The following is a 70,995-nucleotide window of genomic DNA, read 5'->3' as shown; positions in this document are numbered from 1 at the left end:
GGGAAAACCATGAGACCATTCAGGTATGACCTAAATCAAATCCCTTATGATTATACAGTGGAAGTGAGAAATAGATTTAAGGGCCTAGATCTGATAGATAGAGTGCCTGATGAACTATGGAATGAGGTTCATGACATTGTACAGGAGACAGCAATCAAGACCATCCGCATGAAAAAGAAATGCAAAAAAGCAAAATGGCTGTCTGGGGAAGACTTACAAATAGCTGTGAAAAGAAGAGAAGAGAAAAGCCAAGGAGAAAAGGAAAGATATAAGCATCTGAATGCAGAGTTCCAAAGAATAGCAAGAAGAGATAAGAAAGCCTTCTTCAGGGATCAATGCAAAGAAATGGAGGAAAACAATAGAATGGGAAAGACTAGAGATCTCTTCAAGAAAGTTAGAGATACCAAGGGAACATTTCATGCAAAGATGGACTCAAAAAAGGACAGAAATGGTATGGACCTAATGGAAGCAGAAGATATTAAGAAGAGATAGCAAGAATACACAGAAGAACTGTACAAAAAGGATCTTCACGACCCGGATAATCACGATGGTGTGATCACTCACCTAGAGCCAGACATCCTGGAATGTGAAGTCAAGTGGGCCTTGGAAAGCATCACTACGAACAAAGCTAGTGGAGGTGATGGAATTCCAGTTGAGCTATTTCAAATCCTGCAAGATGATGCTGTGAAAGTGCTGCACTCAATATGCCAGCAAATTTGGAAAACTCAGCAGTGGCCATGGGACTGGAAAAGGTCAGTTTTCATTCCAATCCCAAAGAAAGGCAATGCCAAAGAATGCTCAAACTACCGCACAATTGCACTCATCTCACACGCTAGTAAAGTATTGCTCAAAATTCTCCAAGCCAGGTTTCAGCAATACTTGAACCATGAACTTCCAGATGTTAAAGCTGGTTTTAGAAGAGGCAGAGGAACCAGAGGTCAAATTGCCAACATCCGCTGGATCATGGAAAAAGCAAGAGAGCTCCAGAAAAACATCCATTTCTGCTTTATTGACTATGCCAAAGCCTTTGACTGCGTGGATCACAATAAACTGTGGAAAATTCTGAAAGAGATGGGAATACCAGACCACCTAACCCGCTTCTTGAGAAATCTGTATGCAGGTCATGAAGCAACAGTTAGAACTGGACATGGAACAACAGACTGGTTCCAAATAGGAAAAGGAGTCTGTCAAGGCTGTATATTGTCACCCTGCTTATTTAACTTATATGCAGAGTACATAATGAGAAACCCTGGACTGGAAGAAACACAAGCTGGAATCAAGATTGCCAGGAGAAATATCAATAACTTCAGATATGCAGATGACACCATCCTTATGGCAGAAAGTGAAGAGGAACTAAAAAGCCTTTTGATGAAAGTGAAAGAGGAGAGTGAAAATGTTGGCTTAAAGCTCAACATTCAGAAAATGAAGATCATGGCATCTGGTCCCATCACTCCATGGGAGATAGATGGAGAAACAGTGGCAACAATGTCAAACTTTATTTTTTTGGGCTCCAAAATCACTGCAGATGGTGACTGCAGCCATGAAATTAAAAGACGCTTACTCCTTGGAAGAAAGTGAAGTGAAAAGTCACTCAGTCGTGTCCGACTCTTTGTGACCGGTGGACTGTAGCCCACCAAGCTCCTCCGTCCATGGGATTCTCCAGGCAAGAATACTGGAGTGGGTTGCCACTTAGTTATGACCAACCTAGATAGCATATTGAAAAGCAGAGACATTACTTTGCCAACAAAGGTCCGTCTAGTCAAGGCTATGGTTTTTCCAGTAGTCATGTATGGATGTGAGAGGTGGACCGTGAAGAAGGCTGAGCACCGAAGAATTGATTCTTTTGAACTGTGGTATTGGAGAAGACTCTTGAGAGTCCCTTGGACTGCAAGGAGATCCAACCAGTCCATTCTGAAGGAGATCAGCCCTGGGATTTCTTTGGAACGAATGATGCTAAAGCTGAAGCTCCAGTACTTTGGCCACCTCATGAGAAGAGTTGACTCATTGGAAAAGACTTTGATACTGGGAGGGATTCGGGGCAGGAGGAGAAGGGGACGACCAAGGATGAGATGGCTGGATGGCATCACTGACACGGTGGACGGGAGTCTGGATGAACTCCGGGAGTTGGTGATGGACAGGGAGGCCTGGCGGCTGCGATTCACAGGGTCGCAAAGAGTCGGACACGACTGAGTGACTGAACTGAACTTAACTGAACTTCTAGCCTAGAACTAACATTGGGATGGCTGCATAGTAGGGTGAATAAATGACCTAGTGTTGGGATATGGTGAAATATACATTTGAAAATCCAGAGAATTTAAGCATTACTCCACAACTGGACTCCATGTTTGTTTAGGAATTCTGTTTCCACAAGAAATAAAGCATTATCATTGGTTTTATTTAACCCCATAACGAGGGGGAAGGCTCAAATACTATGACGTTTCTCCTGGATTAGAAAACAGGCACGAAGTACTTAACTCTTTTTGCAATATTAATTTAAGGATCAGTAAAAGGGAGGAGCCTGGTAGGCTGCAGTCCATGGGGTCGCTAGGAGTCAGACACAACTGAGTGACTTCACTTTCACTTTTCACTTTCATGCGTTGGAGAAGGAAGGGCAACCCACTCCAGTGGTTTTTTTTTTTTTTTTTTTTTTACTTTATTTTACTTTACAATACTGTAATGGTTTTGCCATACATTGACATGAATCCACCACGGGTGTACATGAGTTCCCCATCCTGAACCCCCCTCCCATCTCCCTCCCCATATCATCTCTCTGGGTCATCCCAGTGCACCAGCCCCAAGCATCCTGTATTCTGTATTGAACCTAGACTGGCGATTCGTTTCTTACATGATAGTACACGTTTCAATGCCATTCTCCCAAATCATCACACCCTCTCCCTCTTCCATAGAGTCCAAAAAGTCTGTTCTATACATCTGTGTCTCTTTGCTGTCTTGCATACAGGGTTATCATTAACATCTTTCTAAATTCCGTATAGATGCATTAGTATACTGTATTGGTGTTTTTCTTTCTGGCTTACTTCACTCTCTATAATAGGCTCTAGTTTCATCCACCTCATTAGAACTGATTCAAATGTATTCTTTTTAATGGCTGAGTAATACTCCATTGTGTATATGTACCACAGCTTTCTTATCCATTCGTCTGCTGATGGACATCTAGGTTGCTTCCATGTCCTGGCTATTATAAACAGTGCTGCGATGAACATTGGGGTACATGTGTCTCTTTCAATTCTGGTTTCCTCAGTATGTATGCCCAGCAGTGGGGTTGCTGGGTCATAAGGCAGTTCTATTTCCAGTTTTTTAAGGAATCTCCACACTGTTCTCCATAGTGGCTGTACTAGTTTGCATTCCCACCAACAGTGTAAGAGGGTTCCCTTTTCTCCACACCCTCTCCAGCATTTATTGCTTGTAGACTTTTGGATTGCAGCCATTTGGCCTGGTGTGAAATGGTACCTCATTGTGGTCTTGATTTGCATTTCTCTGATAATGAGTGATGTTGAGCATCTTTTCATGTGTTTGTTAGCCATCTGTATGTCTTCTTTGGAGAAATGTCTATTTAGTTCTTTGGCCCATTTTTTGATTGGGTCATTTATTTTTCTGGAATTGAGCTACATAAGTTGCTTGTATATTTTTGAGATTAGTTTTTTGTCAGTTGGTTCATTTGCTATTATTTTCTCCCATTCCGAAGGCTGTCTTTTCACCTTGCTTATAGTTTCCTTTGTTGTGCAGAAGCTTTTAATTTTAATTAGATCCCATTTGTTTATTTTTTCTTTTATTTCCAGTATTCTGGGAGGTGGATCACAGTATCTGCTGTGATTTATGTCGGAGAGTGTTTTGCCTATGTTCTCCTCTAGGAGTTTTATAGTTTCTGGTCTTACATTTAGATCTTTAATCCATTTTGAGTTTATTGTTATGTATGGTGTTAGAAAGTGTTCTAGTTCCAGTACTGAAAGTTTCAGTTCAGGGATTCCATCACTCAGCACCAAGAGAAATTAGGTTTGAAAAAATTAAAGATGTTGAGGAAGATGCTCATCAGATGGGACAAGAGACTCGAGATGGTGCAGCCACCGTGTCATTATAACTGGTAGACAGACTTGGGATTCCTAAGGTCTGCTCTCCTGGAACTAAAGTGAACACAGGAGAAGAAAAGCAGCCAAACAAAGACTGAATCCTGAGGCCGACAGAGCACCTGTCAGGGGCTTCCTGGGAGCACCACCTCCTACAAAAAAAAAACAGGTGTTGGTCCAGGAGGCTGAGGAACTCCTGCCACTTTCCTGGGACTGCCCCTCCCTAACTGCCTCAGCCCCGCCCTCACTGAGGGGCTCCTATGTCCTCCACCCCCACCCCCACCCCAGGCCCAGCAGCTTCTTGTCACCTCCTCCTTCCTTCCTGCATCACAGAGTCACCCCAGGCCCTGACACCCCTTGCTCAGGTTCAGGACTGGAGCCAGTGAGGAATCTGCTCCCTTTACTCAGGTCCAGATCCTCCCCAAATGGGGCCTAAAGGACCAGGGAGCAGGTCCCCGGAGGAGGGGCCTTGCTTCCTGACAGCCTTGGGGGGCTGCAGGCAAACCTCCTTCCTTTGTGCCCATCCAGCCTCTGAGCCAGCAGCACACACAGATCTCAGGACCAGAGTCCCTGCCCCCATCTCTTCCTGGTCCCCCCAGCTGGGCACCTCCATCCCAGCTCAGGCCCACAATCCCCGGGCACCTCTGTTCAAGGCAGGGCTGCTCAGTGATGGGGCTCTGGGTCCCCAGAAGGCTGGTGACATGCACCACAGGCTGAACAACAACTGTTGCTGCTCCAGGAGCACAGGCCTGGCCTCACCCCTTCCCACAGTCTCTGCTGTGGGGCTCCTACCTTGCCTGCTTGACCCATGCCACTTCCTGTGAGGAAGAGGCCTTTGGAGTTGGGTCTGCAAAGGCCTTCCCACCCCTTCCTCCTGGGATGAGAGCCTGGCCCCTCTCATCTTGGCCCCTGAGTGGGTCCCCTTCCCTCTGACACATCGTGTGGAGCCCCCATGCTGTTCTCAGCCCCCATGAGTCCTGCCCTCGCCCTGAGTGCCTGCTATTCTCACACCACCTACCCTAGGCCCTGCCAGCCAGCAGTCTGTGCAACTTCAACAGGCCCCCAGCCTTCCTGCACCCAGCCACCCCCCACTTCCCATTGTCATCTGACAGTGAGGAACTATCAGAACTGAGGCCTGAGCTTGTCTGAGTTCTTGCTGTCAGGTTATATGAGGTCTTACTCACCTGGCTCATTTCTAGGATGAGGAGGTTCAGTGAAGGGCAGGGGTTTCATGGGATTCCCAAATCCAGGAGGAACGTGTCAGAGGGCGTTTGCAGACCCTACTCCAAAGGCCTCTTCTCATATGAAGTGGCGGGGCAAGCAGGCAAGCAGGAGCCCCACAGTAGAGACTGTGGGAAGGGGATAGGCTAGGCCTGTGCTCTTGGAGCAGCAACAGTTGTGACTCAGCCTGTGGGATTCCACTCCCTGACCCCACACTAGGCCCTATGCCCTTGCCTTCCCTCTGAATTCTGCCCTCAGTACCTCTTCTTGTAAAGGATCCAGGCTACGATGCCCATTATGACAAAAATGGCAAGAACCCCAGGGGCGATCCTGGTGATGAGACTGATGGCTGGGGCCGTGGGCTGCACTGTAGGCGGGACCGTGGTCGGTGATGCTGCAAGGAGAGTAAGAGTGAAGCCCTTGTCCAGACCCCAAGCTCGGCAGATGCCTCCTCGCTCTCCTGACTCAGGTACCCCTATTATGCAGACAGTTTACACCCATCACATGGAGGCCCCTGAGATAGATCCTCAGGCGAGACAGGGGGAAGGGAGGAGCCCACTCCTCACAGGGCTCTGACAGCTAATGGGGGAGCAAGGTTTCCAACCCAGGCACTCAATCCCGCTATGACATCAGAGATGGTGACATGTGGATGCAGTCCTCAGGAGCTACAGCAGAGGTGGTATTGACAGACTTCCAGAAGAAGGACTGGTGACATTTGAAAGAAGATTCTGGAAAGAGGGTACAGTGAGAAATAAACCCCAGAAATCAAAAAGATGTCTACAGGTTTGGAATTAGCAAAAATCCATGTTCAGTCTTCCAAACGCCTGTGCTGTGAGGAGAGACATCAGGAGGTGGAAGAGGAGGGAGGATGACAGAGCGTCCCCGGGCCATTGCTCTCCCAGGAACAACTCACCTCTGACGGATCACATTCTAACACACACACACACACACACACACACACACACACACGGGAGTGGGTCCATGTCACCATGAGAGGACGATCACTTTCTCCTCCCTTCTCACTTACCCGTGGTCTTCAACATTTCCTCCCAGTGCACCATAAAAGCCTGAAGCCAAGCCCGAAAGTCTCCCATGGAGACCTTCTTCAGGAAGTCGGTCACTGCCCTGTCACTCTCCCACTTCTCCTTCATCCATCTGCCTCCAGGGTGATCCACTCTCCAGTGGCCATTCTCTGAATCAAAGTGGAGGCTCATTTGTCCATTCAAACCAAACTGCCAGGATCCACTGATGTGTCTGTCATCCTCACAGCAACATGTCATCCTGGCCTGCAGTGTGAGAGGGTCTGCTCCCACCGTGGGAAAGAAAGAGCTCAGCCTCTGGGCTTGACAGGTTCTTTGCCCCACCTGGGTCCACTTCTCTTGGCCCAGCTAATGTGGCCCTGTGCTATCCCCAAAGGCCACTCCTTCCACTGGTGCTGGGAGCCAGCGTGGGGAATTCCACACATGGCAAAGGTCATGAGGAAAGGGGCCTGACAAAACGCAAAGGCGAGATCAGGCCTCGAGGAAAACCCCCTGGGCTTCCTCGAACATCTACCCCCAAAACCACAGTCTGCCTGCCTTACTGCATTATGCTCTCACCAACTCTTCTGACATTAACAGGGGGCTGTCCCCCCACCATCTTTCTCTGGAAAGAGTTAACTTAGAGCTCCAGCTAACAGTCTCCTGCATATGAAAGGACTGTTTTGGCTCAAACCCCTCTGATGGCTCTCTAACTTGCCTTACCCAGACTTTTATAACTACACATGTGATTGTTTACACCCTCCCAACTGTGAGAGGCATGGAAAGCCTAAAACATAGAGCCTTTCAAAGAGTTAAAAAGTTATTAGAGTAGCGCTGGTATAAGATTTCACTGTTGAGCCAATACTTGTTGCTAAGTTCCCATAACTCTTACCCACTGTACATCTGGGAGTATATTTGTTAACATACTTACAATGTTAAAAAAAAAAAAACACGTAGCCTTGAAACTAACCACATCAGACTTTTGAGCTAATTGGTTTTTTCTTTGTTGTAACTTACTGCACTTTTGCTCCATGAAAAATGTAACTTTGTGTGATACTTTCTGAGGCTGACATAGATTAGACATATAAAGAAAAAACACTTCAAGGGAAAATAAGTTTTCTGGTTGAACAGCCTTTATCAAGAGGGTCTTAAAATGTTTCACAGGTCTCCAAGGCCAAAAGATAAATGTACACAACATCATTTCTGAAAAAGATATAAAAGTCCTTTTTAAAAATAAAGTTATGAGGTCTTGCTCACCAAAACAGCTTGGTCTCCCCGTGTCAATCATTCTCTCTCTCTCCCTCTCACTCTTTTTCAGGCTGATCCCTTAGAACATAGAGGCTCCCTGCGTTCACTTATCTGCCTGGGTTTCTAAGACCTAAACGGAAAGACGTTCTGCTTCTTCACTCCCTCAGGAGACCGGGAGGACACCTGTGGCCTCCGTGAACAGGGCAAACTTCTTGTCTTGAAGTTTTATTGGCTTTCTATGTAAACCAAGAAATATCAGCCTCTTTCTCTCCTCTTATTTTCTTATCTACAACATTCTTTTCTTATCTGTCTCTAAATCAATCGCCAACTCCGTCCCTGCTTCAAATTACCCTAAATCCGCTGGGACTAGACCCCAATTAGTGGTGCCGGAACAGGCTATAGGGAAGGACCAATATCCAATTATAGTTTTTACTTATAAACAGTGAATGTAGCTGAGCCCCTAATCCGGCCCTCCTGTACTTGGACTTTCTAACTCACCTCTGGCTATGCGTTTCCTCAGTGCAAAGTCATGTAGTTGGTCCTTGATCCAGTCCCTGATGTCTCTGAGTGTTTCGACCTGTCTTTCCCAGGCTTTTATGGTTTTCACTTCTTCTCCTAGTAGACTTGTGAATATGATCTTAGCATGACCACAATCATAGGAGAGAGAAACCTCTCCGTCCACCTGGCCTTGAACCTAACACCACAGCTTTCCACGCCTGGGCCGAAGGTCGACGGTGAAGTTATAGGAAAGAGAGTGAGCGTCTGTGAAGGCAAAGCGCAGTGAGGGTGAGGCTGGGAGAAGAAGACCCATAGGCCTCCTCCCCCAGTTCTGTGAGAGCAGAGTAGGGCTGCAGGGCTGGCTGACAGAGCAGGATGGCTCTGCCTGCCACCCCCAGCCCCCTCACCAGGTACAGCTGAGGAAGACGACAAAGCCTCAGTCAGGCGAGAAACACCACAACCCTGGATGTGCCCCATTTCCACTCTTCTCACAAGCTCCCCACGTGGCACTAACAGACACATATGTTTCCCAGGGATGGGCCAGGCTGGTTCAGAAGGAAAGGCCTAAACCCAGAGGACTGTCAGCTTCTCTCTGAGTGTTCTGTGGGAGATGCAGAGGGTGAGGGGGCTGTTCCTGAGGAAGCAGATCACAGCCAGTGGGGTTGGGGGTGGGGAGGATGAGCACAGAACCCAAAATGGGGAAGGGAGAGTTTATAATTATGGGTCACTGGTTTTAGCAAGGCCGGGGAGACATGGTGAACTTCAACTAGAATGGGTCTTGGAAGACTAGAGAAAGGCCTGGCCTACACAGCATGAAAGAGAAAGTTCAGAACTTCCGAGGCAGGTGGTAGAGGAGGGAATCCAAGGCTCAGAGAAGTGAATCTGCCAGGGCAGACACTGTATGAAAGGGCAGGAGAGTGTGCAGCCCACCAGCTCTATGGGAAAGCCTGATAGACTCCATGGAGCCTGAGAGGAAAGCATGGATAAGAAGCATCTCCAATAGCTCAAGGATGACTTTTGCAGAAGGTCAGGGATGGTGGGAGGAGACTATGTTCCTGTGGGCTTCTATCAGGAACAGGGATGGAAGCTGTGGAAAAATCAGATTCCAGGTGGGGGTGCTCTAGGGCAGCAGAAAAGTAGGTGCAGGGGTCAAAGTGATTAGAGAGTCTCAATGCCAGTCAGGGCCTGACTGCAGAGAACATGATGCTGGCTCAAAGCACAGGGCGATCCTAAAGGCAAACCTATGGGCCGGAACCTAGATACCAACTCACTGGACCACTGAAAGAAATAAAGAGAGACAGAACACAAGGCTGGATGATCAGGAAGTCAAAGGCAGCCATCCCTACCAAACACCTGATCCAGGCCCATTTTCCAGATCTGAGTCACTTCTCAGATCTCAGCCACCAAAGTTAGAAGCCACGTTCTAAAGAGGAGGGCCCTTTCATCACCACATCTAGTGCAAAAGTCCTTCCATTCTTTCCCAAAGAGCCACATGGTTATTTACTGGGGTAAGTGAACCTGCAGAAGCAGAAACTACTCTCACATTCACATTGCACTAGTGTGTTTCTAATATCTGGCACAGGAACCGTAGCATCATCATGGTCCCCAAGTGTTGAAGGGATGCTCAGAGTACCAGGCCATCAATGGACAGCAGTCCCAGGTTCTGCTTGCAGTGGTTATCACTGGGTCCACAGACCACACAACAGTCATTTCACATGCCCTGGACTTCTGACAGGCATGGAGACCTGAGTAGCTAGTAAATTATTGTGGGGTGAAAGCTACCGTATTAGTGAATTCCAGATTCAAACTTCAGACCCTAACTCCCCATGCTCCAATCGTCCGTGTACACAGTCCTCTCGAGGGCTGCAGGGGTGTGGTCCCTATCCTATCTCTGTTTAATGCCACTGTGGCCTTAGGTTTCCTGTAAGGGTACCGAAGAAATATTTGAGGCCTCGCAGACCCTAGGTCTCTGGTGCAACCTGTTGTCCCAGCACAAAAGCAGTCACAATTGGTGAACGATGAGCATGGCTGGAGCTGCTTCTTAGGCAGGTGACCCAGCAGAACCAGGGCCATCAGAGCTATCTGTCATCAGAAAGGTGCTATGTGCCATTTTCTACTTGAAGGCTCACAACACAGACCCCAAGTGTCCTGAAGCTAGGCCACGCCACTCGCAGTGGGGAAAATCACACCATCTAAACGTGGCTCCTGGTGTGGGCCTGGGGCCTGGCAGAGATGAGCCCTCTGGTCATGGACTGGGGTTGCCCATCGTGATGTGTGCTCATCAACCCCTAGTCATTAGTTCAGCTATGCCAGCCGTCATAGGATAGAAGTGGTTATGTGTTTTGGCATAAGCAGGGCCACAGGGAACAAACAAGACCCACCAGCAGCTCGCCTAGATGTGATGCTAGAGTTGTTATAAGGCCACTATCCTCTGCTCACACCTGTGGATTCCTGTATGGCACTTTGGACCAAGATAGCTCCTCTGTAATAAAGGAGCGGGGGCATTAACCCATAGCTGCCTGACCGTTTTTATTTTCCTAAGAACAAGTACTGCATGCTGAAGACAAATCATTCCCAAGACTAGTGAAAGAAAGCAAAACTTTAAAGGTGAGTCCACTACACCTTGTAGAAGTTAAGAAAATAAAAAGCAGTTGGTAGTAAGATTGTTAGTTCAAATATGTGTGTTTAAACAACTTTAAAAACTATTTTGTAAGAATATACCTATACCTCAGAGGCAACTATGTGTAAAAAAATTACACATTTTCAGTTCAAGCTAATAAAAGTGATATTGAGAAAGTATTCCACATCATTAAGTCTGTCTTCAAAAGTTGAGATGCTGAAGCATTCCCAAGGCATGGTGTTCTGGAAGACAAATCTGCTTCCGTGGTGCTGGGTGATGTATGTGACTGGCTGGCTCCAAATGGGCCTCTACAGGCACCTTCCTCCTGATGCTGGGGGACTGTGAGAGGAGAGTCAGACACAGGCCCCCAGGGCTTCATGGAGCTCTGTGAGACACTGGGCCAGCTTCTGGAACTCCACCTCTCCTCTGGATCGAAGGCCCAGCACAAGCCATCACAGCAAATAGTTCATCAGGACAGTTGATAGTCTGAGCTATTTGGTAACCCTCTTTCAGTTATGCAGCCACATCAAACGGGTAGACGTCCACTTAGGGCGTTTGGCCAGAGTCATAAACACGTGGGCTCTTTTAGTAGCAGCATGCTGACTTCTTAGTTGTGGCGTGCAGGATCCAGTTCCCCCACCAGAGATCAAACCCAGGCCCCTGCATTGGAAGTGTGGAGTCTGAGCCACTGGATCACCAAGGAAGGCTGGAGAACTCATTTTTAAACAGACTTTCAAAAGCCATCCATCGATCCCATGTTTCTGTTGTTCCCCAGACAGTGGGAGACCATGGGGATCAAGACTTGGAGAGGGATTGGCTTTGCTCTTTACTTGAAGTTGTCATCAATGATAGAGCTCCTAGCTGCCAGGTCTTTGTGGATGACTTCTTTCTGACCAGGTAGTTCATTCCACAGGCAATCTGAGCAGGCATGTGAACTAGGTTTTGTTGAGAAGTTTCCTGTATGCCTCCTTGCTGCCTTCTTGGAAGAATTCTCTCAAGGCTACTTGAGATGCTACCTCTGGGATTTATGTCTGAAAAATATCCACCAAATAAAACACAGCTCTCAACTTTTAGGTTGTGACTATTTTTTAAGTCGACAATGGTCAATTGATTTTCAAGTCATGTGCAAAGAAGAGTGTTTTCAGCAAAAGGTGCTGGGGCAGCTGGAGAGTTACATGCAAAAGAGTGAGGTTGACCTGCCCCCTTACACCATATACAAAATTAACTCAAATTGGATCATAGACATACATTGAAGAGATAAAACTATGAAAGTCTTAGAAGAAAAGATGAGTGAATCTTGCCTTTGCATTTGACAAAACTCTTCTTAAATACAATACTAGCCACAAAAGACAACAGAAAAAAAAAAAACTTTTTCAAAATTTAAAAAAAAATTCCTTTTTAAAGGATACCATGAAGAAAGTGAAAAAATGAGAGAAGATATTTGCAAGTCATGTGTCTGGTAGGGCTTCCAGGTGGCTCATTGGTAAAGAATCCACCTGCCAACACAGGAGACACAAGTTTGATCCTGGATCAGGAAGATTCCCTGGAGGAGGACACAGCAACTCACTCCAGTATTCTTGCCTGGCAAATCCCATGGATAGGGGAGCCTGACAGTCTACAGTCCATAGGGTGGCAAAGAGGCAAACACAACCGAGCGGCTGAACACAAGAACGAGCACACATATATCTGGTAAGTGACAGACATCTGGAATAGATAAAGAACTCACTCCATAATGGGTGTGTCTCCAGACAAGCTCCCAGGGAGGACCCATGGCAGATGATCTAAAAAGTGCTTAGGAACCACAAAAGATGAAAGGACACTCTGTCACATCTTACATCATTCTAGTCTCAAAATAACTTTACCATGAAAAACTAACTTTTTTGTTTTTGTTATAAACAAGTGGACTAGAACATTTCATTTAAGTCATAAACAAGTAGAACAACTTCATTTAAGTCAAAAGCAAGTGGATTTGAAATCAGATCAAACCAATACACAACAGACATTCCGTGTGGGAGGCAGTGTGAAGTGAGGGGTGCTGGGGAAGACCGTGTCCCTCGGACCCTGGAGGTTCAAGGTGAACGTGGAACCACTGTGGGGGAGGAGCAGAGAGGGACTGTCCCTAGAAGTGGGGTGGTGCCCTGCACCCTCTAACTTGTCCCAGACTTGATCATAGACCACCTAGAAAGGCGGTGGGAGTGACAGAACAGTCGGAAGAATAAACAGCCTGCTGCCATGTATTTTATTTAGCTCATCTATTTATTTCAGTGCAGTTTAGTCACTTAGTTGTGTCCAACTCTTTGCGACCCCATGAACCGCAGCACGCCAGGCCTCCCTGTCCATCACCAACTCCCAGAGTCCACCCAAACTATGTCTATTGAGTCGGTGATGCCATCCAACCATCTCATCCTCTGTCGTCCCCTTCTCCTCCTGCCCTCAATCTTTCCCAGCTTCAGGGTCTTTTCAAAGGAGTCAGCTCTTCACATCAGGTGGCCAAAATATTGGAGTTTCAGCTTCAACATCAGTCCTACCAATGAATACCCAGGACTGAACTCTTTTAGGATGGACTGGTTGGATTCCCTTGCTGTTCAAGGGACTTTCAAGACTCTTCTCCAACACCACAGTTCAAAAGCATCAATTCTTCTGCACTCAGCTTTCTTTCTAGTCCAACTCTGACATCCATACAGGACCACAGGAAAAACCATAGCCTTGACTTGACTGACCTCTGTTCGCAAAGTAATGTCTCTGCTTTTTAATATGCTGTCTAGGTTGGTCATAACTTTCCTTCCAAGGAGTAAGCGTCTTTTAATTTCATGGCTGCAATCACCATCTGCAGTGATTTTGGAGCCCAGAAAAATAAAGTCTGACATTGTTTCCACTGTTTCCCCATCTATTTACCATGAAGTTACGGGACCGGATGCCAAGATCTTAGTTTTCTGAATGTCAAGCCAACTTTTTCACTCTCCTCTTTCACTTTCATCAAGAGGCTCTTTAGTTCTTCTTCAGTTTCTGCCATAAGGGTGGTGTCATCTGCAAATCTGAGGTTATTGATATTTCTCCCGGCAATCTTGATTCCAACTTGGGCTTCCTTCCAGCCCAGCGTTTCTCATGATGTACTCTGCATATGAGTTAAATAAGCAGGGTGACAATATACAGCCTTGACGCACTCCTTTTCCTATTTGGAACCAGTCTGCTGGTTGTTCCATGTCCAGTTCTAACTGAGCTGCCCTTATAAGGAATGCCGTCCATGAAGGACTGACTTGGGGCAGCTGGTCAGGTGGCCAGGAAACACAGGATAGGCTGAGAGAAGAGAGGGGCGGAGCCTGAGCGCCTTTAAACTCGCCTGGGCAGGACTGCGAAGTCGCCCGTGGCTCCTTGACCTGCCCCCGTCCCAGGCCCTGGGTCCCCGAAGTCACCGCGGCGGCGCCCAGACTGACAACCGGAAAGAGCCTGGTCATCACCCCCCAACCCTGGGCACTTCCTTACAGAGACTCACTCACCGGCCGGGCGGGCCTCCCGGGGCGACGTCCCCCGAGCGCAGCACCTCGGCCCGGGGTCCCCGCTCCAGCGACGCCTCTCCGAAGGCGCCGGCCGAGCTTCCCCCGAGCCGGGGCCACGGGGGGTCGGGCTGAGATTCGAAAGAGCGATTCAAACCGAAAACCCCAGGGAGAAATTTCGGAACTTCTCTTGTCGTTGTGAACTGTCTCAACCTGCGCGAAAGCGACCTTGGCTGGACCGTGAAGGCGAGGGCCGCGCCCCGCCGATCGCAGGAGCCGGGTGCGGAGAAGGAGTGGGCGGTGAGTACGAATCCAGGACGGGCCCCCGCAAATGTTCTGTCTTCTCTCGCCACCCCGAAGCCACCAGCCCGGAGACCGTGGGGTTGAGTCACCTGCGCGGCTGATGCCGTGCTGCAGACGGGTAGCGCAGGGGAGGGAGCTGGGAAAGGCGGGAGGGGGCCGCTGCTGCTGCTTGACTCGGGAAGATCCGTCAATGTTTTGCCATGAGCTTGCTTCTCCGGGTCCTTAGGAGGACTTCGCCACTTGAGGGTGAGCAAACGATAATAAATTCCTGGCTGTTCTGGAGCTCGGCTCCAACAGGACTATCGGACCCTGTTGTACACCCTCCTCCGATATGACAGACCTGGTGGGGTCGGCCGCTGCTAGTTTGATTAACAGAAGGGAATGACAACCCACTCCAGTATTCTTGCCTGGAGAATCCCATGGACAGAGTAGCCTGGCAGGCTATACAGTCCATGGGGTCGCAAAGAGTCGGACACGACTGAGTGACTACCATGTAGGGAATCGTAATCATTACAGAGAAAGTTTGAGAGGTTAGGATGGAAAGTGGACGTAGGAGAAAAGAAGGGATAACTGAGCAGGAGAGGGCAGCGGAGGGTGCTGGTGCTGGTGCCCTGTGAGTGAGGGAGGAAGTGAGTTCAAAGATCAGAGAAGGAAGTGGTTCAAGGAATGAGCAAAAGAGCCAACAAAAGGGGCTTTTCTTGCTCACACCAGAAAGGGGCTTTTTTGGAGGGAGGATAGTTATTCAAAGTGAATTTGGCTTTGTAATGTCATGACTTTTTTTTTTAATGAGTAATTACATTTGAAACTTAAGAAATACTTCCTGGGTATGTGTTATTTTTCTTGTTTTTCAACAGGGCTTCCTCAGTCTCGGACTGAAGACTTTGGGCAGTGCCAGGAGACAGAGGTATAGACACAGCCCAGGCTACCTTTTGCTGGTCACTCTCCTAAAGCTGCAGGGAGGAATGTCAGTGGCTCACACCGCAGGTCATCTTTTGCTGACACTGCTGCTGACAGAAGCCAGGAAGACTCTGAGCAGTGAATGTCCTGGATCTGGGGCTCTGGTGGGGAAAAGGGGGACATGAGAAAATGGGGAGGGAAGGGGCTCCACCTTGGTGGGCACCTGTCCACCTGCTCTTAGGACAGGGTGTGGTTTAGCTGGACCGGCTGCCCAGGAGGTGACACCCTGCCTTCTGGGACCCCACCCAAGGCATGGTGCCTGGGCCTGTGCTCCTGTAGCAGCTTTCCATCTCCTGGCAAGCCCCACCTCCTACTCCAGTAAGACTTTCCTGATGACCAGGGGCCCATCGTGAATGCGGCATGTGCCCTATGGCATCCTGCTCCCCATTCTGTTGAAAGTCTTGTCTGTTCAGATAGATTTTAACTCTCTAGAAACTAGACACTGTCTTCTGTTTTTGCTGCGTCACAAGCTGGCATGTGCATACTTAGTCACTTGCTGCTGCTGCTGCTGCTGCTAAGTCGCTTCAGTCGTGTCCAACTCTGCGACCCCATAGACGGCAGCCCACCAGGCTCCCCCATCCCTGGGATTCTCTAGGCAAGAATACTGGAGTGGGTTGCCATTTCCTTCTCCAATGCATGAAAGTAAAAAGTCAAAGTGAAGTCGCTCAGTCATGTCTGACCCTCAGTGACCCCATGGACTGCAGCCCACCGGGCTCCTCTGTCCATGGGTGTGTCCAACTCTTTGCCAGCCTACGCACTCTGTAGGCTCCTCTGTCCATTCTCCAGGCAAGAACACTGGAGTGGATTGCCATTTCCTTCTCCAGGGATCGAACCTGGGTCTCCTGCATTGCAGGCAGATTCTTTACTGCCTGAGCCACCATATATCAGATAAATCTTCCTGCTAATAGTATATGGACGGAAAAGATCCATGGTGGCATCAAAGTGTTTAACTAAAGCTCAGACAGTTAAAGGAGAGGCAGGACTGAGGATGCAGCAGAGGAGGGGGTCTGGGATAGAGACCCCTGCCTCTGCAACCAGGCCCTGGAAGAGGAAACTCCCAGACACACCTGTGGTTTTCTCTCACAGGTGCCCACTCTCTGTGCCTTGACCTCACTATCAAATCTCAGTCCAAATCTGGCCAGCCCTGGTGTCAAGTCCAGGGCTCTGTGGACACAAAGCCTTTCCTTCAGTATGACAGTGACAGAAACAAGGTCAAACCTTTGGGTTTCCTGGGGAAGGAGGTAAACGACACGAAAGTGTGGACTGAATTGAGCCAAACACTGGCAGAAGCAGGAAAAGAGCTCAAGATGGTCCTGCCTTTCATCAAACTGGACAAAAAGGAGATGAGGGGTAAGTTTGGGAAGGGAATGGGGAACTGGAGACAGCAAGAGAAAGAGTGCACGCGAGGAGAGGATTCCTGTGAAAGGACTGAACACGATCCAGCTTTAGAGACCCGGTGGACCTGATGGGTAAGAGGGGGAGGTCATGGTTGGAAGATCACAGGCCCCTAGATGTGCAGACACATTTGAGTGACTGGGGAGGAGGGACTGTGGAGAGTCCAGAAAGATTCATTGTGTGGGGGGGGTACAGGTCCTCCCACCCTGCAGGTCAAAATGTGCTGTCAGCGTGAAGCTGAGCAATGCTCTGGTGCATCCTTGCACTTCAGCCTCAATGGATGGACAGCTCTCCTCCTTGACACCATGAGCATAACATGGACAGTCATCGATCCTGGAGCCACAGGCATCAAGGAGGAGTGGGAGAACAACCAGGAACCAGGCAAAGTATTTCAGGAAGATCTCAACGGGAGACTGCAGTTATTGGCTTAGGGAATTCCTGAAACACTGGGAGAACATACTGCTCCCAGAGCCCACAGGTAACTGAGCGTGGTGTGAGGGAGGTGGTAGCTCTCTTCAAAGGTCTGGAGCCTTCATGTGTGGATGTGAGCACATATGTTTGTGCAATTGAAAATGTGGTAGATGGATGGAGTGACTGATCTCTTGGTGGACTTCCTATCTGGAAAGTCAGTGATGGGCATAGCACAGAACTTGACAACATCCTCCTGTCCCAGCCCACCTCCCTCAGCACAGGAGCCCCCTTCCCCATTAACCAATGACCCAGACCCCAGGCACTGCACGATGGTCCGCAAATCTATACATGCATTATGTTTCCAGGCCTTCTCTCCCTCCTGTTGTACTGATCCTTTAACCGGCTCCAATGTCACTTAATGAAGCCCTTATCCCTTCCCAGACAGAATTAAGTGCCCCCAATTGTGTCCTCCTCAAAAAGGACTCCTCACAGTAAACATGTCCACCTGAAAGAGAATCAGATGGACATCTGCTGTCTTAGTGACTCAGATGGTAAAGAATCTGCCTGCAAGGCAGGAGACCCGGGTTCGATCCCTGGGTTGGGAAGATCCCCTGGAGTAGGAAATGGTAACCCACTCCAGTATTCTTGCCCGGAGAATCCCATGGACAGAGGAGCCTGGTTGGCTACAGTCCATGAGCTCTCAAAAGAGTCGGATATGACTGAGCGACTAACACAACTCAGGAGAAATATTAGCTCCACGAAGACAGAGCACAAGCCCATTAATCTTTCCATACCCAGACCTGAAGCGTGCCTTCCCATGAGTCAGTAACTATATGGGGGACAGGTGCTAAGGACAGCAGGTGCTGAGGAAGGTGTATTCTTAGATCTGACAAGGCTTTTGCTTTTTCGTTTTAGAACCACTAATAATGGCCCCAGATATCAGCCAGTCTGCATCCATCCGATTGGTCGCTTGCATTATCCTATTGATCATCACCCAGTTAGTTCTAATTGCTTCATCGTCATGAATGTTATGAAGAAATCAGGGACCACAGCAGGTGAGAAGCCAGCCGGCCTCTGGCTCCTAGGCAGGTTTGTTCTGGTCAAGACTTGGGAGAGGTGAGCCTCGGGTCTCACCAAGCCCCTGTCCACTGGTTACCAAGATGATGTTCCGTCTTTGTCTTGGGCCCCCACACTTCCCTGTAGGGTTGGGAACCACCCTGTCGTTGGGGTAGAAGAGGCTGGTGTGGGCAGCAGGACAGTGCAGTGGGGGTGGGGATGAAGACAAGTGTCTTCTCCTTTGGGGGCCCCGGGTTTGAGATATAGACGTGGTGGGGTGGGGAGTTGTCCTGAGATCTTACTCAGGCTTTCCCAGCCCTTTGATGAAAAAAACCTTTTGTTCTCTGATGATAGCATTATCTAGCTGAAATTTCCCCCAGTGTTCTAACAGCTATTCCATCATTTGGATGTTTCTCCCTGGACTATGAGAAGGTACAATGTTAAACCAACTCTGCGTGGCAAAAACTGACCTTTGATGACAGTCTGGCTGTTGATCTAACATACTACCTTCTACTCAGATTGGGGTTTAACAAGAAGCTAAAGAAGCTTATGCTTAAGAATTCCTTCACTTTCCACGACTGCTGATGGGCCCTTAAGATGTATTAACTTGGTCATTTTGAGGATTTGCAAAAGTCAAATATTTGCTCACAATCAGTTAAGACTTCCAATTCTGTTCTTTCCATCAGACTTCCCTTCATGTGGGGTGGAATTGGGACGGGGGGCAGGGTTGGCATTTTTTTAATTCTATTAAGAAGATAATGCATTAGGGATATACTTCTGTGGTTTAATGAGACATAATTTATGTGTTCACACTCACTTTCATGTATAGTTAAGATACCACATGCTTTTATGGGCTGAATGTTCTTAATTCATGTGATAAAATCCTCACCTCCAGGAAGACTTGCCAAAACCACTCAGTCGGTGGTGTGTGGTTATAGTCTGTTGTGATACAATAGGAAGTATACGTTTGGTTGGAGTCCTGGTTCCTGGAGCAGAGTTTCTAAAACCCACATTTTGGTAGTATATTTGGTGTTCTGAGTATAGAAAAATAGCTTTTCTTTAGAGACCTAGCAGGTTAATACATATGCAGAAACCACAGTCAAGTGCTAACTGCCTAGATGTCATGACACAAAAGTATGAGGCTACCATTGAATTATCCTGTAGATTAATATATGTATTAACATACTAACATGTTAATGCGTAAAAATGTACCCAGGACAGAAGAAAGGATAAAGTGTGATATAGCCAGAAATGGAACACTATAACGCAATAAATAAAGAATGAATTACTGCAGTAAAAACATAGATGCCTCATAAAAAGGATTTGAGAGGCAAGTGCTGGACACAAAAGAATAGATACGCTGTGGTACTCCTATTTGTTGTGTTACATGATTGTGCAGTTTAACTGAATTATCTTTTTAAGATGTATTTATTTTTGGTCGTGCTGGGTCTTCACTGCTGTGTGTGGGCTTTCTCTACTTGCTGCTCTCTAGTTATGGTGCAAGAGCAGCTCACTGTGATGACTCTTCTTGTAGCAGAGCGCAGGCTCTAGGCTGCGGGCTTCAGTAGTTGGGGCACACAGGCTCAGCAGTTGAGGCTCGAGGCTCTAGAACACAGCCTCAGTATTTGAGCTTAGTGGTTTCTCAGCATGTGGGATCTTCCCGGACAGGGTTTGAACTCATGTCTCCTGCATTGGCAGGCAGATTCCTTACCAATGCGCCACCAGGGAAGCCCCTAATCGAATTATTAAAAAGACATTCTAAGCTTGCTTCTAAATCACATCTCAATAATTTATGGATGACGATTAGATGTTCCATGACTTGCAACCAGGAAATTATGCATACTGGAAAAGATATTATTTAAAGGACTATCCACAACCTAGATGGACCCTTATCAGGTGCTCTAAACCAGCTCATGCACAACAAAACTGTAGAGAATTAGCTCTTGGATAAATATTTTCCACTTAGAAAGGGCGACTGCACTGAACTGGCTAACAGAGAACACTGCTGACCTCAGAAACACCTAAAAACAATGCTCAAACACAGAGGATGTTTGAGCTCATACATTCATACCAGGATGAGAAGACAACATCAGAAAAAATTTTAACCTTTCAGTTTTCACTAATGTCTAGACAAACTTGAAGTTTTCTCCTGTCAGGAATATATTCAGTGATGCGGAGAATTCAATTATACACTGTACCTTTTTTGCGCAATGAGAATCGCATGAATGTTTATTGAAACTCCTTTATTTTAGGGGCCCAAATGTGGTGAAGTCCTACCATTAGGTGAAGGAGACCTCACCTGGAAATAGGGTGTGTGCAGATGTAATCCAACCAAGGTGAGGTCGGCATAGATTAGGTTGGGCTCTAATCCAAAGACTAGTGCCTTTACCAGGAGGCACGCCTTTAAAGAAATGTAGACACGCAAAGAAGAGATGTACTGGGAGCCAGCATGAGGAATCCTGCCCTTGGCAAAAGTCATGAGAAAGGAAGCCAGACGTATGCAAAGGCGTGATCTGGCTTCAGGGGTTCCCCCTGAGTTTTCCTGAATGTCTACCCCCCAAAACAGAGTCTGCCTGCCTTATTGTACTGTGCTTTCCACTCTTCTGACATAACAGGGGGCCATCCCCGATCACCTTCCTCTCAAAGGAATTAATTTAGGGCTCCAGTTAACAGTCTCCTGCATATAAAAAGAATGTCTCAGTTTAAACCCCTTTGATGGCTTTCTAACTTACCTGACCGGTCTACCTGGACTTTTACAACTTGTGATTGTTTACGGCCCCCAACCGCAACAGGCACAAAGCTTAAAGCATCTAAAGATACAGAGCCTTTTCTAAAGACCTAAAAATTATATTGGTGATGGGTTTCACTGTTGAGTCAATGACTGCTGCCAGGCCTCCATATTCTTTATCTTTTAGGCACCTGAAGGATATTAATCAATGTAATTGGGATATAGAAAAAGGAATATAGTAGTTTTGATGTTAGCAGCACTAGACTTTTGAGTTAAGTACTTTTCTCTTTGTTATAAATCACTGTACTTCTTTCATTGTTATAAATTGTTGTGTCCTTGCTATGTAAGAATGTAACTTTATTTAGTGCTTTCTGAGAGTGGCACCAGACTTTGGGAAGAACAACACAAATAAGTCTTCTGGTAGACAGACCCTTATCAGAATAGGGCCGTAAAGTGTTAATTGGCCCTCTGGCCAGAAGATGATGTAAAATCACCTAAGACTTGTGTATACAACTAGGTATGCAGAGAGAAAGCCTGGTCTCGATAAGAGTCAGGGCTGCTGACGCTGCATAATTTTGCATTATCCATTGATCTCTATGTACAATCAAAAGTATAAAAGGCCTTTCCGGACAATAGAGGAGGGGCCAGTCACTGGAAAGTCTGGTTTCCCCTGTGTCTTCTTTACTCTATTTTCTGGCTGAATTCCCATCTGGGGCGTGAAGGCTCTCCATGTCTACTTACTTGTCCTGGCTTCTAAGATCCACAAGAGAGGGAGCCCAAGGCGGGGCACCCTCTGCTATTCAAACGGGCGCTGGTGGCCTAACGTAGATGGTGCAAACCTCTTGTCCTGAGGTTTTATTAGTTCTCTGTGTAAACCAAGTTATTCAGCCTCTTTTCTCCACTAAATTTTCCTACTATACTATTTCTTCCTAACCTCTTTTTATATTTCTAAACAAATAAGTTTTTCCTCGCCTACTCCGTCCCTGCTTCGAATTACCCTGGATCCACCGGGGCTAGACCCCGGCAGAGATGGATATAGGAAAACAAGACACATGAGTGTCATGGAAGGACAGAAGTAGACACTGGAGTTACGCAATGCCAAGTGTTTCTGGCAACCACCAGTGCTGTGCATAGTACCTCAGTCATGTCTGACTCTTTGCGACCTCATGGACTGCAGCCCACTGGGTTCCTCTGTCCATGGGGATTGTCCAAGCAAGAATACTGAAGTGGGTTGCCATGTCCTTCTCCATGCAACCACCAGTAGTCAGGAAGAGAAAAGATGGAGCCTCCCTTAGAGCCTTCAGAGCGGGCCCTACTGACAGCTTGATTTCAGACTTCTAACCCTCACAATCTGGAAAGAATAAATTTTGGTTGTTTCAAGCCATAGAGTTTGTGGTCATTTTTATGAAGACTTCACTGTCCTGACCAGCTTGCGGGGGCTTAGGCTGCATTCCCAGCACAAAGGAACTGGTGAGCAAGAAGGAAGGCAGGAGAGCGGTTTTAGAAAAGAGCCAAGAACAGACCCAGGGACGTCTAGAAATGTGACACCTAGTAGACGAGGAAAGAAATACCAGTGAAGGGTACGCTGATCAATAGATGACAGTGGGAGAACGGGCTAATCCTGTAACTAAAAGAGGATTTCTATTCAGCACAACACACAAATATTCATTTTAGGTTGACTAATACATGAAGGTGACTGTTTGTGGGGGCTTGGGGCTGTATGCCAGTTGGAGCACGTTTGCTGAATAGTTTCAGATATGGGGCTGGGACATTAAAAAGGAGTTGGCACGTTTCCAGGTAGGACCCAGGCAGAGACCTAAAATTCCTAATCAGCCCTGGGGCAGAGTCCTGGCAGCCAGCCACTTCCCAGGACCACGCTGAGATGTGTGTGGCTTTGTGGCAGCTGCAAGGCCCAGTATCTTGGGGAGAACTCGTCAGTGTGACTGTGTGTGTGAGAGAGAGAGACAGAGAGAGGGTATATGTGAGAGGAGGAGGGCAGAAGAGAGGAGTGGCTGTGTTAGTTGCTTGGTCCTGTCTGCCTCTTTGCGACGTGTACCCTGTAGCTTATTTAACTTCTATGCAGAGTACATCATGAGAAACGCAGGACTGGAAGAAACACAGCGGGAATCAAGATTGCCAGGAGAAATGCCAATAACCTCAGATATGCAGATGACACCACCCTTATGGCAGAAAGAGAAGAGGAACTAAAAAGCCTCTCGATGAAAGTAAAAGAGGAGAGTGAAAAAGTTGGCTTAAAGCTCAACATTCAGAAAATGAAGATCATGGCATCCGGTCCCATCACTCTATGGGAAATAGATGGAGAAACAGTGGAAAGAGTGTCAGACTTTATTTTTTGGGGCTCCAAAATCACTGCAGATGGTGATTGCAGCCATGAAATTAAAAGGCCCTTACTCCTTGGAAGAAAAGTTGTGACCAACCTAGATAGCATATTCAAAAGCAGAGACATTACTTTGCCGACTAAAGTCCATCTAGTCAAGGCTATGGTTTTTCCAGTGGTCATGTATGGATGTGAGAGTTGGACTGTGAAGAAAACTGAGCGCTGAAGAATTGATGCTTTTGAACTATGGTGCTGGAGAAGACTCTTGAGAGTCCCTTGGACAGCAAGGAGATCCAACCAGTCCATTCTGAAGGAGATCAGCCCTGGGATTTCTTTGGAAGGAATGATGCTAAAGCTGAAGCTCCAGTACTTTGGCCACCTCATGCAAAGAGTTGACTCATTGTAAAAGACTTTGATGCTGGGAGGGATTGGGGGCAGGAGGAGGAGGGGACGACAGAGGATGAGATGGCTGGATGGCATCACTGACTCGATGGACGCGAGTCTGAGTGAACTCCAGGAGCTGGTGATGGACAGGGAGGCCTGGCGTGCTGTGATTCATGGGATCGCAAAGAGTTGGACGTGACTGAGCAACTGAACTGAACTGGGTCCTCTGTCCATGGGATTCTCCAGGCAGGAATACTGCAGTGGGTTGCCATTTCCTACTTAGGCGTGTGTGGGGCAGTGACACTAATTGTGATAGAAAGGTGAATGTGAAGAGAGTGAGGGAGTGCTGGAAAGAGTGTGTTGGATGTGTGGGCAGCAGCCACAACTAGTGTGTGAGAATATTGGGAACCTTGGTGTGTGTGTGTGTGTGACTGTGGACAGGCGAGCCTGGGACAGAAGGGGAGTGGACAGTATGCGTATGCAGAGGGCCCAGAGAGGGGTGCCCTGGGGGACCCAGAGAGGAGAAAGACAGTGAAGGGAAATGGCTTTGAGGGGAAAGTTTCTGGATGGCAGTGGAAGTAGATGGCAGCCTTTTGTGTGGAATTTGTGTGAAGCAGTGTGTACAGACAGTGTGAGGAAGCCAGGGTCCCTGTGGGAAGGGAACGTGGTGTGACTTTGCAGAGAGTGGAGAGCCAGTGGGGCAGGCAAGCAGGCACTTGTGTGTGAAATAAAGTGTGTGGGGGTGGGGGATGGGGTGTGCACAGAGGGAAGGGGGTGTGAGGAGACCTGCATGGAAAGTTTCAGGAAGGGAGACGTGCACAAGGGTAGAAGGCGTATAAGTGAGAGGCATGGAGCCTAGGTGGGGAACACGTGTATGTGAGGGGCTGTGTGGGAGGCTGGAGAGTCAGGCTGGGCTGTGGGTGATGGAGGGCAGTGTGGACGGCGAGGGGGCTTGTGTGTGTAACTGTGGGGGCTGAAGTGTGGGAAGACAGGTGTGCATGGAGAGTGTGGGGTGAGCAGTGTGTCAGGACTGTTGCTGAAGGGGCCTCAGTGGTGACCGGCTCCCCAGGTTCTCCTTTCTCTGGGCCTGGACCCTCTGGCCTGGACCCCGAGGTTCCAAGGGAACCAAAAACTGGCAGAGACAGGGAAAAAGCTGATACCCCCTTTCATTTACTTTCTTTTTTTAGCTTGAAACACCACACAAGAATATCTGCCTTGTGACCGGTGTCAACTGGGGTCACCTGCCTTCACCAGCTGACGCCTCCCCCAGGCCCAGGGGCTGAAATGTGTTCCCACCCTCAGTTTCTAGTCAGCCTGGGGCTTCTCTGATAGCTCAGTTGGTAAAGAATCCGCCGTCAATGCAGGAGACCCGGTTCGATTCCTGGGTCAGGAGGATCCCCTGGAGAAGGGAAAGGCTACCCACTCCAGTATTCTGGCCTGGAGAATTCCATGGACTGTATAGTTGGACCCGACTGAGTGCCTTTCACTTTGGAGCCTCTGAGCAATAGGATTCCCTTCAATTCCCTCCTGCCTACTAAGCTCAGGGGGAGGGGCTCCTGTGGGGGGCACAACAGGTAGAGGAGGGGACCCAACCCTCTCCACCACGCCCCTCCCAGCTCTCCAGGCCCAGACCCCTCACTGTCCCCCAACTCCTTCCTCCCCACCTCACCCTTCTCCCCACCTTCCCTCATTTCTTACGCTCATCGCAGGTGTTCCCAGCTCTCTCCAGCAGCTCAGGTGGGAAACCAGGAGCCTGCATGGCAAGACCCCCGGACACACCCTTAGACACTCACGGCACGTGTGTCCTGGACTCTGTCCAGAGGGAGCAGAAGCAGCTTCGACAGAAAAGTGGGGACTTGGGAGCCTGAGCTGTGACCTTGGAGACTACTCCCCAGCAGCTTTTAAATACAACCTACCCTCCCTCCCCTGCCCTGCTCCTCCCTCTCCCTTTCCCTTGCCAACCCAACCACACTCCATCCCACCCCTCCCACACCACCCCTTGGCCCCCTGCAGGAAACCCTAGAGCCAATGCCCACTTGCCAAGTCCTCCCTGCTGTCCTGAGGAGGTCGCCCTAATACTTACCACTACTTTCCACAGGATGGTTTGTTTTTTCAGCTAGGTTGTTAACTGCGGGATACAAACAGGGTCACATTTCTTTTTTCACATGTCCTGCCCTTGGCACTCTTCTTTCCACGTAGCTGATTCCTCTCCCCAATGTGTGTTATGGCTGCCGTACTGGCATACACATGTACCCTGGGGAAGTCCTCAGGCACAGTGTCTACAGAACATCAGGGGTTAAATTGAGACACCAGTAAGTCTGGGGTCCTCTCTGCCTGTCCTGCCTTTCAGGAGACTTGAAACCCATGTCTTAGACACCAGGATTTTAAGAGCTCCCTTCCTCCCTGTCTTAGTCCCATGGGATTGCTATAGCAAGTAACCATACACTGGGTGGCTTACAAACAACAGGAAAGTTTTCCCCATGGTTCTGGAATCTGGCAAGTCCAAGATCAAGGCACTGGAAGATGTCTGGTTCACAGAGGGCTGTCTTCTCATGGTGCACTCACCTTGTGGAAGGGTGGAGGGAACACAGGGTCATTTTCTATAATGGTTCTCACCCATTATTTTGACTGTGTGGATCACAACAAACTCTGCTAAATTCTTAAAGAGACGGGAATACCAGACCACCTTACCTGCCTCCTGAGAAATCTGTATGCAGGTCAAGAAGCAGCAGTTAGAACCAGACATGGAACAACAGACTGGTTCCAAATTGGGAAAGGAGTACATCAAAGCTGTATATTGTCACCCTGCTTATTTAACTTATATGCAGAGTACATCACGCTACGTGCTGGGCTGGATGAAGCATAAGCTGGAATCAAGACTGTCAGGAGAAATATCAATAACCTCAGATACACAGATAGCACCACTATTATAGTAGAAAGCAAAGAGGAACAAAAGAGCCTCTTGATGAAAGTGAAAGAGAAGAGTGAAAAAGCTGGCTTAAACCCAACATTCAGGAAATAAAGATCATGGCATCTGGTCCCATCACTTCATGGCAAATAGATGGGGAAACAATGGAAATAGTGACAGACTATGTCCTGGGCCTCCAAACTCACTGCAAATGGTGACTGTAGCCTTGAAATTAAAAGATGCTTGCTCCTTGGAAGAAAAGCTATGACCAACCTAGACAGCATATTAAACAGCAAAGACATTATTTGGTGACAAAGGTTCTTCTAGTCAAAGCTATGGTTTTTCCAGTAGTCACGTATAGGTGTGAGAGTTGGACCATAAAGAAAGCTGAGTGCCAAAGAATTGATGCTTTTGAACTGTGGTGTTGGAGAAGAGTCTTGAAAGTCCCTTGGACTGCAAGAAGATCCAACCAGTCAATCCTAAAAGAAATTAGTCCTGATTATTCATTGGAAAGAATGATGCTGAAACTGAAGTTTTAATGCTTTGGCCACCTGATGTGAAGTACTGACTCACTGGAAAAGACTCTGATGCTGGGAAAGATTGAAGGCAGAGAGATGGTCAAAAAGCATCACCAACTCAATGGACATGAGTTTGACCAAGCTCCAAGAGTTGGTGATGGAAAGGGAAGCGTGGCGTGCTGCAGTCCACGAGGTCACAAAGAGTCAGACATGACTGAGAGACTGAACTGAGCTGAACTGAACCCACCAATCACTTGCCACACACCCATCTTCCGATACCATCACATTCAGGGCCAAAGTTGCAACAGACAAATTTTGTGGGGCACATGAAGAGTGAGTCAGCACTCCCCATGCCAGCTGGCACCTGAGTTTCCTCACAGACCCTTAACTTGGCTACAACTTCATTGTCACTCCAGCCCTGATGTGAGGTGGAGGCTCCACGAGGGCATTGGAGAAACAGACTTTCCTTCATTATGACAGTAACAGGCCCAAACCCTTGCTTCTCTTGGAGGAGAATTAACGCCTTGAAGGCCTGCTCAGAACAGACCCAGACCCTGGGATAGACATGAGGCAAGGACTCAGAACCTGAGGCTGTTCAGCTGGAGAATTGTGGGCCCAGGGTAAGAGGTGGGAACCAGGGCCTAGACACCATCAGGGGAAGGAGAATGTGTGTGTGCTTAGTAGCTCAGTTGTGTTAAGCTCTTTGCGACCCCATGGACTGTGGCCCACCAGGCTCCTCTGTCTATGGGATTATCCAGGCTGGAATACTGGAGAGGGTTGCCATGCCCTCCTCCAGGGGAATCTTCCTAACACAGGGATTGAACCCAGGTCTCCCGCATAGCAGGCAGATTCGTTACAGTCTGAGCTATTTAGACTCCACAGAAGCAGCTTAAATGACAACCGACAAATGAATGGATAAAGAAGATGTGGCAGGGGCTTTCTGGTGGGCCAGTGATAGGAATTCGCCTGCCAATGCAGGGGACACAGGTTTGATCCCTGGTCAGGGAAGATCCCACATGCCACAGGACGACTAAACCCATGTGCTTTGGAAGCTCAAGCAAACTAGAACCAGTGCTTTGCAACAAGAGGAGCCACTGCAATGAGAGGCCTATGCAACCAACCCTGCTCTGTCTCCTAAAGCCTGTCCTTGTTGCCCAGTCGGTGCCCTGGATCCTGGGGCTGAGACGCTTTAGACTTTACTGCTCATTCTCTGACATTTATTCTCCTTCCCCCTTCAAGGAACCTCACACTGGTCAGCATGGCCATATTGAAAAGTCTATGAGTTTGAGTAGGCTCCAGGACTTGGTGATGGACAGGGAAGCCTGGCGTGCTGCAGTCCATGGGGTCACAAAGATTCGGACACGACTGAGCAACTGAACTGAACTGAACAAACAATAAATGCTGGAGAGACTGTGGAGAAAAGGGAACTCTCCCACACTGTTGGTGGGAATGTAAATTGATACACGGACTATGGAGAATGGTATGGAGATTCCTTTCAAAACTAAAAACAGAGCTACCATGTGGTGGTGATTTAGTTGCTAAGTCGTGTCCGACTTTTTGCCACTGAGAGACTGTTGCCCGCCAGGCTCCTCCATCCATGGAACTCTCCAGGCAAGAATACTGAAGTGGGTTGCCATTTCCTTCTCCAGGGGATCTTCCTGATGCAGGGATTAAACCCAGGTCTCCTGCATTGCAGGCAAGTTCAGAGCTACCATATGAGTCAGCGGTCCCACTCCTGGGCATATATCCAGAGGTGAATGTTGATGGAGAGAGATAAACTGGGAGGTTAGGATTGACATATACACACTACTGTACTTAAAATAGATAACCAGCAAGGACTTGTGTGGCATAGGAAAGTCTGCTCCATATTCTGTAATAGCATAAATGGGAAAAGAATTTGTAAAAAAAATAGTTACATGTATATTTATAACTGAATCACTTTGCTGTACACCTGAAATTAACATACATTTTTCATCAACTGCTGCTGCTAAGTCACTTCAGTCGTGTCCGACTATGTGCGACCCCATAGACAGCAGCCCACCAGGCTCCCCCATCCCTGGGATTCTCCAGGCAACAACACTGGAGTGGGTTGCCATTTCCTTCTCCAATGCATGAAAGTGAAAATGGAAAGTGAAGTCGCTCAGTCGTGTCCGACCTTCAGCGACTCCATGGACTGCAGCCTTCCAGGCTCCTCTATCCGTGGGATTTTCCAGGCAGGAGTACTGGAGTGGAGTGCCATTACCGTCTCCATTCATCAACTATATACTCTAATATACAATAAAAACTTGTAATTAATTAAAATAATAAATATTGATATTGAGCATCTTCTCACGTGCCTATGTGCCATGTGTAAGCCTTCCTTGGAGAAATGTCTATTTAGATCTTCTGCCCATTCTTTGACTGGGTTCCCTGTCTTTAGTATTGAGTTGTAACAGCTTTTCGTATATTTTGGAAATTAAGCCCTTTTCAGCTGCATCCTTTGCAAATCTTTTCTCCCAGTCTGTAGTTTGCCTTTTTTGTTTTGTCTATGGTTTCCTTTGCTGTGCAAAAGTATATAAGTTTGATGAGGGCCTATTTCTTTATTGCTTTTCTTCATCTTTCTGTTTTCTGTTTTATAACTTATATAATTTTCAAAGGTTGTACAATTATACAGGAAAAAAAAAGGAGGGGCAAGCAACCTGTAGAATCACACAGAATCCTTCTTCAAAATGCACTGGCATTGAAATTGTGAAGGAGAAATAAACAAGTGAGACCGAAGCAAACTTGCAGAGTGATGAGCTGGCCTGATTTCAATCCTGCTGTGTCTCTGGGACTCAGGAAGCCGGAGGAGAGGGAGAGGGATGAGAGAAGGGCAGGTCGGTGGACCGGTCAGGACACAGACGACGTTTATCAACTAAGTCTGCCACCTGAATGGCACCGGAAACAGTCGCTGGGTTGTGGGCTACAGAAATCTTCCTCTTACCCATGTGTGAACAGAGGAAGGGGAAAAGCCCGCGGTGGACTGCCTTACATGAACTGGGGGCATCTTAAGTTCTCTTTATGACAGTGCAAAATTATAGAGGCCAATAGTCTGCAGGAAACTTCTCAACAAAACCTAGTTCACATGGCTGCCCAGATTGCCTGTGGAATAAGCTACCTGGTCAGAAAGAAGTCATCCACAAAGACCTGGCAGCAAGGAGCTCTATCATTGATGACAACTTCAAGTTAAGAGCAAAGCCAATCCCTCTCCAACTCTTGTTCCCCATGGGCTCTCACTGTCTGGGGAACAACAAAAACACGGGATTAATGGATGGCTTTTGAAAGTCTGGTTAATAATGAGTTCTCCAGCCTTCCCTGGTGATCCAGTGGCTAAGACTCCACACTTCCAATGCAGGGCCCTGGGTTTGATCCCTGGTGGGGGAACTGGATCCTGCACGCCACAACTAAGCAGTCAGCATGCTGCTACTAAAAGAGCCCACGTGTTTATCACTCTGGCCAAACGCCCTAAGTGGACGTCTACCATTTGATGTGGCTGCATAACTCAAAGAGGGTTACCAACTAGCCCAGACTATCAACTGTCCTGATGAACTATTTTCTGTGATGGCTTGTACTGGGCCTTCGATCCAGAGGAGAGGTGGAGTTCCAGAAGCTGGCCCAGTGTCTCACAGAGCTGCATGAAGCCCTGGGGGCCTGTGTCTGACTCTCCTCTCACAGTCTCCCAGCATCAGGAGGAAGGTGCCTGTCGAGGCCCACTTGGAGCCAGCCAGTCACATACATCACCCAGCACCACGGAAGCAGATTTGTCTTCCAAAACAGCATGCCTTAGGAATGCTTTAGCATCTCAACTTTCGAAGACAGACTTAATGATGTGGAATACTTTGTCAATATCACTTTTATTAGCTCTAACTAAAAATGTTGGTGTAAATTTTTTACACATGGTTGCCTTAGAGGTACAGGTATAGGTATATTCTTACAAGAGTTTTAAAATTATTTAAACACACATATTTGAACTAACAATCTTACTACCAACTGCTTTTTATTTTCTTAACTTCTACAAGGTAATGCAGTTGATTCACCTTTAAAGTTTTGCTTTCTTTCACTAGTCTTGGGAATGATTTATCTTCAACATGCAGTACTTTTTCTAAGGAAATTAAAAACCATCCAGCAGTTATGGGCTAATGCCCCCGCTCCTTTATTACAGAGAAGCTACCTTGGTCCAAAGTGCCATACAGGAATCCACAGGTGTGAGCAGAGGATAGTGACCATGTAACAACTCTAGTGTCACATCTAGGCCAGCTGCTGGTGCATCTTGTTTGTTCCCTGTGGCCCTGCTTATGCCGAAACACATAACCACTTCTATCCTATGACGGCTGGCCTAGCTGAACTAATGACTAGGGGTTGATGAGCACACATCACGATGGGCAACCCCAGTCCATGACCAGAGGGCTCATCTCTGCCAGGCCCCAGGCCCACACCAGGAGCCACGTTTAGATGGTGTGACTTACCCCACTGAGAGTGGCGTGGCCTGGCTTCAGGACACTCGGGGTCTGTGTTGTGAGCCTTCAGGTAGAAAATGGCACGTAGCACCTTTCTGAGCACAGATAGCTCTGATGGCCCCGGTTCTGCTGGGTCATCTGCCCAAGAAGCAGCTCCATCCATGCTCATCCTTTGGCAATTGTAACTGCTTTTTGTGCTGGGACAACAGGTTGCAGCAGAGACCTAGGGTCTGTGAAGCCTCAAATATTTCTTCTGTACCATTACAGGAAACCTAAGGCCGCAGTGTTAGTTAAATGGAGATAAGATAGGGACCACACCCCTGCAGCCCTCGAGAGGTTGTAGACTGGTGCTTGTCTCTGTATTTCCTCCAGGATATTGTGTACACATACTACTGGGGGATGGGGAGGTAGGGTCTGAAGTTTGAATCTGGAATTCACTAATACAGTAGCCTTCACCCCATGATAATCTACTAGCTACTCAGGTCTCCATGCCTGTCGCAAGTCCAGGACATATGAAATGACTGCTGTGTGGTCTGTGGACCCAGTGATAACCACTGCAAGCAGAACCTGGGACTGCTGTCCATTGACGGCCTAGTACTCCGAGCATCGCTTCAACACTTGGGGACCATGATGATGCTAAGGATCCTGTGCCTGACATTAGAAACACACTAGTGCAATGTGAATGTGAGAGTAGTTTCTGCTTCTGCAGGTTCACTTACCCCAGTAAATAACCATGTGGCTCTTTGGGAAAGAATGGAAGGACTTTTGCACTAGATGTGGTGATGAAAGGGCCCTGCTCTTTAGAACGCGGCTTCTAACTTTGATGGCTGAGATCTGAGAAGTGGCTCAGATCCGGAAATGGGCCTGGATCAGATGTTTGATAGGGATGGCTGCTTTTGGCTTTCTGATCATCCAGCCTTGTGTTCTGTCTCTCTTTATTTCTTTCAATAGTACAGTTTGTATCTAGGTTCCTGCCCATCTGTTTGCCTTTAGGATCACCCTGTGATATGAGCCAGCATCATATTCTCTGCAGTCAGGCCCTGGCTGGCATTGAGAATCTTTAATCACTTTGACCACTGCACCTACTTTCTGCTGCCCTAGAGCACCCCCACTTGGAATCTGATTTTTCCACAAATTCCATCCCTGTTCCTGATAGAAGCCCACAGGAACACGGTCTCCTCCCACCATCCCTAACCTTCTGCAAAAGTCATCCTTGAGCTCTTGGAGATGCTTCTCATTTGCGCTTTCCTCTCGAGTTCCATGGAGTCCATCAGGCTTTCCCATGGTGCTGGTGGACTGCACTCTTTCCTATCTTTTCACACCGCATCCGCCCTGGCAGATTCACTTCTCTGAGCCTTGGATCCCCTCCTCTACTGCCTGCCTTGGATGTTCTGGATTTTCTCTTTCATGCCAGGTGGGCCAGGCCTTTCTCCAGGCTCCCAAGACCCATCCTAGTGGGAGATCACCACATCTCGCTGGCCTTGCTGAGCCCAGTGACCCGTCATTATAAACTCTCCCTTCCCCAGCTTTGGGTTCTGTGTTCATCCTCCCCACCCCCAGCCCCACTATCTGTGATCTGCTTCCTCAGGAAGAGCCCCCTCACCCTCTGCATCTCCCACAGGACACTCGGAGAGAAGCTGACAGTCCTCTGGGTTTAGGCCTTTTCTTCTGAACCAGCCTGGCCCATCCCTGGGAAATGTATGTGTCAGTTAGTGCCACGTGGGGAGCTTGTGAGCAGAGTGGAAATGGGGCACATCCAGGGTTTTGGTGTTTCTTGCCTGACTGAGGCTTCGTCGCCTTCCTCAATCGTACCTGGAGAAGGGCTGGGGAGGGCAGGCGGGGCCGTCCTGCTTTGTCAACCCAGCTCTTCAGCCCTACTCTGCTCTCATAGAACTGGGGGAGGAGGCCTATGGGTCTTCTTCTCCCAACCTCACCCTCACTGCACTTTGCCTTCACAGACACTTACCCTCTTTCCTATAACTTCACCGTCGACCCTCAGCCCAGACCTGGAGAGCCGTGGTGTGAGGTTCAAGGCCAGGTGGATGGAGAGCTTTTTCTCTCCTGTGATTGTGGTCATGCTAAGATCATATTCTCAAGTCTACTGGGAGAAGTGAAAACCATAAAGGCCTGGGAAAGACAGGTTGAAACACTCAGAGACATCAGGGACTGGATCAAGGACCAAACTGCATGACTTTACACTGGAGAAATGCATGGCCAGAGGTGAGTTAGAAAGTCCAAGTACAGGAGGGCTGGATTAGGGGCTCAGCTACATTCACTTTTTATAAGTAAAAAATATAATTGGATATTGGTCCTTCCTAGTAGTTCAGCATGGAAGGAGTGGCCTTTGGGGAGAGCACAGGGCCACATTAGCTGGGCCACGGGAAGTGGACCCAGGTGGGGCAAAGAATCTGTCAAGCCCAGAGGCTGAGCTCTTTCTTTCCCACAGTGGGGGCAGACCCCCTCACGCTGCAGGCCAGGATGGCATGTCGCTGTGAGGATGACAGACGCATCAGTGGATCCTGGCAGTTTGGCTTGAATGGACTAATGAGCCTCCACTTTGATTTGGAGAATGGACACTGGAGAGCGGATCACCCTGGAGGCAGATGCATGAAAGAGAAGTGGGAGAGTGACAGAGTGGTGACCGACTTCCTGAAGAAGGTGTCCATGGAGACTGTCGGGCCTGGCTGCAGGCTTTCATGGTGCGCTGGGAGGAAATGTTGAAGACCACGGGTAAGTGAGAAGGGAGGAGAAAGTGATCCTCCTCTCATGGTGACATGGACCCACTCCCGTGTGTGTATGTGTGTGTGTGTCTCTGTGTGTGTGTGTTTGAGGAAGTGATCCATCGGAGATGAGTTGTCCTGGGAGAGCAATGGCCCGGGGATACTCTGATATCCTTCCTCTTCCACCTCCTGACGTCTCTCCTCACAGCACAGGCCTTTGGTCAACTGAACATGGATTTTTGCTGATCCCAAACCTGTAGACATCTTTTTGATTTCTGGGATTTATTTCTCACTGTACCCTCTTTCCAGAATTTTCTTTCAAATGTCACCAGTCCTTCTTCTGGAAATCCGTCAATACCGCCTCTGCTGTAGGTCCTGACGACTCCATCCTGAGGTCACTGTCTCTGATGTCACAGCGGGACTGAGTGGCTGTGTTGGAAACCTTGCTCCCCCATTAGCTGTCAGAGCCCTGTGAGGAGTGGACTCCTCCCTTCCCCCCATCTCGCCTGGGGATCTATCTTGGGGCCTCCATGTGATCAGTGCCAGCTGTCTGCACAGTAGGGATACTGAGTCAGAGGAACGAGGAGGAATCTGCCGAGTTTGGGGTCTGGACAAGGGCTTCACTCTTACTCTCCTTGCTGCATCACTGACCACGGTCTCACCTACAGTGCAGCCCACGACCCCAGGCATCAGTCCTATCACCTGGATCGCTGCCAGGGTTCTCACCATTTTTGTCATAATGGGCATCGTAGCCTATATCCATTACAAGAAGAGGTACTGTGGGCAGAATTCAGAGGGAAGGCAGGGGCACAGGGCCTAGTGTGGGGTCAGGGAGTGGAATCCCACAGGCGGAGTCACAACTGTTGCTGCTCCAGGAGCACAGGCCTAGCCTATCCCCTTCCCAGTCTCTACTGTGGGGCTCCTGCTTGCCTGCTTGCCATGCTACTTCGTATGAGAAGAGGCCTTTGGAGTAGGGTCTGCAAACGCCTTCCCACCGCTTCCTCCTGGATTTGGGAATCCCATGCAACCCCTGCCCTTCACTAAACCTCCTCATCCTGGAAATGAGCCAGGTGAGTAAGACCTCATATAACTTGACAGCAAGAACTCAGACAAGCTCAGGCCTCAGTTCTGATAGCTCCTCACTGTCAGATGACAATGGGAAGTGGGGGGGTGGGGGGTGGCTGGGTGCAGGAAGGCTGGGGGCCTGTTGAAGTTGCACAGACTGCTGGCTGGCAGGGCCCAGGGTAGGTGGTGTGAGAATAGCAGGCAGTCAGGGGGAGGGCAGGACTCACGGGGGCTGAGAGCAGCATGGGGGCTCCACGTGATGTGTCAGCGGGGAGGGAACCCACCCAGGGCCAAGATGAGAGGGGCCGGGCTCTCATCCCAGGAGGAAGGGGTGGGAAGGCCTTTGCAGACCCAACTCCAAAGGCCTCTTCCTCACAGGAAGTGACGTGGGTCAAGCAGGCAAGGCAGGAGCCCCACAGCAGAGACTGGGGGAAGGGCTGTGCTCTTGAAGCAGCAGCAGTTGTAACTCAGCCTGTGGTTTGCACTTCACCAGCCACTTGGGGACCCAGAGTCCCATCACTGAGCGGCCCTGCCTTGAGCAGAGGTGCCTGGGGATGGGTGGGCCTGAGCTGGGATAGAGGCGCCCAGCTGGGCAAGACCAGGAAGAGATGGGGGCAGGGACCCTGGTCCTGAGAACTGTGTGTGCTGCTCAGAGGCTGGAGGGGCACCAAGGAAGGAGGTTTGCCTGCAGCCCCCCAAGGCTGTCAGGAAGCAAGGCCCCTCCTCTGGGCACCTGCTCCCTGGTCCTTTAGTCCCACCTTGGGGAGGATCCAGACCTGAGTAAAGGGAGCAGATTGATTCCTCACTGGCTCAAGTCCTGAGCCTGAGCAGGGGGTGTCAGGGCCTGGGGTGACTCTGTGATGCAGGTAGGAAGGAGGAGGTGACAAGAAGCTGCTGGGCCTGGGGTGGGGGTAGGGGTGGAGGACATATGAGCCCCTCAGTGAGGGCGGGGCTGGAGAGGGTGCTGGGGAGGGGCTGGTGCTGGGGAGGGGCAGCCCCAGGAAAGTGGCAGGAGTTCCTCAGCTTCCTGGACCAACACCTGTTTCTTTTCTGCAGGAGACGATGTTCCCTGGAAGCCCCTGACAGGGGCTCTGTCAGCCTCAGGACTCAGTCTTTGTTTGGTTGCTCTTCTTCTCCTGTGTTCACTTTAGAGCCAGGAGAGCAGACCTTAGGAATCCCAAGTCTGTCTACCAGTTATAATGACACGGTGGCTGCACCATATGAGTCTCTTGTCGCATCTGATGAGCATCCTCCTCAACATCTTTAATTTTTTAAAACCTAATTTCTCTTGGTGCTGAGTGACAGAACCCCTGAACTGAAACTTTCAACTATTTGAACAAGAGATCTCCACAAACAGAACTCTTTCAGTCTTCTAGTTTTTGGAAAATTAGACTTTTCCCTGCATTGTGACCTTATTCTTACAAATGATGATATTGCTGGAAAAATACATCTGCTATTATAGGACTCAGGGATTTTTTTCTATGTCCAGAGAAACAATTTCAGTTTATTTTCAATGGAACAAAATTTTACATTGACTGATTCCCTTCATAATTTATTACCCTATTGGCACTAAGTCATGCTCGATTCTTTGGGACCCCATAGACTGTAGCCCACCAGGCTCCTCTGTTCATCAGATTTCACAGCAAGAATACTGGAGTGGGTTCTTATTTCCATCTCTAGGGGCTCTTCCTGACCCAGGGATCGAATCCTTGTCTCCTGTGTCTCCTGCGTTGGCAGGCCAATTCTTTACCACTTGTGCCACCTGGGAACCCTTTATGCTGCTGCTGCTGCTGCTAAGTCACCTCAGTCTTGTCTGACTCTGTGCGACCCCATAGAGGGCAGCTCTCCAGGCTCCCCCGTCCCTGGGATTCTCCAGGCAAGAACACTGGAGTGGGTTGCCCTTCCTTCTCCAATGCATGAAAGTGAAAAGTGAAAGTGAAGTCACTCAGTTGTGTCTGACTCCTAGCGATCCCATGGACTGCAGCCTACCAGGCTCCTCCCTTTATACTGATCCTTAAATTAATATTGCAAGAGAGTTAAGTACTTCATGCCTGTTTTCTAATCCAGGAGAAAAGTCATGGTATTTCACCATTCCTCCACGTTATGGGATTAAATAAAACCAATGATAATGCTTTATTTCTTGTGGAAACAGAGAATTTAAAGATCACTCCTAAACAAACATGGAGTCCAGTTGTGGAGTGATCCTTAAATTCTCTGGATTTTTAAATGTATATTTCACCATATCCCAACACTAGGTCATATGTTCACCCTACTACTCAGCCATCCCAATGTTAGTTCTAGGCTGGAAAACATGGACTAAAAGCCATGTAAATACAGGCAGACCTCAGAGATATTGCAGGCTGGGTTCCAGACCAGGGCAATAAAGTGAATTTCACAATAAAGGGAATCACACAAACTTTTTCATTTCCACTGCAATGTATTGTTATGTTGACATCGAAGTCTATTAAGGGTGCAATAGCTTTATGTCTAAATAAATACTGTACAGACCTTAATACAGAACACTTTGTTTCTAAATTAAAATATGTTGAGCATCATCTGAGCCTCCAGGGAGTCATCATCTTTTTGCTGGTGGAGGGTCTTGTCTCAAGATCTGTGGCTGCTGACTGATCAGGGTGGTGGTTGCTGACAGTTGTGGAAGGTAGCACAATTTCTGAAAATAAAACAGCAATGAAGTTTGCCACATTGTTTGACTCTTCCTTTCACAGAAGCTTTCTCTTAGCATGAATGCTCTTTGATGGCGTTTTACCCACAGTAGAACTTCTTTCCATATTGGAGTTAATCCTCTCAAACCCTCCTGCTGCCTTTGCAACTAAATTTATTCTAAACTTAATATTTATCATTCAGTTCAGTTCAGTTGCTCAGTCGTGTCCGACTCTTTGCGACCCCATGAATCGCAGCACGTGAGGCCTCCCTGTCCATCACCAACTCCCGGAGTTCACTCAAAACTCATGTCCATCCAGTCACTGATGCCATCCAGCCATCTCATGCTCTGTCGTCCCCTTCTCCTCCTGCCCCCAATCCCTCCCAGCATCAGAGTCTTTTCCAACGAGTCAACTCTTCACAAAAGATTTGGAGTTTCAGCTTTAGCATCAGTCCTTCCAAAGAACACCCAGGACTGATCTCCTTAGAATGGACTGGTTGGATCTCCTTGCAGAACAAGGGACTCTCAAGAATCTTCTCCATTAGATTGCAACAATCAGTCCCATCTTCACAGTAGGCTCCACTTCTAATTCTAGCTCTCTTGCTATTTCCACCACATTGTAGCTACTTCTTCCAGTGAAATCTTGAACCCCTCAAAGCCATCTAAGAAGGTTAAAATCAACTTCTAAATTCCTATTAATGTTGTTATTTCAACCTCTTCTCATGAATCACAAATGTTTCGTGAATTCGCTCTAGAAAGATTTCAATTGACTTTGCCCAGATCCATCAGAGGATTCACTATTTGTGGCAGCTATAACCTAACAGAAACTATTTCCTAAATACCATGACTTGAACATCGTGACTACTTCTTGATCCCGTGGATTGCAGAACGGATGCTGTGTTAGTAGGTGTGAAAACAACATGAATCTCATTGTACTTCCATCAGGGCCCTTGGGTGCATTCTCATTGAGCCGTGATATCTTAAACGGAATCCTTCTCTGGGAGCACTAGGTCTTCACAGTGGATTTACTATTTTTGTTAATCAGTGTTGTAAACAGAGATGCTCTCATCTCGACTTTGTTGTTCCAATAGCAGACCACAGGCAGAGCAGATTTAGCATAATTCTGAAAGCCACTAGGGTTTTCAGAAGGTAAGTGAGGCTTGGATTCAACTTCAAGTCACCAGCTGCATTAGCCCCTAATGGGAGAGTCAGCCTAGCCTTTGAATCTTTGAAGCCAGGCACTGAGTTCTCCTTGCTAGCCATGCAAGTCCTCGGGGACATCTTCTTCCAATAGAACACTCTTTTCTCTACACTGGAAAGCTCTAATTTAGGACAGCCATCTTCAGAGATTATTTTATTAGCTCTTCTGGATGACTTGCTGCAGCTTCGGCATCAACCCTCTCTCTTCCACTCTGCGCTTTATGTTAGGAAGATGGCTTCTTTCCTTAACCTCAAGAACAAACTCTATGGGCTTTCAACTTTTTTTCTGCAGCTTCCTCACCTCTTTCAGCCTTCACAGATTTGAAGCAAGCTAGGGCCTTGCTCTGGATTAGGCTTTGGCCTATGGCAGTGTTGTGATCTTTCCTCCCATCCACTGAAAGATTCTCCATATCAGCAGGAAGCCTGTTTTGCTATCTTCTCCTTTGTGTGGTCACAGGAGGAGCACTTTTGATTTCCTTTAAAAACATTTCTTTGCTTCACAACTTGACTATTAGGGGGAAGAGGCCTCGTTTCTGGCCCATCTTGGCTTTGACATGCCTTCTTCAAAAGCTTAACCATTTCTATCTTTGGATTTAAAGTGAGAGAGGCGTGATTCTTCCTGTCAATGGGACATGTAGTGGTAATGTTATTAATTGGCCTAATTTCGATATTGCTGTGTCTCAGGGACTCAGGAGTCTCAGGAGGTCAACTGAGCAGTCAGGACACACACACATATCAGATGGCAATGCGCCCATGATTAGTGGCACCTCAAAACAATTACAATACTAACATGAAAGATCATTGATCACACAAAAGCAAAATCAAGATGGTCGAGTAGGACACCCTGGGCTCCACTCTCCCATGAACACACCACAACTAAAACCACATACAAAACAGCTCTCTTTCCTAGAAAATGACCTGAAACCAGCAGAACATCCCCTCTACAACCAGCATAGAGAAAGAACCATGCTGAGAAGGGCAGGAGCAGAAAAGAAGGGACCTAGTTGGGACCCTTTGGCCAGGTACTCTTAAACGGAGGGGTCATCACAAACTGGAGCATTCTGCCTAAGGAGCAGGAGGTTTAGGCCCTACATCAGGCACCCCAGCCCTGGTGCAGCGCTGGGAGAAGCAGCCCCATGCCCCCATTCCCTCACTCCCATTTTGAAAATGAACAGGGTTTATGATCTGGAGCACTGGAGGACTATGGGAAATGGAGACTCCACTCTTAGAGACCATGGGCATAGAATTGCTTGCTCACTGTTCCAGCACAGAGTCAGCAGATTGCAAAGTGTCTGGTGTGCTGGCCAGCATCTGGAGACCATGCCTAGCATTGGCTGGGGCTCACAGCCAACAGAGCTCCAGACAGGAGACTCCCTGCAACCCATCCCCCCAACACGCACACATACATACACACACAGGCACACAGGGAGAAGCCAAAGCTTGGCTCTAGTCAATCTCTCAGCTCTGCCCCACCTCCATGTGACGCCAGCCCAGGCTAAGACAATCACTGCAGGTCCCTGGGATCCTGATGAGTTGTGTGACTGCATTGCCACACGAAGGCTTATCTGAAGCCCGGACTCACACCCAGTGCAGCACCAGGCTCTACCTTGGGGTCACCCAGCTGCCGCCCACGGAGAGCAGCAAATTCTGTGAATCAGCAGGTGCAAAGGAGACAAGAAGATTCTCAACGGACACACTAGAGTCTCTGTGTGGGATGGACCTGTGCTGGGAGGTTAGTTGGAGGACAAGAGACCCACAAGGGTGGGCAGAACTCAGGGTTGTGTGGGGCAAGAGCTTGGTGGGGCCAGGTCAGCTGTGTGGGGAGAGACTCCCTTATGAAGGGCTGGGGCGACAGCCTGGGTTGAATCCCCTGGAGGAGGCAACCCAGAAGCCACTGGTGGATTCAGGGAGGAAGGCCTGGGAGAACAGGAGGAAGTCAGAGGCTGCCACCACAGATGGGCCGGGTCGGCCCCGAGTGAGGAGCACGGGCCCCAGGGACCTGGGCACCCAGATTCACCCCATGCCTGCCCCTGACCCCCGGGCTCACTCCAGATCCCCAGGCATGAGGTCAGAGGTGCGGGCTGGGGAGGTTGCAATTAGTACCTGAAGCAGTTTCATGGATGTGAACTATAGATACCTCCAGAAACAGGAATCGGGACAAAATTCTGACTGTGCTAGATTCTTCATCTTGCCATGCCTCAACTTACACATTTGTCAATGGGAAACACTACCTACGGGAATGAATAGAGGCTAAATATTCATTAGGACCTGAGGAGATCATGCAGTTGGCCCCGAGTGCGTATACGCTGAGGACTCACCAACCCCTGTCTCAGGAGTTGTTGTTGTTTAGTCACTAAGTCGTTTCTCTGTGATCCTGTGGACTGTATGCCTCTAGCCTCCTCTGTCCATGGGATTTCCTCAGGCAAGAATATTGGAGTGTGCTGCCATTTCCTCCTCCAGGGAATCTTCCCCACCCAGGGATGGAACAGACATCTCCCACATTGACAGGTGGATTCTTTACCGCTGAGCCACCTGGGAAGCCCCTTATCAGGTGTTAGTGCTGCTAAAAAACACAAGGAACATGAGGATCCTGAGAAGGGGATGGATAGAAGAAAGGCAAGGACAGATCATTGAAATTTTGAGGAACATCAGTCCCACAGAGGGTGTGGGGAGCCTGGAGGGAGCCCCCAGGAGAGACTCCAGTGGGAGGACTCTGGGGACTGATTCCCTTCTCCACTGGCCAACCAGGCTCCTCCCCAAGGGTGGGTCACCCCGGGCTCCAGGTGGCAAGGGCTGCTGGCACCAACTTCAGTCTTACCATCTTGGTTCTGCTTCTGCTGCCCAACTGTGTCCACAAAGCACAGGGTGGTGAGCTGCCCGTGCACCTGCTGGGAGAAGGCGGGGATGATGCATTATATCCAGAGAGCGGGACCGAGCTGCCTTGGTTAGGGAGCCCATGGGCGTGGTGTTGCCTCCGGCTCCTCCTCCTCACTCGTTAGCTGAGCTCCTTTCCTTGTTGGCAGCTGCTGGGCTGGTTGGCCACTTTCAGGCCAGCAAAAGCACAAACTGAAATAGCAATGCTCAGACAATGGGAGGTGGGGAAGCAAGAGGACAAGGAGAGCGTGGCAGGAAACACTGCCATCCCTAAGCTCCCAGCCCCTCAGCCATGCCTCCAGGAGTGGGAGCCCCCATGGCAGGGCTGGGACAGGCGACCTTCCTGTGGGGAGGAACCCAGACACCCCCTGAAAAGCACACACCACTCATCTCTTCTGTTTACACAAACCCTTCTCCTCCACACGACCCCCTGCCCTTGACTCCCAGGCCACTTTACCAGCCATGAACCACCCGTGCCGCCCAGGCTCTCCCTTCCCCAGACACATCCCCTTAATTACCACAGCTCCTCCTCCGCAGCTCACTAAGTTCATTCCACATCTCTGCATCCCGAGAGGCCCAGGGCCTCCAATACCTTCACACCTGTGAAGGGACCCGAATCACACTCTCCACCAACTGGCATCTTATCCCGTTGCCTGAGGACTCACCCCAGCAAAAGCCTCCCAGCCTGGTCCCCAGGAGCGATGGGAGCCCATTCTTCCAAAGTGTGACATGGGGCCGGAGGGTGAGGAGGGGCACGCCCACTTCTGCCCTTTGGGCCCACATTCATATCGTCCACAGACTGTGGAGATGGCAGCCTGTAATGGTTATTGATTAAGACAGAAGCTAGGGAACTCTTCTACAGAAGACAAATCTGTTTGTCTCTTCAGGCCTTTTGGCGTCTGTCTCTGTGCACCTCCAGGTTTGTGGTGCGACAACAGGCAAAGACAACGTGAAAAACCAAAGGAACCCCTCTGACCACGGCCCTGGTTTGTGAACCCCAGCACTGGGCGACTCGTCACCTGGGGAATTTTCCAGAGGCTGCCTTGGCTGCCTGTTTATGAATCCCAACCCTGCCCTGTCCTGCCTTGTAGCCTCTGGTGGTGGGAATGTGATGGGAGGGTGGGTCCTGTAGTTACAGGCTAATGCCCCCCTCCTCTGCTGTAGAGTGGCTTCCTGGGTCCAAGGGGCCACGGGGACCCTGTGTAACCACAGAGGTGAGCAAAGGATTGGGAGGTGCCACAGTTCTGGTGTCAGGTCTTGGTCCCCTGCTGCTCATCTTATTTGTTCCCTGTGGCCCTGCTTATGCCAAACCACACAATCACTTCTGTCCTATGACAGCTGGCCTCTCGGTAATGATTACCAAGTGGATGAGCCCAGTTCATCAAGACCGGAGGTCCCTTCTCTACCAGACTCAGGACCATATCAGTAGCCATGGTTAAATGTTAGGCTTTCCCCACTACAAGTGGCGTGGCCATACTTCTGACCCTGTGGGGCTGGGTTGTGATGCTCTGATTAGATGTCACAAGCTGTCCCTGGGCGAGGGTGTGGCAACCCACACTGGTATTCTTGCCTGGAGAATCCCATGGACAGAGGGACCTGGTGGGCTACAGTCCATGGGGTCGCAAAGAGTCAGACACGACTGAAGTGACTTAGCAGGCAGGCAGGTTACCCCTGGCACGATTTCCCCGCTGATGGACTTCTGTGTCATGGATGCCGCAGAGTCCTAGGGTTCCAGTGGCAGATCCCGCCATACTCCTTCCTTCATGTCCTTTCCATGAACACCTTCCACAGCTGAATTGACCAGTTGCAGAGGCCTCTGATCTGCAAATCCTGAAATATTTAGTGTCCGGCCATTGATAGAAATGCTTTACACTAGGCAGATATAAAAAGGAAATGTGAAGGGATCAGAGCCCTGCATGCTTTCAGGTTATGATTGTTCACTAATCTCTGTCATTTTACCCAGAAAAAGGGTGGTCTCACAACATTCTGTTTGTAGCAAAGGAAAGGCAATATGAGAATGTACTCATACTTCTCAACTATGGCAGCCTTCACCCCATTCCTAACCTCAGAGACTTTTCCATCACTTCAAATCCGGAGAATGTGAAATAACCACTGTGTGGGTCTTCACACACCGTGATACCCCTGTAAGCAGGATGCAGGACGGTTATGTACTCAGTACCCTGCATCTCATGCATCACATTAATAACAGCGGGGCTGCGATGATGCTTCAGATCCCCAGACATGATGTGAGTCACACCCTGGGTCCATAGGAATGTGGGGTGGCTTCTGCTTCCCAGTGGGCACTTACCTGAGTCAATGGCCATGTGGTTCCCAGGGATGGGGAAGGCCAGAGGACCGTGGCACTGCGCTTGCCATGGTGATGAGGGCCCGCCTGCTGGAAACTGCATCTCTCTCAGGTAACGGGTTCTCGGTTCTGATAACTGGCTCAGTTCTAGAAACTGGGCAAAGTATCCAGACAAGCTGTTGCGATGGCTGTTTTCAGCGTCCTGATCATCCAGCTTGTGTTCTATTTTCTTTTCATTTCTTGGGTTTTTTGTTTTTTGGTCAGCTGCCTGGCTTTTGGGATCTTAGCTCCCTGACCAGTGATCAAACCGGGCACCTGGCAGTGAAAGCCCGGAGTCCTAAGCAGTGGAGCCCCAGGGCGTTCCCTGTCTCATTCCTTTCAGTCGTGCAGTTTGTGTCCAGGTTGGCTGCCCATCCGGGTGTTTGCCTTTAGGATCCCCCTGTGCTCTGAACCAGCATCATACTCTGCAGTCAGGACCTGGCTGGCCTTCCCATCTCTCTACTCATATCAACCATTGCGCCTGCTTTGTTCCTGACATGGTGCATCCCCAACCTGGGATCTGCATGCGTTCAACCCCTGTTTCTGCTGGAAGCCCACTGGAGACACCATCTCAGAGCAGCATCCTGACCTTCATCAAAAGCCCTCCCTAGCCCCGACTAGGGCTCCTGGACTCGATCAATAGAAGTTGGTAAAAGGCCAGACACAAATTCAGGGGGAGAAAAGCTTTATTGGGACTCATGAGGGAGCAAAAACAAATAACATGTTCCCTTGCTGGCTCCAGAGGGTAGGGGAGCCGGTCCCGCATATGAGATGAGGGTGGGGGCAGGTCCTGGGTTCAGGCCAGAGGGGGTGAGCTGGGTGATTTGTTCCCCCTTGGTGGTGCTGTGTGTAGGGATCATGACCAGTACCCTGCTTTTGCTCCTGTCTGCTCTGAAATTGCCTTCGGTTTTTAGTCTTTTTGTATCTTGTTGTTGATTATTTTCCCCAACTATACATGCATGCAATTATTTTTAGCCCCTTACAATTTCTTTGTATTTTGATGCTTAATGTGACTTTTGTCCTGGTACACTCACTGCAGCAAACTGTCCCAGCCTGTCTCATTACCCACTGAGGGGTCTACACCCGTATTCTTAAGGGTTAAGGGGCTGAAGCTTTCTTCTATCAAAACTTCTCCCTATTGGACAGAGACCACTGAACTGAGCCTCCCCTCAAGGTGCAGAAGTCCCTCACAAGGACCTACATGGATCGGGGCCACCCTCCCCTGGAACAGGTTGTATTCCTTGAGCCACCAGGATTGTTATTTCAAACTGGTAGATCTTACAGACACAAAGTCAATCAAAAGGTTAAAGAAACAAGGACTAGAAAGGAAAGAAAAACAATGGCCATTAAAGGGCCTAGAAAGGGAAGGAACCAGGTTAACTTTGGAAGGACTTTCTCTTTTTTTTAAACTCTTGGCAGAGGCAAAATCTCCCATGAAAAACTTGTGAAGCCCCTCTACTGGTATATTTAAGGTGCATATTTACACCTTAATATAAGGTGTAGTAATATAAGGTGTATATTTTCTTAATATTGATCTAGAGGGACAGCAGTGAGCGGTGCTAAAGAGGGATCTTAGTTTCCTGCCCAGGAATTGAACCTGGGGAGCTTGGTGTAAAATGAGGAATTCTAGACACTATTTCCTGTGGTCATGTATGGATGTGAGAGTTGGACTGTGAAGAAGGCTGAGCGCCGAAGAATTGATGCTTTTGAACTGTGGTGTTGGAGAAGACTCTTGAGAGTCCCTTGGACTGCAAGGAGATCCAACCAGTCCATTCTGAAGGAGATCAACCCTGGGATTTCTTTGGAAGGAATGATGCTAAAGCTGAAGCTCCAGTACTTTGGCCACCTCATGCGAAGAGCTGACTCATTTGAAAAGACTCTGATGCTGGGAGGGATTGGGGGCAGGAGGAGAAGGGGACGACCGAGGATGAGATGGCTGGATAGCATCACAGACTCGATGGACGTGAGTCTGAGTGAACTCCGGGAGTTGGGGATGGACAGGGAGGCCTGGTGAACTGCGATTCATGGGGTTGCAAAGAGTCGGACACGACTAGCGACTGAACTGAACTGACTGAACTGAAACACCAGGGGCGAGATGCAAAGTTCCCTTGGCTCTTACCATCTTTGAAAGCAAGAATGTTTCAAGGAGGCAAAAACTGTAAAAACAGATACCAAAGTTATTACTGGAGACATACAGAAATTGTTTATTTAAGATGGAAGCAAGGTGGAAATATATACCCAGAGAGGAGTGCAGGCATCCTGAATGAGCAGTACAAAGAAGCTAGGCTAGGGATTTAACACGCATACAGGGCTTCCCTTGTAGCTCAGTCAGTAAAGAATCTGCCTACAGTGCAGGAGACCCAGGTTCGATCCCTGGGTGGGGAAGATTCCCTGGAGAAGGAAATGGCAACCCACTCCTGTATCCTTGCCTGGAAAATCTCATAGACAGAGGAGTCTGGTGGGCTGCAGTCCATGGGGTTACAAAGAGTCGGGCACGACTGAGCGACGAACACTTATTTACTTACATGTCTCTATCTTCCCTGGTGGCTCAGTTGGTAAAGAATTTGCCTACAATGCAAGAGACTCGGGTTCGATCCCCGGGTCGGGAAGATCCCCTCAAGAAGAAAATGCCAACCCATTCCAGTACTCCCTTGCCTGGAGATTTCCATGAACAGAGGAGCTGGCAGCTGACAGTCCATGGGATCCCAAAGAGTCGGACATGACTGTGTAACTAACCTTCTTTCACTTTCACTTCCATACATGCATCTATTCTTCCCCAGCTCCCCTCCCATCCCCACTCAGGCTGCCATATAACATTGAGCAGAGCTCTATGTGCTATACAGTAGGTCCTTGCTGGTTATCCATTTTAAATAAACCAGTGTGTACATGTTGATCCCAGACTCACTAACTATTCCTTTCCCCTCATCCTTTCCCGCGGGCAACCATAAATTCATTCTCTAAGTCTGTGAGTCTCTTTCTGTTTTGTAAGTAAGAGCACTTGTATCACGACTTTTTTGATTCTGAGTATAAAGGATGTCAACAGGTGCTTCTGTTTCCCTGTCTGACTTATGTTGTTCAATATGACAATCTCCAGGGCCATGCATGTTGCTACACATGGCATTATTTCTTTCTTTCTGACGGCTGAGTAGTATTGCCCTGTGTATATGTCCCACATCTTCTTTGTCCATTCACCTGTGGGTGGACGTTTAGGTGGCTTCTAGGTTCCGGCTGCTGTGAGCAGAGCTGCGTGTCTCCTCTCAGACCCTGTTTCCTCCGTATCACCAGGTGCACTGAATCCCATAAGATGGAGAAATGGTGAGACATCACGGCCTCTTCTCATGGGTTAGAATACAAAACTCTTACATACTTCAAGTTTTCTGGAGTCCTGAGATGCAGATTTAAATAGCACTAGCATAATAAACAGGCTTCCCCAGTGGCTCAGATGGTAAAGAATCTGCCTGTCAATGCAGGAGGCACAGGAGACGCAGGTTCAATCCCTGAGTTAGAGAGGTCCCCTGGAGAAGGAAACAGCAACCCACTTCAGTGTTCTTGCCTGGAGAATCCCATGGACAGAGGAGCCTGGCGAACTATAGTCCAGGGGGGTCACAAAGAGTCGGACATGACTGAGTGACTAACACTTTCACTTTCAGCATAATAAATTATTAAGGGAAATAGTCATAAATAAAACTTTCTTCTATTGAAAATAGGCTGAGGTGATTTCTCCAGACACAGAAAGAATCCCTGAGTCCTGTAACAGCTGATGATATTTTTCTTGCAATATCATCTGCAAGAACGAGGTCACAAGGCAGAGTCTAATTATCCACAAACTAGAAGACGATGAAAAATGTCCTGTTTGTGGATATTTCTTCAAGTACTTGAACATTTCAGTGTCGAAATCCCATTACTTAGCACCAGGAAAAAGCGGCGTAGTAAATTGTTTCTGTTTTTTTTTTAAAGTGCTGAGTAGGATTTCGTCAAATGTGATAAAGCCCATGAGATGATGCATCTACTATGACAACGTAATCGGAAAACACTCAGGATTCTTGGGGTCTGACCTCCTGGATCTAAAGTGAAGAGCAGGAGAAAGGCAGACAGAGTACCTGCTGCGCTTCCTGGGAGCACCGTCTCCTGCAGAAAAGAAAGAGGCCTTGGTCCAGGGGGCTGAGGAACTCCTGTCACTTTCCTGGGGCGGCTCCTCCCCAGCTCCCCCAGCCCGGCCCTCACTGAGGGGCTCCTGCGTCCTCCACCCACCCCCCACCCCAGGCCCAGCAGCTTCTTGTCACCTCCTCCTTCCTTCCTGCATCACAGAGTCACCCCAGGCCCTGACACCCCCTGCTCAGGCTCAGGACTGGAGCCAGTGAGGAATCAATCTTCTCCCTTTACTCAGGTCCGGATCCTCCCCAAGGTGGGCCTAAAGGACCAGGGAGCAGGTCCCCAAAGGAGGGGCCTTGCTTCCTGACAGACATGGGGGGCTGCACGGAAACCTCCTTCCTTCGCTTCGGTCAAGCCTCTGAGCCAGCAGCTGACAGCTCTCAGAACCAGAGTCCCTGCCTCCCATCTCTTCCTGGTCCCTCCCCACTATGCACCTCCACCCCAGCTCAGACCCACCCATGCGCAGGCACCTCTGCTCAAGGCAGGGCCGCTCAGTGATGGAGGCTCTGGGTCCCCAGGAGGCTGGGGTCATTTAGGCCACACTGAGTCAGACCTACTGCTGCTCCAGGAGCACAGGCCTGGCCTCAGCCCTTCCCACAGTCTCTGCTGTAGGGCTCCTGCCTTGCCTGCTTGACTCACGCCACTCCTGTGAGAACAGGCCTTTGGAGTTAGGTCTGCAATTATTGCTCTTGGTGATATGGGGTCTTATTCACCTGCTCATTTCCAGGGTGAGGAGGTTCAGTGAGGGCCAGGGGTTGGCTGGGATTCACCTGCCCCGGCCTCACACCAGGCCCTGTGCCCCTGCCTTCCCTCTGAATTCTGCCCTCAGTACCTGCTCCTGAAAAGGACTCAACACAGGAAGACAGTTATGATGAAACTGGGGAGGATCCAGGTGGTGTGCTTGCTGGCTGTGGCCGTGGGCTGCACTGTAGGAGGCCCCGTGGTCGGTGATGCTGCAAGGAGAATGAGGGTGAAGCCCTTGTCCAGACCCCAAACTCAGCAGATGCCGCCTCAGCCCCCCTGACCCAGGTACCCCTACTATGCAGCCTGTTTTGCACCCACATGTGGAGGCCCTTGTGACAGGTCCTCAGGCGAGATGGGAGGGAGGGAGGAGCCCAGTCCCCATGGGACTCCTGACAGCTAATGGGGAAAAAAGATTTCCAACAGAGTCACTCAGTCCTGCTGTGACATCAGAGATGGTGACATCAGGATGGAGTCCTCAGGAGCTGACAGCAGAGTTGCTATTGACAGATTTCCAGGAGGATTGGTGACATTTAAAAGAAGGTTCTGGAAAGAGGGAATAGTAAGAAGGAGACTGGAATCATAGAGATGCTCTCATGTTTAGGATCAGTGAGAATCCGTGTTCAACAGTACAAAGGCCTGTGCTGTGAGGAGAGATTCCAGGAGGTGAAAGAGGAAAGAGGATTACAGAGCATCCCTGGGCCACTGTTCTTCCAGGACAGCTCACCTCTGACGGATCATTTTCACACACACACACACACACACACACACACACACACACATACACACAGAGGGGTGGGTCCACGTCACCATGAGAGAACTACCACTTTCTCCTACTCTTCTCACTTACCCGAGGTCTTCAACATTTGCTCCCAGCGCACCATAAAATCCCGAAGCCAGGCCTGACAGTCTCCCATGGAGACCGTCCTGAAGAAGTCCGTCACACCTCTGTCGTTCTCCCATTTCTCTCTCATCCGCCTCCCTTTAGAATGAACCATTGTCCAGGATCCATTCTTCGAATCAAAGAGGAGGCACAGTTGTCCACTGAAGCCAAACTCCCAGGATGCACTGGTGTGCCCATTGCCTTCACGCCAGCATGTCATCCTGGCCTGCAGGGTGAGAGGTCCTGACCCCACCGAGGAAAAGACAGAGCTCAGCCTCTGCACTTGACAGATTGTTTGCCCCACCTGGGTCCACCTCCCCTGGGCCCAGCTAATCTGGCCCTGGTCTCTCCTGCAACAGCTGCTCTTTCCACTGGACTACTAGGGAAGGACAATATCCAATTTTTTTTTAACCCGAAAACAGTGGATGCAGCTAAGCCCCCAGTCTACTCCTCCTGCATTTGGATTTTCCAACTCACCCTTGTCTGTGTGTTTCTCCGGTGTAACGTCAGGCATCTGCCCCTTGAGCAGGTCTCCAGTGTCTCTGAGTGTGTCAGTCTGTGTTTCCCAGGTGCTCATACTTTTCACTTCCTCTCCCAGTGGACCAAGGTACTTGATCTGAGCTCTACCACAGTCATAGGAGAGAAAGACCTTTTGATCAACTTCTCCTTGAACTTCACACCATGGCTGATCATCTCTGGGCCGAGGATCAATGGTGAAATTATAGGAAAGAGAATGAGCATCTGTGAAGGCAAAACACAGTGAGGGTGAGGTTGGGGAAAAAAGACCCTGAGGCCCTTCCCCCAGTTATGTGAGAGCGGAGTAAAGTGCAGGGCTGGGCTGACAGAGCAATCACACCCCACAACACACACCATACAGCCAGTGCCCCTCCTCTCCTTGTGCAGAAGGAGGAGTCCCCTGCCTGGCAAATTTCACACATCCTGGCTGTGTCCCCTTGTCCACCAGGTCCGTTCCCAGCATCATAACCTTTGCAGAGACGTGCCAGGCTGCTATGCAGGAAAAGCCTAGATGACAGAGGACTGTCAGAATCTAATCCCGTGTCCTCTGAGAGGTGGGGATGCCCCTGAGGAAGCAGGATCACAGGGAGAGGGGTAAAGAGGTGATGGGTGAGCACAGAACCCAAGTTGGAGAAGGGAGAGTTCAAAATTCGGGGTCACAGGACTTAGCAAGGCCAGGGAGAAGCTGCTGATCTCCCGTTAGGATGGGTCTTGGAAGCATGGAGAAAGGCCTGGCCCACATGGCATGAAAGAGAAAATCCAGAACTTCCAAGACAGGTGGTAGAGAAGGGGCTCAAAGGCTCAGGGAAGTGAATCTGCCAGGGCAGACACAGTATGAAAGGGCAGGAAAGGCCACCAGGCACCATGGGAAAGCCAGATGGAGTCTATGCAGCTAGAGAGGAAAGCGTGGATGGGAACCATCTCCAATAGCTCACGGTTGACTTTTGTGGAAATCAGGGATAGTGGTAGGAGACCGTGTACCTGTGGGCTTCAGACTGGAACAGGGATGGAAAATGGGGAAAGATCAGATTCCAGGTGGAGTGTTGTATGGCAGGAGTAAAGTTGGTACAACAGTCAAAGTGATTAGTGAAAGTCGCTCAGTCATGTCTGACTCTTGTGACCCCCATGGACTATACATTCTCCAGGCCAGAATACTGCGGTGGGTAGCCTTTCCCTTCTCCAGAGGATCTTCCCAATTCAGGGATCGAACCCAGTCTCCCACATTGCAGGTGGATTCTTTGCCAGCTGAGACACAAGGGAAGCCCGAGAATACTGGAGTGGGTAGCCTATCCCTTCTCCAGCAGATCTTCCCAACCCAGGAATCAAACTGGGGTCTCCTGTGTTGCAGGCGGATTCTTTACCAACTGGGCTATCAGGGAAGCTGAAAGTGATTAGAGTCCCAATGCCAGCCAGGGCCTGACTGCCGAGAGCACAATGCCGGCTCAGAGCACAGGGTGATCTAGAGGCAGAGAGATGGCCAGTGAACCTGGAGGAAAACTGCTTGATTGACAGACAGAAACCAAGGAGAGACAAACACAAGACCGGATGATCAGCAGGCTGAAAGCGGCCATCCCTCCCAAACATCCCCTACCAAAATTCCCAGAACTGAGCTACTTCTCAGAAGGCATCACCAGAGAGAGAAGCCACATCCCAGTGAGGAGGGCCCTTTCATCACCACAGCAAGTGCAGAAGTCCTTCCATTCTCTCCCGATGAGCCACATGGTTATTTACTGGGGTAAGTCAGTCCAATACTTTGGCCACCTGATGGGAAGTACTGACTCATTGGAAAAGACCCAGATGCTGGGAAGGATTGAAGGCCAGGGAAGAAGCAGACGACAGAGGATGAGATGGCTGGATGGCATCACCGACACGATGGACATGAGTTTGAGTAAGCTCTGGGAGTTGGTGATGGACAGGGAAGCCTGGCAGGCTGCAGTCCATGGGGTCACAAAGAGTCGGACACCACTGAGCGACTGAACTGAACTGGAACTGCAGAAGGAGAAACTACTCCCACATTCATATGGGACCCAGGGTGTTGCTAACACCACGCACAGGACTGTAGCATGATCATGGCCCCCGTGCTGTGAGGTGATGCTCCGAGGACCAGGCAATTAATAGACACCTGTCCCAGGTCCTGCTAACAGTGCTTATCTCTGGGTCCACAGATCCACTCAGTGTCCATTGCACATGTCCTGGACTTCTGACATGAATGGACAGTCTGTGTTGTTAGTAAACTACCATGGGTGAGGGTACCATAGTCGTGAATTCCACATTCATTCTTCTGACCCTGACTCCCCATCCCCTGATAGTACGTGTAAACAACATCATCTCCTGGAGGAAATCATGGAAACAGTACCAACCTAAAGCCTCCTGAGTCCTGCAGAGCTGTGGTCCCTATCTTATATCCACTGAATTACTACTGAGGTCCTAGGTTTCCTCTAATGGTACATATGACACATTTCAGGCTTCACAGACCCTAGGTCTCTGCTGCAACTGCTGTCCTGGCACAAAAGCAGTCACAACACAATTGACGAATGATGAGTGTGGCTGGACCTGCTTCTTGGGCAGGTGACCCAACAGAACCGGTGACGTCATAGCTATCTGTGTTCAGAAAGGTGCTACATGCTGTATGAGGCATCTTACTTGGAGGCTCACAACACAGACTCCTAGTGTCCTGAAGAAAGGATCCACCACTTGCAGTGAGAAAGCCCATACCATTCAGTGTGGCTCCTGGTATGGTCCTGGGGCCTGGCAGAGATGAGGCCTCTGGTCATGGAATGTCAGACTTGCCCATCATGATCTGGGTTCACCCAACCTCTAACCATTAGTTCAGATAGGCCAGCCGTCATAGGATAGAAGTGATTATGTGGCTTGGCATAACCAGGGCCACAGGGAACAAATAAGATGTACCAGCAGGGGACCTAGGCCTGACACCAGAGTTGATACAGGGCCACTATGCCCTGCTCACACCTGTGACTTCATGCAGTGTCCCCTACCGCTCCTTGAACCAAGGAAGCCAGTCTACAGCAGGTGAAGGTGAAGTCGCTCAGTCGTGTCCGACTCTTTGGGATCCCGTGGACTGTAGCCTACCAGGCTTCTCCATCCACGGGATTCTCCAGGCAAGAATACTGGGGTGGATTACCATTACCTTCTCCAGGGGATCTGCCTGACCCAGGGATCGAACCGAGGTCTGCTCGCATTGGAGGCAGATGCTTTAATCTCTGAGCCACCAGGGAAGCCATCTACAGCAAGGGGGTGCATTAGCCCATAGCAGGCAGATCCACACTCCTATCACAGTCCCACCACCAGAAGCTACAAGGCAGGACAGGGTACATTTCTGGTTCATAAACAGACAACTGAGGCAGCTCTTGGATGATTCTGTAGGGAATAAGTCACTCATTACTGGCGTCCGAAACCAGGACCGTGGACAAGTCTGGTTCTCAGTTGATTTACACATTATATTTGGCTCCTGCTGCTCCACAAATGCGGAAGCTCCTTTTGCACCCAGATACAGATACCAAATTGCCTAATGAGACCTTGAGATTCACTTTCTTCTGTAGAAAAAAAATCGGTCAACTCCTACCTTAATCAATAACCATTATAGGCTGCTGCTGTCCCAATTCCTAGACACTATGAATGTGGGACCAAAGGGTAGAAGTGGGGATGCCCAGCCTCCCCCTCGAGCCCTGTGTCACACTCTGGGAAACCCTGTTCCCATCCCTCCAAAGTTAGGTCCTGGGGGCCAGGTCGGGGGGTTTTGCTGGGTGAGTTAACAGACAAAGGGATAAGATGCCAGTTGAGAGAGGGCATGTTTAGATTCTTTTGAAGAGATAGGAAGTTGTTGGAGGCCCTGGGCTTCTTGGGTTCATGGAAAAATGAGTAATAAATGGTCTTGTAACCAAAAGGGCCCTAGGGCACCTTAGTGGGAAAGACCCGTCCCCCATGGTCTCTGTCTGCCTCTTGTTTGTAGAAAAGTTTTAGTCAGCCAGGCCTCTTGTGAGTCTCAAAATTGTGGTTTAAGAGTTAAGGATTAGAACATGTGAAGATGGAGAAAGGAATACACCTTAGGCTGGGAAACTGGTAACAATTTAGACTGTGAGCAGCCACAGAGCAGTGTCAGGAAATTCCCAGTTCCCTGAAAGACAACAAAGAGCTGACACAAGCCTCAAGTTGCTTCTACAGGAAGCAGACCCCCAGCACATAAAAACTGCTGGCTGCAAGCACGCAGACCCCCAGACTGGTTGAAACCATAAGCTTGGTGGTGCTCAAACGTTCGCCTTGTGCCAACCACCCTGACTGTGCTCAAGATGCTGATGCGCCCTACAGCAGCCACCTCTGCCCCCTTTCTAACCTGGAAACTTGGAGGCGGTCTGAGGACATTAGGTCACTATTTTCCTGGGGCTCCTGAGCAAACCAACTTGTCCTTTTCAACCACTTGTTACCTTCATAGGTGGTAGGATCTGGGTCATAACCAGCTTCAACTAGTAACAGCCTGAGCTGTCTGGGAGGAGCTTTGACTCCAGGGAGGTGCTGATCAGTGGCTAGGCATTGAGCACCTTCCTCATGATGCATATGTAATTAAAAAAAATAATAAATTGAATTCTTTAATTTTTTCAAGTATTTTAAAAAATCCATTTTATACTTAAGCCAGCCTTGAAGATAAGCATAAAATCTGTTTACTTTTTTTTTTTTTTTTTCCTAGCAACACAACTCAGGCACCGATTCTGTGCATAGTAAAAGGGATTATTTACTATTGACCTGACCCAAACCCACTTCTGGCACTGAGAAATGCTAGGATCTGCCAAATTTAAGATGTTTCAGTAAATTCCTCTCCTACTTTCCCCAAAGTAAGAAGGCAGAACTCCTCTGTATTAAAAAAAAATTTTTAAAGGCAACTTTCCATGAAAGAGTAGTTTCTGTTTCTATTGTATTTTTCTTTTTTTTTTCCTTCTAGCTTTTAAGTTTTCTTCCTCCAACACTGCTTTTTCTTGTACAAGGCGAGAGCATTTCTTCATTTTTCTTTTCCTAAGACAAAGTATTTCATCTTACAGACAAATAATTCCCAAGACTAGTGATAAATATTTTTTTAAAAAAAAAAGAAAGAAAAGAAAGAAACTTAAGGGTTTCCCTGGTGGCTCAGCAGGTAATGAATCCACCTGCAATGCAGGAGACCCCAGCTCAATTCCTGGGTCAGAAAGATCCCCTGGAAAATGGAGAGGCTACCCACTCCAGTATTTGTGAGCTTCCCTGGTGCCTTAGATGGTAAAGAATCCACCTGCAATGTGGAAGACCTGGGTTCAGTCCCTGGGTGGGAAGATCCCCTAGAGATGGGAAAGGCTATCCACTCCAGTATTCAATCCTGGAGAATTCCACAGACTGTATAGTCCATGGGGTCTCAAAGAGTCAGACAGGAGTGAGCAACTACTCATGGCACATTCGAGGATGAATCAACTACATTACTCTGATGAAGTAGAAACTAAAAAGCACTTGGCCCTAAGCTAGTCTAAGTATTTGTGTTGAAACAATCTTAAAAACTATTTATTTTATAACATTGTTTAAAAATTTCTTGGTCACAAAAGTTATACAAACACTTTCAGTTCAACCTAATGAAGGTGATATCTAGAAAATACTCCACATCCCTAAGTCTGTCTTAGAAAGTTCAGATGCTATGGCTTTCCTAAGGCACAGTGTTCTGGAAGACAATGTGCTTCTGCGGTGCTGGGTGATGTATGTGGCTGCCTGGCTCCAAGCGGGCTTCAGCAGGCACCTTCCCCCTGACGCTGGGGGACTGTGAGAGGACAGTCAGACACAGGCCCCCAGGGCTGCATGGAGCCCTGTGAGACACTGGGCCAGCTGCTGGAACTGGGCTTCTCCTCTGAATCTGAGGCCCAGCACAAGCCATCACATTTCGTAGCACATTTTCCTTCCTTTCAAATTTTTGAAGCAGGGAAGTTTTTGAAGAACTTACTGTCAATACTAATACTGACAGTTGACAGACTAATCCTGTCAGTGCAGCACTGCATTTAGTATCACAACCTCATCATCTACTTTGCAGAAAAGGAAAGCTAGAGCCAAATCACTGATACAGGGCCTGGAAATCCCCTCCCCGTGCCCCTCGCACCCCCACCCCCACCAAGCAGAAATGCTAAGCAGGGGAAGGTCCACGAAATTGTCTACTTGGAAACCTGCTTATATTCAACTTTGACTCTGCAGGCCACGTGAAACGCAGGACATCTGTTTCGCTGGGTACTAACAGGTTAAAGGATAGACGTGGTGCCCAACAAGATCAATTCTCTAATAAAAAAAGTTCTGCATCTAGACCAATGGGCCAGGGCACGTGGTCCCTGCAAAGGTAGAGGCTCGCACCCGCCCCGAGGTCCGAGGTGGAGCCGCGCAGGGGAGCCCAGGAACGGGGAAGGAACTGCGCCGCAGAGCCCGGGGATCACCAGGGGAGCCGCGCAGCGGAGCCTCGGGGTCCTGGGGTGGAGCCCTGGGGCCGGGGGTGGAGCCCAGGGAACAGGGACGGAGCCGCGCCTTGGAGCCCGGGGACAGGGGTGGAGCCAGCAGCCGCGGCTCGGACAACAGCAACTCTAGCACGTTTAAGCCGGCAGTGCACCGCCGCCGCCGCCTGGGCACCCGGGTCCGCTCTGGTTTATAACTTACCGCCGGGAAAGAGCGCGGGTCCTTCAAGGGCCAGGAGATGGAGGGACCAGAAGGGTCTCTGTTGCACAGGTCGGGGCGGGAGGGTGTGCTTTGTGGGGTGGATCTGGGTCCCTTCTCCCCGGGAAGGCCGACTGGTCCCAAACCGCCCGGCTCCAGGGCTCCCACTTTCCAGGGGCGGGTGGAACCTTGGGGGGTTTCACCGCATTTCCTGCCGCGTCCCGGCCGCCCTCTTCTCCCAGCGTCACCTCCCAAACTCCCGGCATCACTACTTCACCCAAGGCGCCCCTGTTCTGGCCCGGAGAGCCGGCAAGAAGCCGGGAGGAGCCTCCGAGGAGAAAAGGGGCCGAGGGAATGGAAAGAGGAGGCGGCGGCGGCGACACCATGCAAGAAGTTTCGCGAACCCCCGCGGACACCACCCCCATCCCCTTTTCGGGTCAGAACCCATCCAACCTCCTCGCGTTCCCCCGCAGGTTCATCCGGAACTCACCGCTGGACGTCCCGCTGAACCAGACAATCAGAAGCAAAACGAAGAAGACAAGACCGCTCTTGGAGTCACCCATCTCTCCCTTTGCCACCTGGATCCCAGTTTTGCAAGAGTGCGAGGCTGCCAAGTCAGAACCTGTGATCCTCTTCCGCTAGTCGGCAGCTGCGGTGTGGACCTCCGCCGCCTATGAGCTCACTGCCTGGGCGGTCCCTCCGCCGACAGGCCCCGCCCAGGTTTCCCCTTGGAGGCTTCGCGCCTGAGTCTGAGCTGGGCACTCTTGCTGGGCTCGGGGGTGGGGCAGGTGGGGCCGTCCTGCTCTGTCAGCCCAGCCCTGCAGCCCTACTCAGCTTCACATAACTGGGGGAGGAGGCCTATGGGTCTTTTTCTCCCAACCTCACCCTCACTGTTTTGCCTTCACACATGCTCCCTCTCTTTCCTATAATTTCACCATCAGTCCTCAGCCCAGACCTGGACAGCCATGGTGTGAGGTTCAAGGCCAGGTGGACGGAAAGTTTTTTCTCTCCTATGACTGTGATCTTGCTAACATCACATTCATGAGTCCTCTGGGAGAATTCTGGAGCTGAGGTCCCTATCGTTTTCTGAGAATTAGAGGGGAGCCTGGTTGATATATCCCCTAAAATGTATTGGAGATGATCGTCCTGAACAGGGCTAACACAACAACAACCAAAAGGGACGGTAATGAAAGGCTGTCTTGATTCCCGACGTCTATTTCTATCTTATGTTCTTTCTTCATTTCCATCCATGGACCAGAGCTCTTCAATTTGTACTATTTATGCAGCTGGGGAGGCTCCCTTTAGCGATCATTTATCTCTTACTGAGATAAAAGGTAAATATAAAATATATTTATAATATCTATATTATAAATATAGATATAAACATATATATATATATATATTAAAATGGTGGATCGGGGGGCTTCCCTGGTGGTCCAGTGGTAAAGACTCCATGCTTAGACTCTAGGGGTGGGGTTTCAATCCCTGGTTAAGGAACAAGACCCTACATGCCTAATGGCACAGACAGAAAATAAAAATGATGCATCTTAATTTCTATCTGGGGAAACTAAATTTTAAACCTTAACCTTTAAATATTAAAACTAAAAAATTAATACAGTCCATTAAAGAAAATGCAGCAGTATTCATTAAATTAGAAGTTCAAGGTGACATGGGGAAACAGTACAGATTCAAAGGCAGAAAAGACCATTGGTTACTGAACTACATGATGAAGTGTTTGAGGCAAATGTATTGTCTTCAAGTTTGAAATGCATCAAGAAATAAGATGCATTGATCTTATGAAGATACAAACCCTCCAGCACCACGATCTTGGACTTCCTCCCTACAGAACTGTAGAAAAAGCTGTCTTTGTTGTGTAAGCCATCCAGTCTGCAGTCCTTTATATGGCAGGACCAGCTGACTAGTATAGGCTCCTGTGCTGTGCTGTGCCTAGTTGCTCAGTCCTCTCTGACTCTTTGCAACTCCACTATAGCCCTCCAGGCTCCTCAGTGCACAGGGATCCTCCAGGCAAGAATTCTGGAGTGAGTTGCCAGGCCCTCCTCCAAGGGATCTTCCCAACCAAGGAATCGAACCAGGGTCTCCTTCCAGGTGGATTCTTTACCAGCTGAGCTACTTGGGAGCCAAATATAGGCTCCTACACTCCTACAGAGACTGGGAGATGCCAGTACTATCTCCTTTAAAACTTCAGATTCAAAGAGATGGCTCCCAAGGCCAGCGCTCTAGAGCCTGCAGGCCATAACTGCCGAACCCAATACCATGACCACTGAACCCCACATGCCTCAGGCCAGTGCTCCACAGCAAGAAAAGCCACCTCAGTGAGAAGCCCAAGCACTGCAACTAGAGAGGAGCCCCTGCCAGCTGCAGCAGGAGAAAGCCTGCATGCAGAAACATAGACCCAGGGCAACCAAAAAGAAAAATCTGTCACAGATGCCACTCCAGTCTTCTTCCCTGGGAAATCCCTTGGACATAGGAGCCTAGCTGGCTATAGTCCATGAGGTCTCAAAGAGTTGGACATGACTTAGGAACTAAACAGCAGCAAGGGAAGTTATACCTTATCAGATAATACCCTGTAGAAAAGCTCATGTCACACAGACTGGCAAAGCAGTGTCCGCCACTGACTCCGTTTCCACCAGGTGTGTGGCTTGTCTTAGTCTCTCACTCTCCCTTTCATCTGGGTGGGCGTGGTCACAGAGTGTGCTGGCGCGTCTCAGTAAGCAATGGCCTTAGTAAGTCACCTTAAGAGAAAGAAAGAAAGAGATGGCGCCCAGGGCTTTGAGAAAACAGGCCTGAGTTGTAAAACTGGTAAGAGAAAAAGTGACAACAAGATTTTGAAATAAAATGTTCTAAGAAAAGAGAAGTTAGATGTCTAGAGCTGGGAATGAGCTCAAGCTTCATCTCAAGTTTAGTTCAGCTAAAAGAAATATTAAGGTTACCCTGGTCACACTTCTCAAAAAAAGCCAGTGGAAACCACACAGCAACTTGCCTAAGGAAGAGAAAGTCCTCAATAGTCAGGATAAAGGAGGTCAAACCAAAGTCTCCAGAATGTCAATAAGATACAGACTAGTGAGTGATCACGATGATGATAAAAATAAAAGGTGAATTTGATTCTGATATTTGCACAGACAAAAAAAAAGACAACATGTGGGTTGAAACTTCATTTCTGTGTTAGAATAGAGGGATATTCTATTATAAAACAGTAATAATAATAGGAATATTGTAATATTCTTCTATTATAAAACAGGAATATCTTGTTCCCTGACAATATTTCAGCCCATAATTTTACCATCTATTAATGATCCTGGACTGATAACATATTCATTAACACTAGAGAACAAGCAGTTACTGAACATGTAGTCGTTCAATAAATATTTATTGGACTCTTGCTGAGAAATGGGAACTTGGCAGGCACAGAGACAGCAGCTGCCCCTGTTGACCATCTCCTCACACAGTGTGGCCAGGATCTCTCTCTGTGTCAACCACACTCTTCATCTGAACCATGGAGCACAGTAATTGAGTTCAGTGGCTATTTCCTCAATTCACCTCACAAGGATGGCATGTAGCCAGAACCAGTTTCAGATGTCTGGATGAGAAGTTAATTCACTGTACACTGTGAAATTAACTCCATACAGCAGTTCTTCCAATTAACTAGATTGATGAAATCAGGTGGAAGGGGATTCAGTTATTTTAAGAACTCATTTTCTGGGGGTTGAGTATAGACTGTGGGAAAGTTTATGACTGGGGAGTCCAAGCCAGAATTCCCTCTTCTCCTCCTGCTTCTGTCACACCTGAGACAGGCTGGGACCAGGACTAAGGTCTCATCAAGCATCAAAATGCAAAGACACTATAAAGGGAGAAAAAGTGCTGCATGCATGCACAGTTGGGACAAATTATGAGCAACAAAATACTAAAAGATCAAACCCCAACTCCCACTACTGAGGTGCTGGGGGCAAAAGCAAGGTAGTGAGTATAAGCCGACACGCAGCACCACCAACGGGGTGGGCAGACCACCTAAGCCTCACCTCTGCCTCACCCAGGGATCCGCCCCCACCCTCAGCCCACATAAGGGACCAGCGTGTCCCCCTTGCGATCCAGCGAGGGAACTTCTTACCCTTCCCTCAAACTGTAGCAAGAATTCCAATGAAACAGAGTGGGACCCTATGGTCCTTGCCCCACCATGTCCTCAGCCTGCCTTTTGTCCGTGGAAAAGCTTTAGCCACACACTAAGCTTAATCAGAGAAGTGAGAAAATGAAGAAACTAAGGAAAATAGTCAACAGAGACCAAATAAGAATAATGTAGTCATTAAGCGTAGTCAAGGACTGTGAGGTCCTTCTCAAGGGCTGTTGATAATATTCTGAGCTCTATCCTGTGAGCTGTCTTATAGATACATAAATTCCCACCAGTTGGAAGAAATTAGCTACATGATGACCAGACTGTAGCCATGATACAAGCTGCCACAGTTCCAAGAATCGTCCTCAAGGAGATGAGAACAAGCCAACCATGGAACAAAAGATTAACTGAACTTGAAACAACCAAGAGGACTCTGGTCAGACCATCCATGACCAATTGGAGATGACTGTCAGAGCTGACTGTGCTGTTTCTGCATGCAGCCTCCTCCCTTTGTCTATAAAAGTTCTTGCCCACTGATTGTCAGTTGAGGGGAGTCAGCATTTGGGCAGATGGAGATGCCCTCACCTCCATTTGTTGTTTAGTTGCTAAGCGCGTGACTCTTTGTGATCCCATGGACTGTAGCCTGCCAGACTTCTCTGTCCATGGGATTTTCCAGGCAAAAATACTGGGGTGGGTTGCTATTTCCTTCTGCAAGGAATCTTTCTGAGGCAGGAATTGAACCCACACCTCCTGCATTGATGGGTGGATTCTGGGCAGATTCTTTACCACTGATCCACCATGGAAGTCCCCTACCCACTTCCCCTCCACCATTGCTGGCATCCAAAATAAGGCAAACTTTCCTTTCCATCAACATGACCTCTTTAATGGCTTTTGAGCGGGAAGCAGCCAGACCCTAGTTATAGGAACACCAATAAAACTTAGCCTGAATTTCTCGTCTGGCCTCTTATCAATTTCTATTGATTAAATAGCCAAGAGGAGGTACCCACATCCAAGGTAAGGAGCAGCATCTGTGCTTTGCTGGAACAGCTGTGAAGAGATACCCCACTTCCAAGGTAAGAGAAACCCAAGTGAGACAGTAGACACTAAGAGAGGGCGCCAGAGGGCAGACAGACGGAAACCACAATCACAGACAACTAGCCAATCTGATCTCACAGACCACAGCCTTCTCTAACTCAATGAAACCAAGCCATGCCTGTCTGGGGCCACCCAAGATGGGCGGGTCATAGTGGAGAGGTCTGACAGAATGTGGTCCACTGGAGAAGGGAATGGCAAGCCACTTCACTATTCTTGCCTTGAGAACCCCATGTACAGTATGAAAAGGCAAAAAGACAGGACACTGAAAGATGAACTCCCCAGGTCCGTAGGTGCCCTACATGCTACTGGAGATCAGTGGGGAAATAACTCGAGAAAGAAGGAAGGGATGGAGCCAAAGCAAAAACAGCACCCAGTTGGGCATGCGACTGGTGATAGAAGCAAGGTTTAATGCTGTAAAGAGCAATATTGCATAGGAACCTGGAATGTCAGGTCCATGATCAAGGCAAATTGGAAGTGGTCAAACAGAAGATGACAAAAGTGAACATCTCTCATTCTTGGAATGAGCAAACTAAAATGGACTGGAATGGGTGAATTTAACTCAGATGACCATTATATCTACTACTGTGGGCAGGAATCCCTTAGAAAAAATGGAGTAGCCATCATAGTCAACAAAAGAGTCCAAAATGCAGTACTTGGATGCAACCTCAAAAATGACAGAATGATCTCTATTTATTTCCAAGGCAAACCATTCAATATCATGGTAATCCAAGTCTATGCCCCGATGAGGAACACTGAAGAAGCTGAACAGCTCTATGAAGACCTACAAGACCTTTTAGAATTAACACCCAAAAAAGATGTCCTTTTCATTATAGGGGACTGGAACGCAAGAGTAGGAAATCAAGAGTAAGAAACACTTGGAGTATCAGGCAAATTGGCCTTAGGGTACAGAATGAAACAGGACAAAGGCTAATAGAGTTCTACCAAGAGAATGCACTGGTCATAGCAAACACCCTCTTCCAACAACACAAGAGAAGACTCTACACAAGGACATCACCAGGTAGTCGACACTGAAATCAGATTGATTATATTCTTTGCAGCCAAAGATGGAGAAGCTCTATACAGTCAGCAAAAACAAGACAAGGAGCTGACTGTGGCTCAGATCATGAACTCGTTATTGCCAAATTCAGACTGAAATTGAAGAAAGCAGGGAAAACCACTAGACCATTCAGGGATGACCTAAATCAAATCCCTTATGATTACACAGTGGAAGTGAGAAATAGATCTAAGGGACTAGATCTGATAGACAGAGTGCCTGATGAACTATGGATGGAGGTTCGTGACTTTATACAGGAGAGAAGAATCAAAACCATCCCCAAGAGAAAGAAATGCAAAAAAGCAAAATGGCTGTCTGAGGAGGCCTTACAAATAGCTGTGAAAAGAAGAGAAGCGAAAAGCAAAGGAGAAAAGGAAAGATATACCCATTTGAATGCAGAGTTTCAAAGAATAGCAAGCAGAAATAAGAAAGCCTTCTTCAGTGATCAATGCAAAGAAATAGAGGAAAACAACAGAATGGGAAAGACTAGAGATCTCTTCAAGAAAATTAGAGATACCAAGGGAACATTTCATGCAAAGATGGGCTTGATAAAGGACAGAAATGGTATGGACCTAACAGAAGCAGAAGATATTAAGAAGAAGTGGCAAAACTACACAGAAGAACTGTACAAAAAAGATCTTCATGACCAAGATAATCACAATGGTGTGATCACTTACCTAGAGCCACACATCCTGGAATGTGATGTCAAGTGGGCCTTAGGAAGCATCACTATGAACAAAGCTAGTGGAGGTGATGGAATTCCAGTTGAGCTTTTTTCAGATCCTCTAAGATGATGCTGTGAAAGTGCTGCACTCGATATGCCACCAAATTTGGGAAACTCAGCAGTGGCCACAGGACTGGAAAAGGTCAGTTTTCATTCCAATCCCAAAGAAAGGCAATGCCATAGAATGCTCAAACTACTGCACAATTGCACTCATCTCACATGCTAGTAAAGTGGTGCTTAAAATTCTCCAAGCCAGGCTTCAGCAATACGTAAGCCGTGAATTTCCAGATGTTCAAGCTGGTTTTAGAAAAGGCAGAGGAACCAGAGATCAAATTGCCAACATCCGCTGCACCATGGAAAAAGCAAGAGAGTTCCAGAAAAACATCTATTTCTGCTTCATTGACTATGCCAAAGCCTTTGACTGTGTGGATCACAATAAACTGTGGAAAGTTCTGAAAGAGATGGGAATACCAGACCACCTGACCTGCCACTTGAGAAACCTATATGCAGGTCAGGAAGCAACAGTTAGAACTGCACATGGAACAACAGACTGGTTCCAAATAGGAAAAGGAGTGCATCAAGGCTGTATATTGTCACCCTGCTTATTTAACTTATGTGCAGAGTACATCATGAGAAACGCTGGACTGGAAGAAGCACAAGCTGGAATCAAGATTTCTGGGAGAAATCTCAATAAACTCAGATATGTAGATGACACCACCCTTATGGCAGAAAGTGAAGAAGAACTAAAGAGCCTCTTGAGAGTGAAAAAGGAGAGTGAAAAAGTTGACTTAAAGCTCAACATTCTGAAAACGAAGATCATGGCATCTGGTCCCATCACTTCATGGGAAATAGATGGGGAAACAATGGAAACAGTGGCTGACTTTTTTTTTTTTTTCTGGGCTCCAAAATCACTGCAGATGGTGATTGCAGCCATGAAATTCAAAGATGCTTACTCCTTGGAAGGAAAGTTATGACCAACCGAGACAGCATATTCAAAAGCAGAGACATTACTTTGTCAACAAAGTCTGTCTAGTCAAGGCTATGGTTTTTCCAGTGGTCATGTATAGATGTGAGAGCTGGACTATAAAGAAAGTTGAGCGCTGAAGAATTGATGCTTTTGAACTGTGGTGTTGGAGAAGACGCTTGAGAGTCCCTTGGACTGCAAGGAGATCCAACCAGTCCACCCTAAAGGAGATCAGTCCTGGGTGTTCATTGGGAGGACTGATGTTGAAGCTGAAACTCCAATCCTTTGGCCACCTGATGCAAAAAGCTGACTCATTAGAAAGGACCCTGATGCTGGGAGGGATTGGGGGCAGAAGGAAAAGGGGATGCCAGAGGATGAGATGGTTGGATGGCATCACCGACTCAATGGACATGAGTTTGGGTGTACTCCGGGAGTTGGTGATGGACAGGGAGGCCTGGCGTGCTGGGGTCCATGGGGTCTCAAAGAGTCAGACATGACTGAGCAACTGAACTGACTGACTGGCCATTTGTTGAGATTTGTGCACTAAACTGTAGGGGTGTCACATTTCAACAAAAAATTAATATCTCAGCTTTCACTAATATCTAGACAAATTGGAAGTTTTCTCCTGTCTGGAAAAAAATCAGTTAACTCAATTATGAAGATGCTGTACATTTTTCTTTTCTGATGAGAATCACAAGTTTTTATTAAAACTCCTGTAATCAAGGACACAAATTATTTCAGACTTCTATTTTCCACAGCTGCAAAAGAATAACTTTTGATTGTTTTAAGCTGCTGAGTCTGGTAATTTTTATGAAAGGACTTCACTTCCAACCCAGCCAGCATCTTCTTGAGCTGCAATCCCAACACCAAATGGTAGTTGGTGAGTTATAATGCAGACAGGGGACCAGTTTTAGAAAACAGCAAAGAAATTGACCCAGGGATGTCTCGAAACTTGACATCTAGTAGGTGTGGCAAGAAATAGCAGTGAAGGGTGTGCTGATCAGTACACAGGAAAGGGATAACTGGTTAATGATGTAAATAAGAAGGAATTTCTATTTGGCACAATATACAAAAAATTAATTTTAGGTTGATAAATACATGAATGTGACTATTCCTGGGGTCTCAGGGCTGTACGCTAGTAAGAGTGCATTTGGTGAGTTCCTTTAGGTGTGGGGCTGGAGCAGTAAAAAAGAGAAAGCACCGTTTTGGGTAGGATCCAGGTTGTTGTTGGGTCACTAAGTCATGTCCGACTCTTTGTGACCCCATGGACTGCAGCACACCAGCCATCCCTGTCCTCCGCTATCTTCTGGAGTTTGCTCAGACTCATGTCCATTGAGTCAGTGATGCCATCCAGCCATCTCATCCTCTGTTGCCCCACCCTCAATCTTTCCCAGCATCAGGGTCTTTTGTAATGAGTCAGTTCTTTGTATCAGGTGGCCAAAGTATTGGAGCTTCAGCTTCAGCGTCAGTCCTTCCAATGAATATCCAGGGTTGATTTAGTTTAGGACTGACTGGTAGAGACCTAAAATTCCTGGCTCAGCCCTGGGACAGAGTCCTGGCAGCCAGCCTCTCCCAGAACCACCCCAAGCTCTGTGTGGGCTCTGAGACTGCTGCAGGGCCCCCTGTCTTGGGGGAGGACTCATTAGAGTATGAGTGTGTGTGTGTGTGTGTGTGTGTGTGTGAGAGAGAGAGAGAGATAGAAAGGGGGTTGTGCCTGAGAGGAGAAGGGCAGAAGAGAGGAGTGTGTGTGGCGGTGACACACTTATTTGTGATGAGGAGGGTAAGTGTGAGGAGAGTGAGGGACCACTGGGGAGAGTGTGTTGGGTGTGAGGGGAGCAACTACAACTCATTAGTATGTCAGGACATTGGGTGTTCCATGGTGTGTGTGTGTGTGTGTGTGTGTGTGTGTGTGTGTGACTGTGGACAGCTGAGCCTGGGACAGAAGGGGAGTGGACAGTATGTGTATGCAGAGGGCCCAGAGGTGGGTGCCCTGGGGGCCCCAGAGAGGAGAGAGACAGTGAAGGGAAATGCCTGTGAGGGGGAATTTTCTGGATGGCAGTGGGCGTAGATGGGAGCCTTCTGTGTGGAATTTGTGTGAAGCGGTGTGTACAGTGTGAGGAAGCCAGTGTCCTTGTGGGAGGGGAGCCCAGCGTATCTTGGCAGAGAGTGGAGAGTGTGGAGGGCAGGCAAGCAGGCACTTGTGTGTGAAAGAGAGTGTGTGGTGGGGGGTGGGGGTGTGCAAAGTGGGGAGAGGGTATGAGGAGACCTGCATGGAAAATTTCTTGAGGGCTCCTGTGCACAAGGGTGGAAGGAGTATAAGTGAGAAGCACGGAGTGTATGAGGGGTATGTGAGCGTGTGGAGCTGGAGAGTCAGGGTGGAGTGTGGGTGACGGAGGGCAGTGTGCAGTATGAGGGGGCTGGTGTCTGTGAGGGTTGGGGCTGGGAGAAGAAACATGGATGGGGAGTATGGGGCCAAGGCTGGTGATGGCTGCTGTTGGAGTGGTTGCCATAACGACTGACTTCCTATGACTGGCCTTTCCTTGGCCTGGACTTTGGAATAAATGAACAGGCTTATTCCTGGCCTGGACCTGGAACTGAAGTTGTAAGGGAGCCAAAATGGGCAGGGATAGTAAAGAAACTGACACCCCCAGGTCACTTCCTTTCAATCTTTTTTCTTTTAGCTTGGAAATGCCACACAAGAATAGCTGCCTGGGGACAGGTGTCAGCTGGGGTCACCAGCCTTCACCTGCTGATGCCTCCCCCGGGCCCAGAGGCTGAGCTGCATTCCCTCCTTCAGTTTCCAATCAGCCTGGAGCCTCTGAGCAATTGTCTTCCCTTCAGTCCCCTCCTGCCTGTTCACGGGGAGGGACTCCTGGGGGTGCAACAGGTGGGAGTGGGGACACCAACGGAAGTGGTTTTTTGTGTGAGAAGAGAAGAGTGTGAGATACTGAACGGACGTGGGGAGGTCGAGAGGGGCGGGGAGGGGCGGGGCGCGAACCCTCTCCCAGGAGCACTCTGCTGTGCCCCTCTCCAGGCTGGGTCCCCCTCACTGTCCCCTAATCGCTCCCTTGTCCTTTCTTCTCCCTTCACCTTCCTCCTCCCCTTCCTGTCTTTCCTCTTACCAACCCCCATCCCAGATTTTCCCAGCTCTCCGCCAGCTCTGTCCAGCAGCTCAGGCAGGAAGCAAGGAACCTGCAGAGAGAGACTCACCGCCCCCCACCAGCCCCACCCTTAGATACTCAGGGCCACATGTGTCCTGAACTCTTTCTAGCAGCAGCGGAAGCAGTTTCAGGGGAAACAGGGCTCAGGAGCCTGAGCCAAGTTCCTTGGGAAACACTCCACCCCACCCACAGCATTGACTCCAGGAATTCTCTACTGCCAGAGTCTTCTACTCCTGGCATCCTCCCAGGCCCCATACAAGGACTTTATCTTGACAAGAGGCCACCCTACAACTGATCATATCATGTTTACTTCCCACCAGAAGGTTTTTGTTTTTTCAGCTCAGTGGTTAACTGCGGGACTCAGGATCATGTGCTTTCTGTCTCTTGAGTCACTTGGCACTCTCCTCTTCACACTGCTGACCCCCTCCCCAATATGTGTTAGGGCTACTGTACTGGCATCAGCATGTTCCCTGGGGAAGTCCTCAGCCATCCATGTGGATGTGTCTACAGCACATCAGGATTAAATGGAGACCCCAGTGAGGATGGGGGAAGGGGAGGGAGGTTGTAAGGGAACCAAAAAAGGGCAGGGACAGGGAAGAAACTGACACCCTCTGTCATTTCCTGTCAATCTTTTTCTTCTTTTAGCCTGGAAATGCCACACAAGAATAGCTGCCTGGGGACAGGTGCCAGCGGGGGTCACCTGCCTTTACCTACTGATGCCTCCCCCAGGCCCAGGGGCTGAACTGCTTCTCTCCCTCAGTTTCTAGTCAGAAAATACTGGCTACTTGTGGTGGAGGAGCAGTACATTTGCAAAGAACTAATATTTTTATTAATACCTGATGCTGGGAAAGATGGAGGGCAGAAACAGAAGAAGGCATCAGAGGATGAGATGGCTGGATGGCACCATCGATGCAATGGACATGAACTTGGGCAAACTTCAGGAGATGGTGAGGGACAGGGAGGCCTGGCTGCAGCCCATGGGGTCACAAAGAGTCAGTCATGACTGAGTGACTAAACAACAACAGTATTTTTATTGGTGGTTTGGCAGTAAATAATCTGCCTACTATGCAGGAGACATGTGTATGAGACACTGGTTCAATCCCTGGGTCAGGAAGTTCCCCTGGAGAAGGAAATGTCAACCCACTGCAGTATTCTTGCTGGGAAATCCCGTGGACAGAGGAACCTGGTGGACTGTAGTCCTTGGGGTCACAAAGAGTCAGACACCACTTAGTGGCTAAACAACAACAAAATATTTTTATTAAACTGAAGACAACAGCATCTGGGAACAACATCCGCTCAGAATAGAGATGAAGACGAGGATTTTTATCTTCTATTTCTTTTTCAACAATATCACACACCTCCACCATCCACTTTATGGTGGAGTCATAAACTCCACTGGGTCATTTCAGCAAGCCTCTCTCACCTGATTTCAATTTGGTCACAGTCATTATTAGGCGGGCAGCAGGTACTCTGGGTGAAGACAGGGGGGCAGGCAAGGGAGGGACCCCTGCCTGCTGGAGAGTATGACCTCATTTAAGAATCAAGACTTTTTTTTCCATTCTCTAGATTGGGCTGGTTGGCTCCTGTTATCTGACAGTTGATTCCATTCATTCCATCTTCTTAATTCTTTTACACCTAGAGGTCTTCACCTTTCTCTAAGCTCTTCTACCTAGGTTCTTAAGTCTGAAGTCTTCCTACCATCTAGCTCACAGGTTTTTTCTCTCTCTGCTTCAACTCCACAACATGAGTGTGGACCCAGCCTGCTTGGCCCCAAAGCATCCAATTCCAGGGACTCTTCACCAATGTCTGAAATTTCTGGGCCTGAAGGAAACCAGGTGTCCTTGCAAGGGTCATCTGCTGAGACCCTTGACAAGGAGACTGGACAGTCCTGATTCTTCCACAAGCCCCAGAGTAAAACTGTTGCCCATACCTGCCGAGAAAAGTGCAGCGAAGAAGGAAGAGAGGTCCCAGGTAAGAAAGAGAAGATCAGAACCATGTTCACTCAGACCCAGGTGTCTGTGCTCAACGACAGACTTCAGAGGCAGGAATCAGCCTCCAGCAGATGGAAGAACTTTCCAATATCCTGAAACTTAGCTACAAACAGGTGAAGCCCTGGTTCCAGAAACAGAAAAACAAGTGACTCTGTGACTCAGGGCCACAGAATTCCTGGGTTTCTATTTCTGGCACAGGACTGCTTGGTGACCTCTTCTGGAAACCTGCCTATACAGAGTGAACGGACCTAGGATATCCCATCTGGGAGCAGCCAGAGCTGGAACAGTTGGTCTTGAAGCAACCACCCCAGAAAGAGTCAGAGCTGGTACCCCCAAGCCTGGAAGAGCCAGACTTGGAACAATCAGTTCAACAAACATATCGAGGAATTCCTGCTGCCCCAGATCTAG

The 70,995-nt window shown here is 48.7% G+C and overlaps 2 protein-coding genes and 3 pseudogenes across 3 annotated transcripts; 3 read left to right on the top strand and 2 right to left on the bottom strand.

The window, feature by feature from the left end:
• Positions 1-3,889: 3,889 nt before the first annotated feature.
• LOC138444688 (UL16-binding protein 3-like) lies at positions 3,890-8,381 on the bottom strand (annotated as a pseudogene).
• Positions 8,382-15,563: 7,182 nt separating this feature from the next.
• On the top strand, positions 15,564-18,361 carry RAET1E (retinoic acid early transcript 1E). Its single transcript, XM_069598003.1, is given in 5 exon segments — positions 15,564-15,597; positions 16,529-16,792; positions 17,033-17,208; positions 17,210-17,315; positions 18,164-18,361. Coding segments are annotated over 5 exon segments (690 nt in total). The 3' UTR covers positions 18,274-18,361.
• Positions 18,362-30,020: 11,659 nt separating this feature from the next.
• LOC138444686 (UL16-binding protein 1-like) lies at positions 30,021-36,707 on the top strand (annotated as a pseudogene).
• A 9,993-nt stretch (positions 36,708-46,700) lies between these two features.
• On the bottom strand, positions 46,701-58,164 carry LOC138444993 (UL16-binding protein 1-like). Of its 2 annotated transcripts, XM_069598721.1 has the most exons (5): positions 57,963-58,164; positions 50,774-51,037; positions 50,264-50,539; positions 49,505-49,625; positions 46,701-48,648 (listed from the first exon to the last, which is right to left on the bottom strand). In XM_069598721.1, exons 1-4 carry the CDS (start codon positions 58,033-58,035, stop codon positions 49,522-49,524), a joined length of 717 nt encoding a protein of 238 aa, XP_069454822.1. In that variant the 5' UTR covers positions 58,036-58,164; the 3' UTR covers positions 46,701-48,648; positions 49,505-49,521. The 2 variants fall into 2 exon arrangements, with proteins under 2 accessions (XP_069454822.1, XP_069454821.1); XM_069598720.1 differs by lacking the exon at positions 49,505-49,625 and having other exon boundaries at positions 57,963-58,156.
• Positions 58,165-67,888: 9,724 nt separating this feature from the next.
• The window catches only part of LOC138444685 (homeobox protein NANOG pseudogene), a 3,182-nt pseudogene continuing 75 nt past the window's right edge, over positions 67,889-70,995 (top strand).

Source organism: Ovis canadensis, chromosome 8, assembly GCF_042477335.2.
Source record: "Ovis canadensis isolate MfBH-ARS-UI-01 breed Bighorn chromosome 8, ARS-UI_OviCan_v2, whole genome shotgun sequence".
In the NCBI taxonomy this organism is placed as follows: Eukaryota; Metazoa; Chordata; class Mammalia; order Artiodactyla; family Bovidae; genus Ovis; species Ovis canadensis.
The sequence above is the reverse complement of the archived record's forward strand: the minus strand, read 5'-3'. Positions and strand labels throughout refer to the sequence as shown.

Coding starts and splice junctions, on each gene's coding strand:
- LOC138444993 (XM_069598720.1), bottom strand. CDS start 58,035: ATGGGTGACTCCAAGAGCGGTCTTGTCTTCTTCGTTTTGCTTCTGATT. Junction 51,038..57,962: donor GTTCAGCGGGACGTCCAGCG/GTGAGTTCCGGA, acceptor TTGCCTTCACAG/ATGCTCATTCTCTTTCCTAT. Junction 48,649..50,263: donor GCAAATGTTGAAGACCTCGG/GTAAGTGAGAAG, acceptor TCTTTTCTGCAG/GAGACGGTGCTCCCAGGAAG.